A 72,089-nucleotide genomic window follows, 5' to 3' on the forward strand; every position below is an offset into this window, starting at 1 on the left:
TTTCTTTTGGTTTTAAAAGGTTTTTGTTTGACTTGGCTCATAACTTGTTACATTGTGCAGGCAGGCACTGTGTTCCTATCGCCTCCATGGGGAGGCCCTGATTATCTTAAAGCGAGTACGTATGACATGAAGACAATGTTGAGACCTCGTGATGGGTATATACTATGTTGTTTTTGAGATTTTAATCTCTTTCCATGATAAGTAATATTTCCTCACTGTACCTTCAATGACGCAGAGACGCTCTATTTACTGCGGCCATGAACATCGCATCGACTGTTATAATGTTTCTTCCTAGAAATGTTGATATTAACCAATTGGCAGAACTAGCCTTATCAACATCTCCTCCATGGTCACTTGAGGCAAGTCTTTTTTTCTTTTAGCTTTTTCAGCATATTTTTTTTGTTTTTTTTAAGAAAGGCATTCCAATATGGATTCTGACCATGATTCTTGTTACATTGAAGAATAATATATGTTATTTGGTATATATATGGGCAGAATATTTCAGCTCTTAATAACATATGTCTAACAGGGAAGCTCCAATGTTTTCAGGTAGAAAAGAACTACTTAAATGGGAAGCTGAAGGCAATAACAGCATACTACTTCAGACAAGATGGTTGTTAAAACTAAGAATAAGACCGAGATTCTTCTCACCCATCAATGAACGAATGCCACATGTATCTGCATTTGTGTCAGCTTGTGGAATTCAAGTGAGAATGACAATGGATTTGGAATCATAGTTTTATGCGTTTGTATATATAAAATGTGTTTTTTTTTTTTTTTTGTAAACTTTGTGTTATTAAGATTACTCAGCCTCTTGTCACACATTTCTTCAAAGTGTAAACTCGTGAATGAACTTGTGCAGAAACATTTATTGTTACTGTCCATAACTCGGCTTGTTTGCGTTATTGTATCTCGAGTCGACCTTCGTTATCTCTCAGTGATGTAATTGGATTTGTTTGATATCACGTAGATTTTCAACACTTACATCTCCTTCGAGACCTTTCACTCTCGAAACATAAGCTTTCAGTCATGGCGAATTCTCAAATCCACTTGGGAATTGGGATGATCCGCGCTTAAACCTTCTTGAAATTTTTGCAAATTTGTGTTTATGTGTCTGGCTGTTTAACTTCCTTCTCTGCAAGCAGATACTGAACTATAAGCTATCAAGCAGGGGAGAAATCAAGAGCTAATGGCTCAACATGGCACTGTAATTTCGAATAATTTTCACTTATGCCTGTTTTTTTTTCCAATTGAGAAAAATACACTTTGTACATTATTGTGAACCAAACTTAATTGCAGGGGAAGCATGGCAATCAGGAGAATCCAGATCAAGAGAGAGTAAAGGTGTGTATCGTTTGTTTTTTATTAGCTGAAAAGAAAAGTCTACGCTGAGCTAACCTATTCTCTGATTGGAAAATATGTTTAGGGAAGCTGGTGAACGTAGACAAATGATGCTTATTCAAATATTGTCTTCCCAAGCCCGACAGAGAAGTAAGTCCCATCTAAAATATTTTGAAATTCATCTAGTTTTATTCCTTTGTTTCTTGTGACTGTCATCAATTTGATGACCTTAAACATTGTGGTATTTTCTTTTGTTGCACATTGTGGTATTTTCTTTTGGTGAAGAAGGTAAAAACCCAGTCACATTTCCATGTCATGGTCATAAAATTTACATATCGTCAAGTTTGTGTCAATTAGCTGACACTACACGAATGTTACGCATCTGAGAGTTATTGCATACGATGTTTGTTTTAGCAGGTTTCTGAAAGGAGCGGCTTATATAACACTGCTGGAACAAATAAACAACCAAACTATCAACCAGACCAAAATTCAGGGTACGGTCACACTATCTTCCAATAAACAGAAGTTATTAAAGCAATAAGCTATGCTCTCAAAGTTTAACGATACCATTGAGTGTAAGTTGTCTCGAACGTGTTTACAGACCCAGAGACTTCGTGGGGGTGGACGACGATTAGGGAGAAGAAGATTATACTGTACTTTGTATATCCATGGATATCTCAGTGCTGAGTTGGTGAGTTCACTAAGATGTGCTTAGATGTTACTGTGACATATGTTAATTGTGAGTGAATCTTAATGGTCTTCGAGAAATGGTTGGAATAAGATTAAAGATAATTAGAAACTGAAACTCGTCTTTTATATTTTTGGCATCGCCTATGTCAACCATTTCCATCTTCATCCTTCTCATGATTTTTTTTCAGAAATTTTGCTTATTATCATAATTTTTTGCTTATTATTACATTGGAAATTTTACTTTTACACTTTTTTAGTACCACTATTCAATTTTACCACTATGCATACAACTCATTAGATATCTATAGGATTATAATCTCAAATTTCTTGAATAAAAATCCTAAGTCTAACTATTTCCTTTTTAAGCACCAAAACCTCAATCAACCTATTGAACAAATACTTGTTCAATATAAAACAACAATTTACATTTAAAATCTCTGAAACCATCTAGTTTAACAAATCATATTAGATTTCTTAGGATCCCTAGCTCCCTGTGAATTCGATCCTTAAGTACTACAACTCGACCTCTTATTTGAGAGAGTATAAATCACTCCTTAGGGTAATTTGAGTGGTATCAAATTTGGCGCCGTTGCCGGGGATGTTTGATCGCCTAATCGATCTAATTTTTGTTAAGTTTCTGACACAAAATTTATTTTCTTGGATTTTCAGGTACATACCGAGCAGTACTAGAAGCAACATGGAAACCCAACTACTATTCTCACCAGATCCTGAAAGTTTGGAGCGTTCAATCCGCAAAGAAGCGCGATGCTCATCGACCGACAACAACACCCATTCATCGCTCGATTTTGTTTAACCACCGTCGACCCAAACACTAGTCCCGTCGACTAATACTCGCTCACCACCGTCGACCGAAGACACTCATCTTCCATTGACCGACATCCTCCATCCGACATCGATCGATACTCCATCACAGACATCGATCGATACTGAACCGCGAGACATGGTTGCGACTTTGATACTGGTACAAGATGATAATGGTGACCTGCATGACCATGAGGGTCATCTGCGTAATGCAGCATGTGCTCAGGGGGCTGCAATCCCTGAGTCTTATGCTAATGCTACAGGTGCTACTTTACCTGTAGATGAGGCTGTGCGACCCAAGACGTTGGCTGACTACAACCGTCCAAATCAGTTCTAAACCAACAGATCAGCCATTCGTCCTCCCACTATTCAGAGAGATTTTGAGTTGAAGGCGCATTACTACACACTCGTGGGCCAGATACCTACCATGGATTGTCTCACGAGCATCCTATGGACCATCTGGAGAAGTTCGAGGATCTGCTATATGCTATTAAAGTCAAAGGAGTCCCAGAGGATTATATCCTGTGCAAGCTCTTCAAGTTCTCTCTTGCCGGAGAAGCTTCACATTGGCTTAAGCAGCTACCACCAGGATCTCTCACATCCTGGAGCGACATCAAGAATGCATTCTTATGAAATTTCTTTGATGAAGCACGCGCTGAAGACTTGAGGAGCAAGATCGCTACCTTCTCTCAGGGGCCTGCAGAATCATTCAGAGGCTCTTGGATCAGATTCAAGTCTTATCAGAGAGACTGTCCACACCATGGATTCAATGAAGTACAACTCCTCAGTACTTTCTACAGAGGCATCGCAGTGCAGTACCAGATGGCTCGTGATGCTTCCAACAATGGGAACTTCAACATCAGGACACGTTCAGATGATGGAGAAGATCCTATGGAAGAGGATATGGTTCCTACTGGAAGAACCCTAAGAAGAAGAAAGGAAAAAGTGGCGAAACATATGAGAGGGGGGCTAATGAAAAAGAAAAGGAAAATTTCTGAAAGAGGGTCTTCAAGATTGCTATAGATAAGCCATTCGAGGATGCTTATTATACTCACAGGTTATGAATGTTCTTCAGAGAAACTAGAGAGAAAGAAGAAGACATCAAGAGAATGTTCTGTGAAGCTAGAGAAAAGATGAGGATGAGGATTACATTGAAGAAGAAGAATGATCCTGGATAATTTGTAATACCATGCACGGTGAAGGGTATTGAATTTCCACATGCCTTGTGTTACACATGAGCATCAGTCAGCATCCTACCTAGGGTTATGGCAGACCATATGGGTCTGCAGATGGAGCCTTCGCAGGAACTGTTCACTTTTGTGGATTGTTCCTAGAGGAACTGAGGAGGAATTGTAAGAGATCTATAGGTGCAGATTGGTAATGCTCTAGTTCCAGTTGATTTCCATGTCTTGGACATCAAGCTAAACTGGAACTCCTCTCTACCACTTGGGAGAGCCTTCTTGTCAACAGTGAGAGCAGTATGCAACTTGCAAACCAACCAGTTGTGTCTAACACTCATAGATCCTAATGCCCACTATGACCCATTCTAGTCAAGAAGCCACAGATGTCCTCTAGAAGAATCAATGATCCAGGAATCATTGCAGCTTGCCATTGTGGAGCCGAGTACGAGACGGAATACTCAGCATCGATCGATACTCACACAGCAACATCGATTGACAGTGGCCATCAGAAATCGAACGACATACCACAGGAAGAATCAGTCGATAGTCGTCCAGATGATTGGGAGAACGACTACTACAATCCCACTATTGCCGCATACACCAGACAACACATGCATACATAAGAGTATGATGAAGACTATGAGGATGAACGAGCTATCGAGTACAAAGCCATCTTTAATGAGGAGGATACACTTCGACATCATTCCTCTTGGAAAAGGAATGCACCATCGATCGACATACCTGGCTCACCATCGATCGATACTAAACCTCCTCAGAGAAACCGAAAATGCGCATCGATCGACATCGCTAACTACTCATCGATCGACGCGGAAGTGAACCGCGTAAGAGAGGGAGACTACTCGATTGGCAGTTGGCAGATGATCACCGAAAGCTATACAGTAGAAATATCAATTTATGAGCCAGGAGCAGATGAACTACATGAAGGTTTCACTTATGAGGAACTTCTCAACATACAAAGACGAGATAAAATTGCTCAACATCAATCAGAAACTGCTTGGGGGAAGAACACGATACACGCATCCGATCGACATAGCATACCTTCCATCGATCGACATAAATCCTTCAACATCGATCGACATCCGCTCTAAACCAATAACCACTGTAAGCGAAAGAGATAAATTTAATAACGAGTATCTAACTCTATACAAATTTGGTATTTTCAGGGACCCAGATGGACACGCAAGAGCAATAGATGGACGTATATTTAATGTATCTCGAAAAGATATTGCAGACATCCTTCAGACAGCCAATGGAGCAGAAAATTTGTTCGTTCATCAACGCAACATTCCAGAATACCAACAGAAGGATACAAAGGAGTTCTATGACGCAGCTGGTGGCATAGACAAAAGCATAGGGTCTCGCAATCCCACTCGACCATCGATCGACATTGCCAGCCCAACATCGATCGACAAACAACCATAATTCTGCAGAAGAGCTTTTGATTCCCACGGTACCAGGAGATTCTACTGGGAAGAAAAGGATCAGTATGGCGTCTACATAGATGAACAGGGATACACCAGAGATCTAGATGGAAACACCATTCGTCTTCACAACACGGATATCAGAAAAGTTATAGAAAGAGCTTCAAGAGATGAGCCAAACTACATATGTCTTCCTGAACATGCTAACCTATTCACACAAACAAAGCTGGTACCAGAGATCTACACCAAGGACGAGATCAATGAGATGTTCTATGGAGTCTATGGAGAACAAGAGAATAACAAAGATGATTTCCAGATGAATTTTGATGGTGTCTACTATCCATTGAATGATAGTATCAGTTGGCTAACTACTTGCGTGGAGGAGATTAAGCAAGACATAGCCAGAATTCAGAATGCTACTGACGTTGCTCGATTGTCATCGATCGACAAAGATCAACATACATTGATCAACATTCGTCAACAAACATCGATCGACAATTAGATGCCAACATCGGTCGACAATGATCCACCACGCCCACATAAGATGAAGTCTCAACAAAACTTTCACACCAGGGAAGAGATAGATCAGTTGGTAGAAGAGATCTATAGAGCTCTGGAAACTACAGAAGAGAGGCTTGATGGGAGATGTGATGACAATAATTTCCCAATGGATCTTAGCATCAGTGCTTTTACTTCTAAGATTGAAGCTATGCAAGGGGAATTGGTGGAGATTCAGAGTTACATTTCCCGTCGACCAGAAGCATCGTCATCGATCGACATACACAACAACAAATTGACCGACATTCATCATCGAACATCGGTCGACGACGCTACAAACCGAGGCCGACTAGTACCAAAGATGATATCAGACATGTCTGACACACATTACCATGGAGAGGAGATCTCAGCTGACACTTATGCCACACTTAGGAGACATCAGTTTAACTTGGAGAGTCTTGAAGAAAGATTGCAGAGGATGGAAAACACAAATGCAACAATGAAAGAAAAATGGCGTAGAGGGGATGAAGCTATGAGTGACTTCACTGGTACATGGTTCAACAAACGCAAAGAAGAGATGGATACTTGTCTTCCAACAAGTTCCAGCTTTCAACACTACTAGCCCAATCACCTCCAAAGTCAAGCTAAGTGACTATAACAAAGCGCTGAGTGGGAGACAACCCACTATTAGGTAATATTTATTTAGTTTTTATTGATATATTATTTATGTTGGTTTTTAATTATTGCAGGTCATAAAAATAAAAAAAAGATCCAAATAGACGATTGCCGTGAGTATCGACCGAAGAAAAGCTGTCGATATCGATCGACTTTGCCTAACTTGCCGCGGCCGATATCAACATCCCTACATCGGTCGACATCCATTCCGGTCTGGTATATCGTTCTTACTTGTAACATTGAGTCCTTATGATTTAGTTATCACTATAACTCTGACTGAATTTACACTAGGGACAGTGTAGTTTAAGTCTGGGGGGAGGTTTACTGATAGTAATTTATTTATGAATTTTATTAAAAAGTTTTTTCAAAAAGTTTTATTGAATCAAGAAGGGGATAATGAACTTATAGATTTCTCTTGTTATCTAACCACTCGTTAGCACCATTCTAGATTTATTGGTTGGAGATAGTACTAAAGATACTAAAGTGGATCAACTTGTCAACTATTCACACTTGCTGAGATTGTTTGAAGGAACCAAAGCTGAACTCCAACACTAAACTTGACACAACTGCTTGTCTTAGGGCTTGGTATGCATGGGATCAGATTTTTCAAACAAGTCTGGAAGGTAAGCCTTGTGTAGATAGACTAATCACCCTTTCTCTCTCTATTTTCAAAATTATAGATAGATCAAAAAAATATTTTTATTCACTATTATATATATCTATTAGAGATTTATTAGGAAGAAATTCGAACATAACTTGGTGGTTAGAACCATTAAGGCTTGCTTCATAAGAATTCTATAGGTAAATGATTAGAACATGACTTGGTGGCTACAACCATTAAGGCTTACTTCACAAATAATCCTAGGATATAGGTCAAAAGAAAAGTGAACAGGACTTAGTGGCAACCACCATTAAGGCTTGATTCATGGAAGTCTGTCCAATCTTGGTCAGTGATCTTGCTAATATAAGCAGACTTTGACTAGGAGAGAAAATTAGTAAGGATATGAACTAATGTTTACCTGCAGGTCCAAATACTTGTTTGAAAATCCTTGCAACCTGTGATCGATACCCCAAGGTAAAGCTTACACGTTTATTTATGCTAAGAAATGAGGTTGGTAGAGGGGAATGTCAGACAAGATTTGCTAAGTTGTTGGCTAAATGAATTTGGTTGCTAAGCTAGGATATGGTATAATGTGATTTTGTGATTAGGACTTTTTAGATGTGGATTGCAATATTGTAGAGGTTATGATTCTAAGTTTTAAATCATGTGAGTCCCTGCTGTTTTAAAACCTCTTTCAGAGAAACTGCATGTTTGTTTTGCTTGAGGATAAGCAAAAAGGTAAGTCTGGGGAGTTGATAGACCATGGATTTGACCCATTTTCATCAATGGTTTATAAGTGGTTTTAGTAATAATTATTATATTATAGAATATTTACTATATTTATAAGATCATGAGTGATTTGGAGATAAATGATGATTTTGGAGCATTTTGGAGATATTTGGAGCAAGCACCCGAGATGACCATCGAGCTCGACCATCGGTCGATATTGGAGAGGAATAATCGATCGATGTTTATATCATGACATCGATCGACAGCGAAGCGCGCATAAAGCCTGTTTGATCACAGCCAACTTGAAGTCCAAGTCTTCACCAATTTACAAGATTGCCTCTGACGAGTTTTAACCTAATTATAAGCTTTGCCACCATGTTAGAAGTAAAATGTGCTTTTCTAGTTTTATTGTTTTCACAGCAAGGTTTTCTAGAATTTTGATAGATTGGAGAGAATATCCAAAGTTATAATTTGTGATTGGAACTACATTGATATCTATTTAATATTCTAATGAAGTTTTCTTACCTAATTGCTGTTATGAATTGCTTAGCCATGTCTCAGTAGTTCCATTGTTAGATTTTAGGGTTTAAATAGGTTAGGAGGGATTAGCCCCAACTATAGATTGCTGAGTTGTGGTAATTGTCATTAGGATTGTTCATTAACGCATATCTCTTGATTAGCTATCTAGAACCTGCCCTAGGATTGATAGATAAAAGTGAGAGCTTTATTCTCATCCTGAAAAAAATTCTAATTGAGCTAAGTTTCTTGCTATGAGTAAGGCGAGAGCTGATCTAGTGAGCTTAGTAAGCATTCATTCAACCCGCGCATAAAGCTTAACTAGAAGCGCGTCGATCGATATCATTATTGAATAATCGATCGACAGATCGAAAGGTGTATTGATCGATATCCTTATAGGATCATTGATCGACACTTTCTATTGGTGGACATACGATAGTTGAGATCATTAGATCTACTTAATAGACAAGTCCAAACATTGCGAACACTGATGGACTTGTTGACTAAGTAGTTGAGCTTTACATTATCATGCATGCAACTCATTCGACATCTATAGGATTATAATCCCAAGTTTCCTGAATAAAAACCCTAAGTCTAACTATTTCCTTTTTAAGCACCAAAACCTCAATCAACTTATTGAACAAATACTTGTTCAATAAAAAACTGTAATTTACATTTAAAATCTCTGAAACCATCTAGCTTAACAAATCATATTAGATTTCTTAGGTTCCCTAACTCCCTGTGAATTCGATCCCTAAGTCAAATAAGAGTATAAATCACTCCTTAGGGTAATTTGAGTGGTATCACAAATCAGAATGTCCTCTTACCAAATGGAAAGAACTCAAGTGCGGGGAGTGTAAAGGATTTAGTCACACCAAAGCTGACTGTCCAAATTTTCTCAAAAGAGGAGAAAAATCCTCTCTAAGCTTCAGTGATACTGAATCTGAGGATGAAGAAGGTGATGAACATATGATGAACTTAGTTGCACTGGTGAGTGAGCAAGAAGATACTAAGTCAGCTGTGGACTCTGAATCAGATGATGACGGAGAAATTGATCCAACAGTTGAGTATCAAAAGCTGTATGACAACTGGGTGTCCTTAAGCAACGATAATCTGAAGCTGCTAAAAGACAAAGCATTGTTAGAAGGTCAGATTAATATACTTGAGATGGAGAAACCTACTGCAATCCCTACTAAAACATGTTCAACTAGTAAAGCTATACTGATCGAGGACACTGCAGAACAAAGAGGATCAGTGAACTTGAGTTAAAGGTGACTAGACTGGCTGATCTATTGAATCAGGAAGAAGAGAAGAACATCAGTCTGGAAGTCACTTTGAGTGACAATGGCAAGAGGATAAGAATGCTGAATACTGGAACGAGAGAGCTCGATAAAATCCTGAACATAGGATGATATCACTCAAATTATCCTAAAGAGTGATTTATACTACTCTCTCAAATAAGAGGTTGAGTTATAGGGCACACACTAGATCTAATAGTTATATGATAAAGCTAGGCTAATAGTTTATAAAGCAGTAAATATAGCAAGTAGTTGAGCAAGGCAGTTGCTCGGCTGATTGATTGAGGTTTGATGGAAGGATGGTTGCTAGATCTAGGGTTTATATTCAGGAAATCATGATTATAATCCTACAGATGCCTAACAAGTTGTATGCATGATATTATAGAGTTCAACACTTATATACAAACCATTAGGCTCTTGCTTTCTAGGTTTGTCTATTGACCAGTGTCGATCGATGATTATATAGAAATATCGATCGATACACTTATTGAAACGTCGACCGATTATTTGATTAGGATATCGATTGACGCTTTTGGTCATGCGTTAATGCACAGGTTGAATGTCCTCACTAAGATTCCTAGACCAGATCTCGACTTACTCTAGCAATCTTAGCTCAGTTAGGATGGATTCAGAGTTAGATGCAAGCTATCGCTTATGTCTACAACTCCTAGGGCAAGTTCTAGGTAGCTAATCTAGAAATAGGCATTAATGACAATCCTAAAGATGAATATCACAACTTAGAAATCTATAGTTGATGCTAATCCCTCATAACGTTTTTGAACCCTAAACCTAACATGTGGATCTATTCAAGCATGAAGTTTGTCACACGAATCATAGATGAATAGATGAAATTGCAATAGAATAAAATATAAAAACCAAAGGAATTCGAGGAGGACTCCGAAGGAGTTTCTCCTTTTTTTCTCCTAGCCTAGAACTATGAATTAAAGAAAGCTTAGATAGCGTAGCCGTCAACAATGGTTTATAAATAACATAAATATGGTTTCTGGTCGTCCATGGGTATTTTGGAAACTTTGTGTGGCTTCTGGGCTTCAGTTGGTCTTGAAATAATGCTTGGCCCACGTTATGGCATCACCGTCGATCGATGGCAAGGGTGCACCGTCGATCGACAGTCCTTCATCTCCTTGACAGCTTCCTCTCGCGAGGCAGACTGACCACTCTTCAGTAAAACGAGTATAACATATACTATAGAATGCTGATTGACCTCAAACCGGTGGAATTGGAAAGCTAACTCAAATTTATATCTTGTGTCAAAAGATGGGCTCAATTTAACGGTGGGAAGTTCTCCATCCATTGCTAAATATCGGATTTGTCTGTGCAGCTCTGAACTCAAAAAGGTTCCAAAAGACACCAAATCACCACTTTCCTCTAAATTGTCCCTGAACCTGTAAATACTCTAAATAAAGTCTATATAATAGTAAATATATATTAAAAAACTTATAAACCATGACTAAAAGTTGGTAAAATCCATGGCCTATCATAGGACAACCACCTAATGTGAGCACGGGACTTGGTTACTGTGGTGAGCAGATGAAGAAGACTCAAGTGTCCATTTCAACAACATCCGGGACTACAATCTTTGTTCGTCCAAAATAAAAATCAGCTGAAGTTCCTGTGAAAGAGCAACCAGAAAGCAGTTCGAACATTCAGATAGTGAAGAGAAAGTCTCCAGTGAAAAACTTCTTGACATTTAAAAGAAGTTGCAACTCGTGTGGACACTAAGGCCATATTGCTAGAAATTGCTATGATCAGATCAACAATATTAAAAATGCTTGGAAAAACGGTGTGGTGAATCCTGAACCAAGATCATATGGCAGTGTTTGGATTTCTAAGTCGATTATGTATGCAAGACAAATGGAAGATGGGTTTGATGATGAGTTTGATGTCATTTGCAACATAGCTTAAATGGAAGGTGTAGAAATAAACATGCATAAAGAGAAAAATGAAACATGCATTGATGATGTACTTCAAATGGTGTGTAATCTGTCAAAGATAGAATCAGTGGACAACTCTACTAACTATGCGAATAGTTTGGTAGCCTACATGTCATCTGAAGTGTCCAAACAAGTTTCCTGATATTTTGAAAGTGGGTGTTCAAGGCATATGACTGGAACAACAAGTCTTAACATCTTACAGTAAGATAAGTGGAGGTAAATTGACATTTGGAGATGGCGGAAAAGGTAAAATTCGGGGGATTGGAAACATAGACATTCTAGAACAGCCATCATTGGTAAATGTTTACTATGTTGAAGGTTTAAAAGCTAACCTTATAAGTATCAGCCAGCTAAGTGACAAAGGGTTTAAAGTTGTCTTCACCAAGACTAAATTCCAAGCGATAGACACCAAGGGAAATGTTGTGTTTGAAGGTGTTCGATTTGGGAACAATTGTTACATGTGGAAACCATCAAATGTGTGTATGTCTGCCTCAGAATCTCAACTGGATATGTGGCATAAGCACATGGGGCATATGAATGTGAATGGTTTTCAGAGAATTGTCAAAGCCAATGTAGTAAGGATCTGCTTAAATTAGAAGAATCCTCACGGACAGTCGGCAAAGCATGTTGTCAAGGCAATACATAAACAAGTCAAGAAAATTACATACAAATGTGTGTTAGAATTGATACACATGGATCTTATGAGTACTATTCAGACTGAGAGCATTTCTGGTAGAAGATACATCTTTGTATTAGTGGATGATTTCTCTCGCTTCACATGGATCAGGTTTCTGAGGGAAAAATCAGAAAGGCTGCAAAGCTTCAAGATGTTAGCACTGCAATTTTCTAATGAAGAAGGCAGAATTGCACAAATTCGAAGCGATCATGAAGGAGAATTTCAAAATGATTCTTTTGAAAGGTTCTGCCAGGAACAAGGAATCAGGCGCCAGTTCTCATCTCCCAGAACTCCTCAACAAAATGGTATCGGGTTGAAAAGCCTAGAGTGATATCTGATAGGAGCGTTGGTGTTCTTTGGTTGTTAGTCTAAGGTGATCAGAAGTATTCTGAGAACCTCGGATCGACCATCGAGGAACATCGACCTTGTCATTTCTGGTCATTTACGATCGGGGGTGTCACAAAGGCGGTATCAGAGCATGGTTAAACGATGCTAGAATAGGACTTGCTTCAAATGTTTTTCGAGTCAAAATGAGTCGCAAGGATAACTAGGATATGCTGGCTGGTTCTTTCATTTTAGGATAGATAGTCATGGGTAGTTACCTCACACTGATTTCTCATAGCAGAAGAACCAAGACAAGCTTGAACGGGTGGACCGTACTTATCGATGTTGCTATCATCATGCTCGAGTTTTCTACCCTCATTGTAATAACCCTCACGAGCATATATAATTTTGGTCGAGAAAATTCTTTAAGATCAGTTTGAAGATTGATCGATCAGAATTTAAATAAAAATCGACATGGTGAATTAATCTCGAGGGGACTGTCTTTTGGTCGAAAAACCATCTCTTGATGGTTCTGGTCGAGTGTTAATTATTATTGTCGACTTTTATTCATGCTGGGCGAGTTTATTCAGAGCATGACGAGATTCGAATGATGAAAAATATTTAGTCGAAACAGTCCGAAAAATATTGACAAAACTCTTAAAATTATTTCTGAACAGTCACATGCCTTGCAACTTCTAGCCTACTTGCTTCCTCAGTAATTATGTCACATGACATGCACCTACTTGCCTACTTGCTTGCTCATTAGAAGTCACATGCTGGTCACAAGCTACTTGCTTCAGCTGCTTGTAGCTTTCTTCATGGGAAGGAAAAGTTCAGCTGCTTGTGTTGCTTGGTGTGCTGAAGAATGTCTCCACCTGTCTAGCCCCAGCTTTGCCTTGTGTGGGAGTAAACCCTCATCTGAAGTAACTCCTTATGCTTTAAAACACCTTCTTCTCTCCTCTGGACGTTCATAACCTGCAAGAAAAACCAGAGAAAAATTCAGAGAGAAAGAGAGAAAGAAGAAAGAAAAATCTATGAGAAAAGATTCATAAAAAATTCAGAAAAAAATTCAGAGAAGAGAATTGAGCATGGATGAACCTTTCTCACCATCCTGTGACTTTAATCAGTGTGTTCTGGTGTGGTTAAGAGCTGAAGGTTTGATGTCCAAGAGTTTAGAATCACCCAAGTTCTTTAGCCTTTGATTTTATCGGTTAGACGTGTGTTCAGCTTGAAGTTTATATCAACCAAGCTCATCTTAAAGCTTGAGGAAATCGGAGTGAAATAGAGTTATATTAGTTGAGCTCGAGTCTAGTCTTCCCTAGCCAATCTCATGGAATCAAAGGTGAGTCTAGATAGATGAGTGGTGAGTAGTGAATGAATATTTTTTGATTGAACATACTGATTGTAGATGATTGATAGGCTTTGTCTCTTGATCAATATTGAATTGGTAAGGTGTTTACTTAGTGTAAACACTTATTAAATATTTATGAATGATCATAGAGGTTTATTCCAAACCTTAGTACTTGTTCTCAAGTACTAATACATATGTATAGTATTAAATATAATTAAGTATGAAGGTATTAATCATGTGAAGTCTTATTATAAACCTGTCTTCCAAAATATTCCCGTATGAATGATGATTACCGTGAATTGGTCCTGTGATATGGAACAAGGTCACGAAGACACGATGATGGGGTCGCACCCTGGAGGCCGTGTAACTGCATGCAGCGTTAGATGTTCAATTTTTGAATATCTGATGGCGATGATGGTGATGCTAACTCGCTAGACTCGTTTAGCATTTGTGGTTTCTCGGGTCTGGTATATATATATATATATAAATATGATTATATGAATGATATGAGAGACGGGAATAGGAAGTGAGGTATATGATTAGATTCACAATGATGGAAGGATAGACCTTATATATGTATTTTTATTAGTTATGGAATATATTTCTACTGCATACAAATGGAGTTGATTGCTTGAGATATTATTAATATATGTTGGGGTACGGGACTAGGCTCACTGAGTATACTAGTTACTCATGACTCATTTTTGATGCAGGTAACTAATAGGCGGGTGACCTTACTCTAGGACGGGAAGGAACAGAATTAGCCAGCGGTAGTTTTATTATCCTTGCAAAGTCATTTTGATATATCTTATTTATAAGATTTGTAGACCGAAAACCTCGAGGTTAATTTATAACAAATTTTGTAAGATGCCTTTAAATGATATATATAAAGATTGTTTTTAAAGTATGGGTTCCATATGATATTAGTCCTTGTCGGGACGAACTAACTATCGGATATTTCTTTTTCGGGTTGAAAAGCCTAGAGTGATATTCGATAGGAGCGTTGGTGTTCTTTGGTTGTTGGTCTAAGGTGATCGGAGGTATTCTGAGAACTTCGGATCGACCATCGAGGAACGTCTACCGTGTCATTTCCGGTTATCTACGATCGGGGGTGTCACACTCATGGCCGGGTTCACTATCATCCTTTTAGGAGTCATTAACGTCATGCCTTCCTGCCATTCTTTTGAGTTCTAGTGGGGATGCCAATTCTGTAGAGAGATATATGGGACAGAATTGATACGTCGAATATATCTCCAGACTCGTGTGTTATCAATGTCAAGGTGGGTGTTGATTGTGATCCGATTCAGAGAGATTCGACTACACATGATCACTCAGATGCACTTGTTCTACCTTCTGCTCATGTTGATCCAGTTTATGATGAGCCGTTCCAGGACCAGAGCCGTACCAGGACCAGAGCCGTACAATCCTGAATTGTTCATCATTTGTTTTAAGCTTAGAATTGATAGCTCGACTTTATTACAAGATGGTAAAAGCACATGAAGCATTTTGTTTGCAATGAGACATCATGAAGCTTATGATGCAAAGAGGAAGAAGTTGGGACCATAAGATACTGAAGAAACACTAAACCATTTGACGTATACTTTGGCTTGAGGCAGATTTGGGATGAAACAGCCAGAGCAAAACATTGACGTGGCCAATGTTCAGAGAATTACATGAAGGATTTGGTAGCAAGCTATTTGGAGATGAACGCGATGATTTGTGGGTCGAGAGTCAATAATTACTTCAGAGAGGTGAGATCGAGTTGGACAGATCTCAAGAGTTTAAGAAGTAGAATTTTCTACACAAGATATGGGACCGATTGAAGATTCAGTTTACGGAGTTGGTACAGTGGGATGTTTCCGCCAGAAGGTTCAGGTCGAGTTAATCATATACAACAATTTCAGCATCGAGATATATGGTCGAGTAAATTTCATTCATTGATTATGGTTTCGAGAATAAGCCAAAGATCATACGGAAAATCTTTGGAAACTTAGCCAAGAATTTTGCAGTAGATAAAGACCATGGAGTTTCAAAGCTTCGAAGAGATGTTAGAGTATGACGTGAATGTTAAAGAAGCTATTATTTCTGAAGAAGTTAACCAAGTCATGCATACCGTTTAATTTTCAACCAGTGAAGATCGAAGATCAGTTTCAAGCAATGAGTTAAATAAATCGTTGGGGATGATTTTGGTTGTACATTTCATCAGATCAACATTGAGGACCTTGAGCCGTTATGGTTGTGACTAGCAAGGACAGAATGGTCGTGATTGTCAAAGTGTGGAAAATCCTGAAATGTTTACATCATTCACACTTTGGTGGTTCTTGTGAAGAGTTAGGATTTTAGGTTACCCTTCCTCATGAAGTTACCCGATCTATGTTACCTATACCTAGGATACCACTTGTTGAACTTGTTTACGCTTCCTTACCATTAGTCTTGATCCAAGTGTTAGGCTATTTGGGCAGAGCCTACACTTTATGGTTGTCTGGACCGTCAAAACCCCTGAAAGGTCCAATCACCGGTTTGCTTTTTATCCCATTGTGTGTTGTGTGCATTTTTAAAATTTTATGAATGATTAAAATTAAAAAAAAATGTGAATTGTGATCAAGGTGTCGTAAGAGACCTTGCCTATGGATGGAATTATCCGTCCATATTGTGTTTGATTCGGGAACCACACGTAGTTGTAGTTCCCGAGTAGTGTCATAGTTGTAAGTAGGATTCACTTTTGTGAATTCAAGTCTACCGTTCTTATTCTTGGAAGTATTGGCTGCCAGTTAAATTAATGGTATGCCTTTCCCATTCCATAATACTTCCGTTAGAGCGGTATGTTTCTATCTAGAATGAGATTGGCTATCTAGATACCGAGCTCAATTAGGATATTAAGGAAAGAAGTCTTTTAAGAGGACCAGTTATTGTTGGCCTACAATGGTACTCTACCAAGTGATTGAGCATCGCTCATATCAGTCTGGCAAGTTGAAAGCCATTTGGGAAAACGGTGAAGAAGTGTAATCTAGTAACTTGATCATTTAGAAAGTAGAAGATGAAAAGGAGCGTAGTAGAAGACATTCTGATAATCAGGAAAGAAGAAGATGTGGTTAAGGCATTGAAAGGATGGTCGACATCTAAAAGTAACATGTTCAGTATTCTTGTTGAACCTTGATTCGCTGCAATAGCCTAGGGATCTCACCAAGTGGTTCTCGCCGAGTTCTAGTAGTAGTTAGAAGATTTGTTTGGAGAAAGGTTTCCCTCGACCTAGATATTTTCTCGGGGGATGCCCATGTCAGTGATAAAGAAGGACGAGATTTTGTGGTTATGTTCAACTATAGATGACATGGCTATGGTTAAGTATCAACTTTCTAGAATTTATGAGTGGTTAAGATCAGTTGCATGGTGCAATTGGTTTTCAAAGACGCTCGATGAATGCATCAAGTTATAGTAAATGCTACTGCTAGGAAAATGGAAGTTGGATCTGTTAGTCAGGAAGTTGGAACAAGGATTTGTTGGAGATTTTTTTTTTTAAAATGTTGCTGCTATCGAATAATGGCCGTGTCTAATCTCCGTTATCGAGATTCATAGATCTTTGGACTTACCATCAGATGTTTGTTCAAGAGTTGACACCCATATCAACCTCTGAGCTGATTGATTGAGAAATGTATTACGTAGGAATGAAGTAAAAGGAGTAAAGAAGAAGAATATCATAAAGAGGAAGTTTCTATGTCTACGCACATCTTAGCCTGGCATGAGCGTAACATGTCAACCAGTTAGGTGAATGCTGATGCAAAACGATTGGATAATCGTTTATGCATCAGGGAGCTAAAGAGGCATAATGAAAATTATCCAATGCACAAGTAAGAGTTGGCTACAATTTTGTTTGCTCTTCAAATTGTTTATCATTTCAGTATGGAAAAAGAATGCAAGTGTCCACTATTTAAATAAGATTAAGAAACGCAAATGCAGTTGCGTATCCGTTGAAGAGAGGGAAAGTTGGTATCAATATTGAGAAGGAACTCAATAATCAAGAAGCATAATCAAAATGATTGATTTTGCTGTTATACTAGGATAGAGCATAGAGTCTCCAAGATCGCAAGTAGTAAATCAAGATGGATTACTCGTTTGTATCTGAGGAACTCAGTTGAGAAATGAGAACTTAAGGAAAACTTAGGAGGAGCGGGATGAAGATAATTTCAGTGGATTATATGAGGAGTGTTATGTACAAAAGATTAGTTAGAAAAGACGTGGAAGAAGGAACTCAAGTTCTACCAGAAGATTAAACTTGATGAGTAGAAAAGAGATGTTAACGCCGAAGAATATTAATGAGTTAAGGAAAGGTGACCGTAACGCATATGGGAATACCAAGGTTGTTAAGATATCGGAGGATGTATCAATACATAAAGTGTGAAGTCGTCATACAAGAGTACTCCGTTGGTGAATCAAGCTTGGTATAGACAGACATGTTGAATCCTCAGTTGTTGGACATAAGAAAGAAATCAGAAAGAAATATAACCAGACTTGGTTATGGGAAACATCAGAGGGATTAAGTTGTTCAGAAAATTACGAAGAGGGTCTCAAATAGATCAGAAGTATATAGAATCTTGTAAGGTAAATCATTCTTTGAATGGGCGGGTGTCGGTATTTGAGAGTAGCATCCTTGGTGATACCACTCAAATTACCCTAAGGAGTGTTACTCTCATCAAAAGAAGTTCAGATGTAGTATTTAGGAATCGAATCCACAAGGAGCTAGGGAACAATTAAATCTAGTGTTTATTAATTCTAAGGGTTGTAAGTATTTAAATGAAATAGCAATAGTAACAAGCGAGTAAATAATAAATGTAACTTGGTTGGAAATGATATTAGATGCAGGGCCACTATTCAGGTGTTGGAGATTATAATACCTATAGATGCCTAATTGTTGCATGCATGATATATTAGAGCTCAATCGCTTAACTCAGTGATCAGCTGTCGCATGTTTCACTGGTTAACATACTATATCTCGTGTCGCAACGGTTAGTATGCCGACAACGAGAGAGTGTCGATCGATGGTCTATTAAGACGTCGACCGATACACCTTTGCCAACGTCGATCGATAGTCAGTTGAGGACATCGATCGACGGGTTCTAGCCAGGCCTATGCGTGAGTATAATATGCCCTACTAAGATACTAAATTGGCGGTTAGCCCTCTCTAGCAGTCCTAATATGATAGATAGATGTCAGGATGGGATAACAAGGGTGCTTGAGTATGCAATCCTATGATCAAGTTCTTGTTAGCAATGCTAAAACAAGCAATGAATACAAATCTATCATGAATATCACAACAAGGCAGATCTATAGTTTGGGGCTAATCCCACAAACCTATCTGAACCCTGGATCTAATAACTGAACTACTCAGACATAGCAAAGCAATTCATAACAATGAAGAAATAGAAACTCATAGTATAGATGAAAAAAAAATGATAACAAGGAGTTTCAATCACAAGTGATCTTCTCTCCAAACTTGTAACAAAAAGGTCTTTACCCCCAAAAAGCTCTCCTGCCGTCAAAACACTTAGGCAGTATATAATCTACTAGGTTAAAAACTCATCAGGGCATTTTGGTAATTTGGCTTGGCCTTGGGTTTTAAGTCTGCTGAATCCAAATGTCGTGTGTCTGATGTCTCGACATCGATCGATGGTACTTGTGTACATCAATCGATATTAATCTTCATCTGTCGAGGCATCTCCTGGTATTGATCGTCACCACTGATGCATATCGATCGATGATTCTTCCTCTCGTCGACTTCTACGTGGTCAGCTCGGGTGAAATGTCCGTTAAGCTCCAAAATGCTCCAAGTTCATAGCTTTACTCCGAAATGCACCTGAACCTGAAAACATACCTAGAAGAGTAGAAAACATAGATATATATATATATATAGTGAAACACTTATATACCATGGATGAAAATTGGTCAAATCCAAGGTATATCAACTCCCCCAGACTTACCCTTTTGCTTGTCGTCAAGCAAAACATGCAGGCAGTCTCTCTGAAAGAGGTTTGAAAATATTAGGGACTTAATATTTTAAAGCAAGAAATCTTTTCCTCAACAATTTTGCAACCACATTTAAAAAGTCCTAATCACAAAAGCACACTATGCAATATCCTAGCTTAGCAACCATTTCTAACATAACACAACTCATCAATTCACGTCTGACAATCCCCTCTACTGATTTCATTTCTTAGCATAAATATAAAGTGAATGCTTTACCTTGGGAGTATGATCACAGGATGCAAGGATTTCAGACAGGTATCTGGAGCTGCAGATAAAAGTTAGTTCCTAGTTTCTCTCTCTCTAATTTTCTCTCTTGAGTCAAAGTTTGCTTCCATTGCAGGATCAGTGACCAAGATTGGACAGGCTTCCATGAATAAAACTTAATGGTGGTTGCCACCAAGTTCTGTTCACTTCTTTTTTTACCTATATCCAACAGTTCTTTGCGAAATCGACCCTTGAAGATTGCCGCCTCCAAGTCCCGTTTCGAACTCTTTTATTGGAGTCTTTATGAATCAAGCCTTAATGGTTTTAGCCACCAAGTCCTGTTCAGACTCATCCTAAGTAAACAATAGATCTTATTTATTTAATTCTTTATTATTTTTTTTTGTAAATAGAACTCACTAACTAATCTAGGGTCGAAATTTAGAGAGAGAAAATGTGATAAATAATCTACACCAGGCGTTACCTTCCAGACCTGTCTGAAGAATCCGATCTCATGTATACCAAGCCCCAAGACAAGCGGTTATGTCAGGTTTAGTGTTGGAAATCAGCTTTGGTTACTTCATACGGTTCAAGGCAAGTGTGTAGTTGATAGGTTGATCCGATTTAGCATCTATAGTGCTATATGCAATCAGTAAATCTAAAATGGTGCTAAAGATTGGTTAGATATTCATGTTTAAATCAATATAAGATTATAGTCCTTATTTTCAATAGCTAAGCATAATTTATTAAAATTCCTTTTTATATAAAAATAAAATAAATTATATCAGTAAATCCTCCCCCAGACTTAAATTACACTGTTCCAGTGTAACTCAGCCAGAGTTATGATGAAATAGTTCATGTTGTACGAAATGTAACAAGTAGGGAAGATACATCTGACCGGATTAGATATCGATCGATGTGTAAGTGGTACATCGATCGTCGTGTAGTTGTCTATGTCGAGCGATATCAACGTCTTGTCGGCGGTCGATATTCAGGTCCTCCTACTTGGGTCTCCTAAATCTGAAAGAGATAAAACGAAGGTAAATAAATGCTAACTAATAAAACCAAAATAAAATACCTAATAGTGGGTTGCCTCCCACTCAGCGCTTGGTTATAGTCATTTAGCTTGACTGTGGTAGTGATTGGCTATTGGGTGGAGAAACAGCTGCTTGTTGGAAAACAAGCATCCATGTCATCTCTGCACGTTATGGACCAAGATGCAATGAAACTTCTTGTGACCTCATCATTTCTTGTCCATTTGTCATCCATCTTGTCAAGTACATTGGAGATGTTCTGTAGCCTTTCTTGAACGTTGTCAATGCTGACCTGGTGCCAGCCTATGTTGTCATAGGCGTATGCTGAAAGTTCTATCAGTTCCTTTTGCATTGACTCTATCGTCTTGTGTATCAGCTGCTCGCGGCTGGTGTAGACTCCGCGTCGATCGATGCGATTAGGCGTTCGTTGGTCGATCTCGGCGATTTGCCATCGATCGATTTCGCTCTTGTCCTGTCGATCGATGCTGATATCTGGTGTTGAGCTGCGAGTTGCCTCTGAATGGCTTTGACTCCTTCTGTAGCCATTCTGCGTGGCTGTCTAGTCCACTGATTTTGTTGTCGAATGGAAAGTACATGTCATCGCAGCGTTTGTCAAGTCGTTCCTCCATGGTGTCTAGAGCAGTGTAGATATTGGATGTGATCTTGTCAACCTCTGCTGCTGTGTAAGGAAGTAAGTCCACAGGTTTCTTGCCATCGATCCAAGGCCCTCGTAGCCTGTCGATCGATGCTGATTTTGCCTGCAAAATTTTTTGATTAGTAATGTTATCAATATCCTTTTGGGCATGAAGTAATTGACTAGACAATTTGTTTAAATCTATCATGACTGGTGATATAAAGGGGTCATGCATGTCCTCGTAAGTCCTCAGCCTCTCATTCGTGGCTGAGACTTTAGCGTCGAGCGATGTGAATGTACACACGTCGATCGATGTGGCTGGTTGTTGGTCCTTCTTGCGAATGGTGTCCAGATCTTGCTGTAGTAGCTCAATTTTAGTGCTTAGCCAGTCCACGTTGTTGTTGAGAGGGTAGTACACGTCGTTTATCCTCGTGTCGATGTATGAGACTTCCCATTCATCCTTGTGTTGTGCTGAACATTGCAGTTCTGCAGGGATCTGGGATGTAGAAAGACTGACGTCGATCGATGTTGCATGTTGTGCATCGATCGATGCTGAGGTCGTGGCTTCCTTCTCAAGTTGCTGACGTAAACTCTCAATTTATGTCCTCATTTCTGCCATACTTCTGAAAAGCTCATTGTAGCCTCTATCCAAAGGTTGATGTGTATCTTCTACCAATGATTTGAGCTCCTCTCCCAGTTTCTCCTGAGCTCCACAAATTCCAAACACCATCTCATTGATTTCATCTTTGGTGTAGAGTTCTGGTGCCAGTCTTGTGAGTGTGAAGGAAGTGGCATGTTCTGGAAGACAGATGTGGCTCTCTTCAAAAAGAGATGCTCTTTCCAGTAATTTCCTGATGTTGTCCTTTGTGACAGGTATCATCTCACCAGCTACGCCTCGTGCGTGTCCACACTCATCTCTGTAGACTCCATACTCGTCCCTTTGTTCCCTAGTGAACTTTCTGGTTCCGTACATGTCAAAAGCGCGGTTCCCAAATTTATACCGTTTGTCGATCGACGTCGGATCATCTCTATCGATCGAAGTTGGTGTTACCCTGTCGATCGATGTCTTCGTTGTCCCGTCGATCGATGCTTTCTCTTTTGGTTGGCGTGATAGATCTGGATTGATTTATGTTGTGGCGACTCCTACGTGGTTGTTAGGATCTGTTTGAATGACGTCTGGAGTGCCACGTTGCTGTGAGAATAGGTTGTCAGGTCCATTGGCTACTTGAAGGATATCTGCTATGTCCTCTCTGGACACGTGTAAGATGCTTCCATCCATTGCACGTGCGTTGCCATCTGGGTCCCTGAAAATACCAAATTCATCAGGTGTTTGAAAACCGTAATCAATGTTTCCATAATCATTCAATTTAGAAATAGAGAGATTAGGGTTTAGAGTAGTATCGATCGATGTAGATACAGTTGCATCGATCGATGGCAGAGTAATTTCTGTAGAACTTGTGTTCTTAAGATGATTGCTCTTCATGGATTTTTCTGTTGATGTAGATGGAAGAGTGTTCATTATTTTTGCTTGTGTGTCTGCTCTGGTGTGTGGAGGTGGTTTCGGGGATGCAAAACGATTTATATAGGTATCTATAAACCTAGTTGGAGATGGAATATTCTCCTGCTCCTGAATTTTCGCTGCGGCGCGAATATCGATCGATGTTCCTGTGTGGGTGTCGATCGATGTGAGCGATTGTTTTGCTGGACGAGGGTGGGTATCGGCCGATGTGGAGTGCACAGCGTCGAACGATGTTGGAATTGTGTTGGTGAACTTATGTGTATCGAATCTTTCATCCTGCAAAGACATTTCTATTGCACGTTCCTTCCAATAATCCTCATCGTATTCCTCTGTATGTTCCTCATTAGGTGAAATAATTACAGTGTCAACTGCAAAACATTCATGGAAACCACTGTCTGCCCAACTGCCTATGGAATAATCATCATGTCCTCTCTTGCTTGGAGGTTGGAAGGCAAAGTGTTGGTAACAATGATTAGGTGGAGTGAAATGTTCAACTGGGTGCTTTACGTCGAGTGACGTGTTGTTGCGATCATCGGTCACCGTTGACTCATTGGAATCGATCGATGGAAAGGTTGGGCGTCGATCGATTCCGAGTACTCTGTTTTGTACTCCGATTCATACTATGCTCCACAATGGCATGCGCCAATGAAGCCAAGTTCTTTCCCGTAATCCACAGAATTAATGACCTTTCGCTTAGGTCGGATGGGGTCATAGTGGATGTTTGGGTCTATGAGCGTCAGACATAATTTGTTTTTGTTCATGTCACATACAGCTCCTACTGTAGCTAGGAAATATCTTCCAAGCATAAGTGAAGAGTTCCAGTTAAGCTCGATGTCTAGGACATGAAAATCTACAGGGACAAGGGCATTACCAATCTGTACCTCCAGATCTCTTATGATTCCTCCTGATAGTTTCTCTGAAAGATCCACGAAGGTGAAAGATTCTGTTGAAGGTTCAATGGTCAAACCAAGCTGGTTTGCCATGATCCTAGGGAGGATACTGACTGATGCTCCTGTGTCACACATTGAATGGGAAAATTCAACACCCTTGACTACGCATGGTATTGCAAAATTCTCAGGATCACTCTTCTTCGTTAATGTGATCCTGTCTTTCATCTTCTCTTTTTCTTGATGAAACATTCTCCAAATGTCCTCCTCAGGTACCTTTGTTTCTTTGAAGAACATCCACAACCGGTGTGTGAAGTAAGCTTCATTAAAAGGTCTTTCGATTGAGATTCTGAGGACTCTTTTAGTGAAACCATCCATCTCCTTATCGTTAGCTTCCCTCTTAAGGTTCTTAGGAATCTTCTCATTTCTTTTCCTTAACCTTCTCCCTTCAGCTTCTTGATTTTCTTGAACTGGTTTTGGTGAACTATTTAAAGGGTTGGGTTTTGGTTCGGGTGGGTTAGCTAATGGTTTAGGTGGTGGTCTGAGTGTGTTGATCTAATCATTATCGATTGAGGGTAACCGCACTCGGTATGTCAGAGGTGCATGTCGATCGATGGGAGGTGTATTGTGACGATCGACGTCGAACTCACTCTGTCGATCGATGGTTGGCTCAACCGATCGATCGATTTTATCATAGAAAGGGGAAGGTGGGTGAGGATGCTTAGCTGCAAATTCTTCATGAGTTAGAATTCGAACCGCATTGCATTCAGTCGATTTAGCGGACGACGTCGATCGATGACTGGAGTAATCCGTCCATTCATCATGGTCTGTCGATCGATGCGAGTTCATCGACATCGGTCGACACCATTGAGAACCGCTGAGACTCATGGAGCTTTCGATTTTGAAGTCTCCTTCCTCAAGCTTTTCATTTCTCACCACTTGCCAGAAATCATCATCTATGATGGCATTTACGTGGTGTTTCCCTTTGTCGGCTCCTGCCTCTCTAGCGAAAGCTTCTTGCCTCTTTATAGTCTCGCCCGTCTGAATTACTTGCGTTTCAAGTTTTCTCACCTGAGTCCCTAAGGTCTCGATTTTGGTGTTCAGATTGTTGTAGGCGAAGTCTATTTTACCGTTGAAATCCACGGTGATTTGTTGTTGTCCCAACAGTACTCGATCAAGCATTTCTTCGATCTTGCTTTCTTGAGTCTGGGGTCGTGGATTTTGGTAGTAAGAGTTCGAGTAGCTTTTGCTGTTGTTGAAGGGTTTTTGAAATTTTGAACTTTGGTTACTTCTTTGACCATTTCCAAAGAAGTTTCTGTTTCCGCCCTGGTTTCCAAATTTCTGGAATCCAGTACCTCCGATGTAGTTCACATTTTCTTCTCCTTCCGTATCTGCTACTTCTCCTTCAGCTGAACAGACTTGCTTCTTAAGAAGCTCGTGCACCACATCTAACTTAGCTTTTACTTCGTCCATCTGTTCCTTCCCAATATAGGCTACAGACTTCTTCCGTTTAGAGTCAGTGTTTTTGGTGCTGCTGCTGTTAGCAAGGTTTTTGATAAGTCTGACAGCTTCCAACAGATTCCGAGTAGTGAAGTTTCCTTCACTCGCCGTATCAAGAGCCATTTGATACTGTAAGGCGAGACCTCGGAAGAAAGTGCTTAGCAACTGCACTTTGTTAAATCCGTGGTGTGGACAGTCTCGCTGGAAGAACTTAAATCTAATCCACGCATCTTTGAAGGACTCTCCAGCCTTCTGCGAGAATGTGAAAATTTTGTTCCGAAGTTCTTCAGCGAGCGCCTCATCGAAGAAGTTTCGTAAGAAAGCATTCTTGATGTCGGCCCAGGATGTTAAAGATCCTGTGGGTTGCTGCCTAAGCCAGTGCATCGCTTCTCCATTCAGCATGTATCTGAAGAGCTTGCACAACAGGTAATCTTCGGGGACTCCTTCCATCCGAATAGCAGCGATTAGATCCTCGAACCGTTCCAAATGGTCCATAGGATGCTCGTGCGGTAACCCAGAGTAGGGTATCTGCGACACGAGAGTGTAGTATTGAGGCTTCAGCTCGAAATCCTGCTTCTGGATCTCTGGAAGTCGAATAGCTGATCTATTGGAATAGTACTCATATGGGCGATTGTAGTCGGCCAGTGGTTTCGATCGAGCGTCCTCATCTACAGGTTGAGCAGGTCCTGTAGCATCAGCATCAGGGATTACAGTCCCCTGAGCATCTATTTTCTGACCTATTGCATTACGCAGATGACCGGCCTGGTCATAAAGATTTCCGTTCTCGTCCTGTGTTAGAATAATAATGTTTACCATTTTTGACGACACGGTATCGATCGACGTACGCGGTGTAGTATCGATCGTTGTCGAACGATTGGGATCGATCGACGATGATGGTCTGGTGTTGGTCGCCGGTTGGTTGTGCGTATCGATCGACGACGAAGTTGTTGCGTCGAGCGATGTGGAACGTTGACCTCTACAGATGGTGCGTTCCAAGTGAACTGGATCGTCTGAGAACAACAAGTCTTTCTCCTTGTTGCTTCTGGTACCGCTGGGCATGCACCTGAAAAGACAAGAAAAAGATTATTAGAAAGAGGGTAGAGAAAAAAATAAAAATCAATAAAACTAAATCTAATGGCGATCAAAGCTCCCCGGCAACGGCGCCAAATTTGATACCACTCAAATTACCCTAAGAAGTGTTACTCTCATCAAAAGAGGTTCAGATGTAGTACTTAGGGATCGAATCCACAAGGAGCTAGAGAACAATTAAATCTAGTGTTTATTAATTCTAAGGGTTGTAAGTGTTTAAATGAAATAGCAATAGTAACATGCGAGTAAATAATAAATGTAACTTGGTTGGAAATGATATTAGATGCAGGGCCACTATTCAGGTGTTGGAGATTATAATACCTATAGATGCCTAATTGTTGCATGCATGATATATTAGAGCTCAATCGCTTAACTCAGTGATCAGCTGTCGCATGTTTCATTGGTTAACAGACTAGATCTCGTGTCTCAACGGTTAGTATATCGACAACGAGAGAGTGTCGATCGATGGTCTATTAAGATGTTGACCGATACACCTTTGCCAACGTCGATCGATTGTCAGTTGAGGACATCGATCGACGGGTACAAGCCAGGCCTATGCGCGAGTATGATATGCCCTACTAAGATACTAAATTGGCGGTTAGCCCTCTCTAGCAGTCCTAATATGATATATAAATGTCAGGATGGGATAACAAGGGTGCTTGAGTATGCAATCCTATGATCAAGTTCTAGTTAGCAAGGCTAAAACAAGCAATGAATACAAATCTATCATAAATATCACAACAAGGCAGATATATAGTTTGGGGCTAATCCCACAAACCTATCTGAACCCTGGATCTAATAACTGAACTACTCAGACATAGCAAAGCAATTCATAACAATGAAGAAATAGAAACTCATAGTATAGATGAAAAGAAATGATAACAAGGAGTTTCAATCACAAGTGATCTTCTCTCCAAACTTGTAACAAAAAGGTCTCTACCCCCAAAAAGCTCTCCTGTCGTCAAAACACTTAGGCAGTATATAATCTACTAGGTTAAAAACTCGTCAGGGCATTTTGGTAATTTGGCTTGGCCTTGGGTTTTAAGTCTGCTGAATCCAAATGTCACGTGTCTGATGTCTCGACATCGATCGATGGTACTTGTGTACATCGATCGATATTAATCTTCATCTGTCGAGGCATCTCCTGGTATCGATCGTCAGCACTGATGCGCATCGATCGATTATTCTTCCTCTCGTCGACCTCTACGTGGTCAGCTCGGATTAAATGTCCTTTAAGCTCCTAAATGCTCCAAAGTCATAGCTTTACTCCGAAATGCACCTGAACCTGAAAACATACCTAGAAGAGTAGAAAACATAGATATATATATAGTAAAACACTTATATACCATGGATGAAAATTGGTCAAATCCAAGGTATGTCACTTGGTCTGAATCATGTTGGTGGGATTGATCGTGCATGTTCTTGTTTGATTGTTGCACGGTTAATCAAGTTAACATTGACCAGACTGGAGATGTTACCTTCACGTATGGCACATCACCTAACACTTCATATTTCATGTTGTTGTTATGGGGGAAAGCCGGTTTGAAAAGGTTGAGAAGTGATAGTCTACAGAGACAAGATTGTTAGAAAAAGTATGCAAACAGCAGTTGACAAGAGTTGTGCATTGTAAAGAATTTGGTTATCTTGAAAGTGGCGACTCAAAAAAGAAAGGGGTTCGTTGGGGAATTCAGAAATGATATGTATAAGTACTGAGTTTTTATCAGAGTTTGAAAGGTTATCCGTTGACAAGAACCTCTTTCAGATTTGAATGTAGAAATTTATAAGTAGATGTTGCGTAAGTGTATATCAGACCCAGTATGATAGATCTACTGAAACCAGAAAGCTTGCAACCTAATCTAACCTTTCTAAAGCTCTTATGTGGATATGTGAGCATCGTATCAGAAGATTGGATAATCGAGAAATTTTGTAAGTTCCAGTATTTGGGAGGGAACAATCATTAGTTGTTTTGATATTGGCAGATTAAGATAAGGTCAGAGCTAATATCCATCCTTTCAGAGACTGTTCAGTAAAGTGTGTACAACTATGTTTTCAGAATTCGGGGACGAATTCTTTTGAGGGGGGAAGAATGTAATAACCCTCACAAGCAGATAGAATTTTGGTCGAGAAAATTCTTTAAGATCAGTTTGAAGATTGGTCGATCAGAATTTAAATAAAAATCGACACAGTGAATTAATCTCTCGACGGGGCAGTCTTTTGGTCGAAAGACCATCTCTTAATGGTTCTGGTCGATTGATAATTACTATTGTCGATTTTTATTCATGCTGGGCGAGTTTATTCAGAGCAGGACGAGATTCGAAGGATGAAAAATATGTAGTCGAAACAGCCCGAAAAATATCGACAAAACTCTTAAAATTATTTCTGAACAATCACATGCCTTGCACCTTCTAGCTTACTTGCTTCCTCAGTAATTAGGTCACATGACATGCACCTACTTGCTTACCTGCTTGCTCATTAGAAGTCACATGCTGGTCACAAGCTGTTTGCTTCAGCTGCTTGTATATATCTTCATGGAAGGGAAATGTTCAGCTACTTGTGCTGCTTGGTGTGCTGAAGCATGTCACCAGCTGTCTAACCTCAGCTTTGTCTTTTGTGGGAGCAAACCCTCATCTGAAGCAACTCTTTATGATATAAAATACCCTCTTCTCTCTTCTGGATGTCCTGTTACTGCAAGAAAAACCAGAGAAAAATTCAGAGAGAAAGAGAGAAATAAGAGAGAAAAAAAATCTGAGAGAAAAATCTGTTGAAAAATTCAGAAAAAATCCAGAGAAGAGAATTGAGCAAGAACGATCCTTTCTCACCATATTGTGACTTTAATCAGTGAGTATTTGTGTGGTAAAGAGTTGGAGATTTGGTGTCCTGAAGTTGAGAATCACCCATGTTTTTCAGCCTTTGATTTTAATCGGTAAAGATTTAAGTTGTTGTCTGGATCGGTTTTATGTGAGCATTTCTGTTGGATTGACTGCGATTCAGCTTTGTTCTGATTGAGTCCGACCTTTCTTGATGTGGTACTGATCAGCTTTGGCGTGGCTTCATCTTAAAATGGAGTATCAGTTGAGTTCAGACAGTGTTTGATTTGAACCGGTAAACTGTTTTGCCTTTTGATCCAAATCAGTTTAGATTGTAACCAGCTGGCTGAGTTGTTGTTCTTCCTCTCTGGATTAAATTCTTAATCCCTTGTGTGGATTTATATTAGTTCAGTTCATGGTCCCCTAGCATCTAGACAACTTAGCTGAAACGATTTATGTTTGAACCGAACTGAACTGCTTTGAACTAAGTTGAGTAGAGTTTCTGTTGGAATCGACCTGACTGATCTTGTATCCACACATTCTGAATCAGCAGTGAAATGGAGTGCTAATAGTTGAGGTCGAGTCTAGTCTTCCCTAGCCAATCTCATGGAATCAAAGGTGAGTCTAGATAGATGAGTGATGAGTAGTGAATAAATATTTCTTGATTGAACATACTGAATGTAAATGATTGATAGGCTTTGTCTCTTGATCAATATTGAATTGGCGAGGTGTTTACTTAGTGTAAACACTAATAAATATTTATGAATGATCATAGAGGTTTATTCCAAACCTAAGTACTTGTTCTCAAGTACTAATACATATGTATAGTATTAAATATATGAGTATAAATCATGTGAAGTCTTATTGTATACTCACTCTCCCGAAAGTTCCCGCATTACCGTGAATTGTTCCTGCGATATGGAACAAGGTCACGAAGACACGATGATGGGGTCGCACCCTGGAGGCCGTGTAACTGCATGCAGCGTTAGATGTTCGATCTTGAAATATGTAATGGATATGGTGGTTATATTTATTTCCCTGCTAGGCTCGGTTAGCCTTGGTAGTTTTCCGGGTTTAGTCTATAAATATATTATAAGTATGAGTGAATGGCGGGTGTCGTGGAGGTGATGTTTAAGATAAGATTCACATCGATGGAATGATAAGGCTTATATATGTATTTTATTAGTTATGGAATACAATTCCACTGCATACAAATGGAGTTGATTACTTGAGATATTATTAATATATGTTGGGGTGCGGGACTAGGCTCACTGAGTAAACTAGTTACTCATGACTCATTTGTGATGCAGGTAACCAGTAGACGGGAGACCTTACTCTAGGACGGGAAGGAACATCATTAGCCAGCAGTAGTTTTATTATCCTTGCAAAGTCATTTTGATATATTTTATGTATAACATTTGTAGACCGAAAACCTCGAGGTTAATTTATAACAAATTTTGAAAGATGCTTTTAAATGATATATAAAGAATGTTTTTAAAGTACGGATTCCATATGATATTAGTCCTTGTCCGGACGAACTAACTATCGGGTATTGCTTTTTCGGGTTGAAAAGCCTAGAGTGATATCTAATAGGAGCGTTGGTGTTCTTTGGTTGTTAGTCTAAGGTGATCGGAAGTATTCTGAAAACCTCGGATCGACCATTGAGGAACATCGACCTTGTCATTTCCGGTCATTTATGATCGGGGGTGTCACAATGATGGCTTCCATTTCCGTCAACCATGGGTTTTCGGTGTCCAAGAAGAGGTTCAAATGTTAAGGAAGCGTGTGGATGTGATGGCTGCAGAGATTGCTGAACTCAAGTATAAGCTAACCCGTCCGAATCCTACAAGTCCATGACATGCGTCCAGTCCACGACATGCGTTGGCCCTTAGCAAGTCTTTATTTTGTTGTTGTAGTTGTTGAATAACTATGTTATCTTATGTTATGGAATGTTATCGAAGACTATCTATTTCGAACTTTCACCTACTTGCTCATTCACGAAGTTAGACTAAGATGAAATTTTAACTTAAACAGTTTCCCTTACTTGCTCTTTCACGAATTACTTTAGTTTCACGAAGTTAGACTAAGATGAAAGTTTAACTTTACACAGTTTCCCTTACTTGCTCTTTCACGAATTACTTTAGTTTCACAAAGTTAGACTAAGATGAAAGTTTAACTTTATACAGTTTCCCTTACTTGCTCATTCCCCTACTTGCTCATTCCCCTACTTTGAAAAGTTTCACCTACTTTACGATTTACTTTAGTTTCACGAAGTTCGAAGACGAATATGAAACTTTGAAAAGTTTCACCTACTCTAAACAGTTCTAGAAATAACACAGGTCTTCAACAACAAACCAGAAAGTCTCAAACAACATAAGTCATCAACAACAAACACGAAAGTCATACTGGAATTCAAGGAAGTCATACAAACCGAGTAGAGTTCAATTGATTACTTGTGACATTATTAAAACAACCACACACAGATTTCACACCGTCTTCTTACCTCCCTTCTTTGTCTTCTTCTTTTTCGATGCCTTCTTCTGGACTGCCTCCTTCTCAGCTGCTGCCTCCTTCTTCTGCTTCTTTTCACCTGCCTTCTCCTTAATTGCCTTCTTCTGGGCTGCCTCCTTCTGAGCTGGTGCCTCCTCCATCTTCTGGCCTCTTGTCCAAATGGGTCTCCTCACCTTATCGCAACCCTTTGGCTTTTTCGAAGGAAGTAATTCATTTCCATTATCTTCTCGCCCTCTTCTTTTTCTTCTTCTCAGTGTTTGCCTTCTCAAACATCTGACTCTCGAGCTGCTCAGCCGCTACAGCCATCTCTGCAGTATCATTCATGTCATCATCACCATTACCATGTTCACTCTGCACTTGGTTTGCAATAGCGAAAACATTATCATCCTTAGAACCACCATCCTCTTCCTCCAACGGAGTATCACCACCCTCTTCCTCCGACGGATTATCACCACCATCTTCCTCTGACGGATTATCACTACCATCTTGGTCGGACGGATTATCACTTTCCCCTTCTGACGGCAGTTCACTCATTCCTAGAACACTCACCTTAAGACTTTTCACTTTGTTTTCTACAAGAGCTAGCCGGTTATACAATGACTTGACTTTTTTGTTCACTTCCTTCATACCATCCGATATTGCATTCATAAGCCGATCTTCCATCGCTTTTAAAGCCTCAACTCCAGGAGCCTCCACCGAATCTGCATGAGCCTCCACCGAATCTTCAATAGCAGGAATGATGGGACCTTCAACCTGAGCTGTACGAGCCGCAAAATCAATGCCAAACTATTCTTCAAAGAAAATTTGTTTCTTCCCTTTTTGTATTATCTTGGTCCAACGATCAACTGCTGCATCATCGTTGTCATCGGCCTAACAACTTTCCTTGCCCATCCCTATGCTTTCCAGAAGTTCCTTCTCAGCCGATGTTGCTACCAAGATACTCACAATATCATGTGCCAATTACACATAAAGCATTAATTAACTTAGTTTCACCAAGATTTCATAAGTCCATTTCTCCTTAATTCGACTACACATAAAACATCACCTTACTATCACCAAGATTCACGTTTACTGCATTCAGATTGAATGCCTTGGTTCCACCTTTGCGTTTGTACTGCAGCTTGCACATCCGCGGGCAACCAGAGCGTGCACTATTCACACTGTCTCGGAAATGGTTCCTCAAGTTTGGAATTGTCTCAAAGGCCAACAACTACGAACACACAACAAAAAGACATTAACATCAACTTAACAATAAGACAACTAAGTACAAGCGAGCTTAAAAATACCTCCAAAGGAATAGGAAAGCTTGTAAAAACCCAACTTGTCGGCACAACCCCATCGCATTTCTCCAAGAATCTAAAGACATCTTTCAAGTTATGTTCGAATGCATACCGCCCCCAAGGGAACTTTATACACGTATCTAGGTCATCAACAATAGTCTGGAAGAAACTATCCACAGGTGATTCTCCCTCTCCACTCTTTCGGCTTCCGACAAGGATGCTGGCTAAGAACTACAGAGCGGCCATCTTAGACGATCTCAAGATGGCTTTGATTTCATTGCCAACATCTGCTTCTCCAGGTCAGCGTATGTAACCCTTTTCCCTTCAAAATACTTGTTCATGAATGTTGTACCACCCAACCTCTTAGGGTTGGGGGGATACTCATGGCAGTATAGTCCAGAAATGAGTTTGAATTCTCTGAGAGAGTATCAGATTGGGACGCCATTAACGATAAACTATAACTCGTACTTCTTCACTACACAAGCTGATTTTAAAACGAGAAGCCACATTCCCATCCACTTCTGCTTTCGGTTTTTCACATGGAAGAAATGTTGGAACTGTGGGTGCTCTATGAACCATTCCACCTCCTCCTTTCTCAGGATCGTTAGTATATTTCTTATTGTAGTGTCTATGTAACATTTTCCTGAAAACTTTAAAGACTTTTGATAATGGCTTGAAGGAAAGTGCAACTTCAGCGGTTGCATGCCTTCTTCTTCGTCATCTACAAGCTGCACTCAAGTGAAAACCAAATCACGAACGACATCTTACAACCATCAACTTAAAGTTTCACAAACTTGGACTTAGTTAAGGAAGCATAAAGTTGAAGTTTTCTTGGTTTCACAAAGTTTGTACATCTATATTGTTGAAGTTCAACTTAGATTTACAAGGTCATCAACAAATTACAACTTTTACTTCGTTTCTCAATATTACACTAACTCGACTCAGTTTCATGTTCTCGTATTTGAATACTTACCTCCTCTGCATGCGACTCAGTTTCATGTTCTCGTACTGATTGGGTCGTCCTTTTTCAGCTTCTTTGTCATTTCTTCGGGGCTCCATTTCATCTCCTTCTTTGGGCTCCTTCTCTTCTTCTTCGGTTCCTTCTCTTCTTCTCCGACTTCCTTTTCTTCGTCTCCGGCTTCCTTCTCTTCTTCTCCTTCGTTGTGTTCTTCTACTTTTCTTGATTCCTCCTCTTCCACTTTCTCACTTGATTCCTTCTCTTCCTCTTTCTCACTTGCATTTTCTTCGCTTTCATCTGCATCTTGGGACTTTGCTTGGTCCCGGGGGCGACAGATTTGTCGATGGTGGGTTCGCTTCATCCCTACTTGCTTCTCTGGATTCTAAAACCATAGTCATTTCTTCTCCTCCTACATTACTCGAGCTGTCTTCTTTCACCTTCGGATCATCTCGATTCAACATGATTTGGGTTTTGATTCTCGATTGAGGATTCGCGATGGAGTAGAGTTTTCAGAATTTCAAGAAAAAGGCGAACGATCAACACAGGGAGAAATGAGTTAGAGACAGTGAAATCTTTCCCTTATTTTTATTTTTACAAGTTCATTTATAACTTTACTTTTTAACCTCAATTTTTAACCAATAAAGGGAAGAAAGGGGAAACGAATTCAAGAATTCAATTTCTCGAAGTGGGTATCCGATTTTGTTGGGTCGGTATCAGGTTCGCGTTTGGATAGTCCTAGGTAGAATTGTAATTATCTAAGTTTCTCTTGGTTTCGTTATCTTTTACTAAATTTTCCTATTTAAATAAAGATTTAATAAATCAATTAAAAAGGGAGGAGTACGCGAGAATTTTTTTTTCATACCAAAAGTACTGGAGCAATTGATTCGTTTTGAAGCATTCAATGTGGAGAAGACGAATACTCGATCCGTTCTGCTCGATCCTTCTGGCTCGACCCAAGCATAGAATTGAACAATCGAGAGCACCAATCGAGCAATGTGTGAAGCTTTAGCTCGCTCGCTTCATCTTCCTCGGCCCAAGCTTGAAGCTCTCTGTCCGCAAAGCTCGCAACGACCGATGAACCAAAGAGGGAGGTGCTCAACTCATCACTCTCGGCTCAGACCATCACTCGACGGAAGCAAAGCGACCAATGGATGAGATTTTCCCTAATAATTCTCGAGCCTACACGACGTAAGCGGAGAGGAAGCACGGTGGGATGGCTCCGGCAAATGGAGAGACACGGCGGCGCAGTGAGCAGAGAGAGAGAGAGAGAGACGCGAGGGACGAGTTGGTGCAGCGAAGAAGACCCGAGCAGATGCGTCAGTTACCGGAGGACAAGTGAAGAAGAAGAAGAAACGCAATTCCAAAAATGCACGTTTCTAAACGCGATTTTATTAGATCGCAGCATTTTATTAAAACTGCCATTTTACCATAAATTGAAAAGACTACTAGAGTTTGTGGATGTTATTTTTTTTTATAATATAATATTTGTATTCCATGTTAACCAATAAATAATGCTATCGTAGCTAAATAGGTTTGGCACTAACATCAATATTATTAAAACAAAAATATTTGTGTTTCACTTTTCTTTCTAATGAAAATATCAATTTCTTAAAAAAATAACCCCTAAATTTACAAAGGAAATTTTAATCTCATTAAAAGCAATTTTTTTTTTTGGGCTTAAAACTCTACATACCCATTCTATCAACTATAAATTTAAGTTTATTAATACATCTAAACCCATTGTATACTTCTAAATAAAGGAAATAAATTATCTACAATAAATTATAATAGTATTAACCTATAAATCAAAATGCACAACATTAATGCATTTACTTTATATGAAAAAATAAAATAGTTTGTTCCGTTTGTGTATTATTATAAAGTATATGGAAAATTTTAATCAATTTGGTTATGGGTTCAATTTTTTGTCTTTAGAGATATATGATTTTCCTGATTATTTATGAAATTCAGTTTAATTTTAGTTTTGGTTTTTAGTTTGGTATGGTTCGGTTCGCAGTTGTACCCAAACATATACAATATCTTAGATAGAGATTAATTTAAAAATAATTTATTTAATTTTGAAAACAAATCTGCGCTTTCCAAACTCGAATCAAAATCTAGTCTATAATTAAAAAAATATATATTAGCAATACATACTTAATTATTATTACAGTCTAATATTTATTTCATAAATATTATTATACACAAATATTTTAAAATATTGTTATCACTAACTATATAATGTAAGTGAATTTTATAAAGCTACTGAAATTATATAGAAAATAAGTTTTTATACACAAATATTTTAAAAAATTGTTTTATGAAGTATAGAAAATGTAAGTGAATTTTATGAAATTACTAAAATTATATATAAATATATTTTAAGCATGTAATATATATTCATAGTTTTTTTTTGTTAAAATTAATAAAAACCACCAATAACAAATATTACAGGATAATTATGTTTGAGCCATAATATAATATACTCCATTCGTTTCAATATATATGATGTTTTAGAAAAACTAATTTGTTTCAATTTACATGAAGTTTTGAGATTTTAAGATTATTTTTAACTTTATTGGAAACTGTTCAACCAATTAGATTTTACTGTCTCTTTTATAATTGGTTAACTGATTTTAAAATTATGTTTTTAAAATACTTTTTTAGAGAAATGTAATTTTTTTAATCTTTGTGCACTACTACAAACATCAAGTATTATGAAACAGAGAGAGTATGATTTAAGAACAAAAGCCCATTAAGTTTATGTTATTTTTATTTCTAGAAAAATAGAAAAACAAACGTACTGTTTCCTTATTAACAAAAAAAACTAACTTTGTTTTATTTTCATAACAACGCAAAAATTCAAACCTTATCTCAAAATATCTCTGGAGTCGTCAAACATATCAACCTATATTGCATGCTAACCCTTATATTATTATTCCTATTTTTATAGTTAGATGTTGCTTGATAAAGTTGATATAATTTAGAATATTCTTTTTTATTACAATAATAGATAGCAATATTCAAAAATGTAATCTAATTTGGAAGGTAAATTTCAAGAGATACGTGACAATGGTATTTAAGATTTTGTTACATTAAGCAATCCGGTTAAAGCCAATGGTTTATTTAAAGTGTGGTATAGATGGAATGTTTGGTTAATTGTTTAAATTAAATTTAGTTGGTTTGATTTAAGTGTTAAACACGTTTAGCCAGTGGTAATCCTTTGTAAATATTTAAGAAAAGTCATTGGTAGTTTTTATTTGTACTCGAGTTTTAATAGTTTAGATATATATGTAAACCCCGGTTATCTTAGATCGGATCTTGTTTTCTCTCTAAACACAAACACATTTTGGTGAAAGATTTAATGTTTAGCTTCTTTTCATCTTTATCTCTTGTGTTTATTGATTTATCTTTATCACTAAACATGATTAACCTTAAAGCATCTATGGTATTTGGGTTTATCGTGTCTATTACTGAGTAGTTATTTATTGGATTCATGGGTTAGGGTGATTAGGATGATTAAGTGAAGATCTAGGATGTTTAGTGTTAGATCTCTATGTTTCCTTGATCACCCATTGTTCTTAATGCTAGATTAGTGTTGGCCTCTCTAATCTAGATCTTTAGACATTTCATGCCCGACATGTGTTTGATGAAATGTCTGAGCCTAGTTGATTTAGCTTTTAGCTTACTTAACCAAAGACATTTGATGTTAGGGAAACTTAGATAGTTAGTATACTTATTCTTAATGATTGCTTAAATTAATTAAACTAAATACATTTGATGTTTGATTATTTGAAGCAAATGAGCATTTATCTTGATGAAGAACTTGTTTAGTATCGTGTGTAGACTTAAAAAAACCTGTTGATTGATACTTTGCCATTCTAGATTAGATCTCTGTCACCTAAAGTCAAATTCCTATACTCATGGATCCTATTTTCCTCTTACTGACTGAAAGCTTGTTACTTTATTGCTTCTAGTATTGTTACTTGAATCATATCACTTTATTACACTGGTTGCACTTAGATTAAGCATACACTTGCATTCTCTTTGCTTCAAAATAACTTAGGATTGGATTGACATTCTTTCTATATTACTTTGATACTTGGATTCTAAAAAATCCATATCAAAATCCCACAACACCATCTCCTGAGAAACTTCATCAAACTCGCGTAATCGATCTTGGCCAATCATCTCAAATAAAAACCCTCAAAATCAAAACCTCGCTGAAAGAAGAAGACTGTGACCATTGATGAAATCTTTCCGGATCCAGTACCAAACTTCACGGAGGAAGATCGCGATTCTAAGGTTGTAGCTGACAGAGAGGATGAAGAACAACAATCACAAGATGACATGCAAGATCAAATTGCAGCTGATAGTGAAGACGAGATTCAACAGCATGACAAAAACTGTCCAGATCTGATGGAAACTCTTGAAGAGGTTGAGTTTGTGTATGAAGAGTTGGAACAACATGTGGAGAGCCAAAGGGCCCAACATGAGGCGCGTATGGCTGAAACACCGGCTTTGAGAAAGCCACCTCGATGTCCGTTTAATGCGACTTTCTACTCATCTGCCACGAATCAGAGGTACCAACATCTGATCAGTAGAACCGTTATGAACCAAAGGTTTCTGCCTTTTGATGCTCCTAAGTTGGAAGATGCAAGAAAAATCATTGAAAAGTATCAGCTGATGTATACAGTGTTAGATGTGCCCGGCTATACTCTTGATGTGGTTTACGAGTTCTATGCCAATCTTGGAAACATGATTAAGCGTGATGATACTACTTGTGTGTATGTGAGGAAGCATATGTATGAGTTAATCAACAGCATCTTTAAAACTCCTTGCCAAGAAGCTGACTTTCCTCAGATGCCATGGGAAACTGAAAGTCTTGATGATGCTGTGAAAACTATTACCAATGGTAAAAATAATAAGTGGGGTAACTTAAGCATGCTTGATGTGACCCCTACGATGAACATTATGTTCAAATTTTGTGTTTTCAGTTGGATGTCGACTGCAAATAGATCTACTCTAACTATTGATCATCTCAAGTTCTTTCACATGATCACTGAAGGAAGATCACTTGATTTTGGGGTTATGGTGTTTGATCAGCTCTATGAAATCGGCCATAAAGCAATCTCCGGAAAGTCCAACAAGCTGTTGTTTCCAAATCTCATCCAACATATTCTTGATACTCAACATCCAATCCCGGTTCGTGGTGGAGATGCTGATCATGTAGCACCAATAATATGATTTTAGACTGGAAGCAAGGTTTGCCTAAGAAACCACCTGGAACTGGTTCTGTCAGGTACTCCTAGAACAAGGACATGGGACGCATTCATTGCCTTCTAGACACATGTGAGAACCGAAATTCGCACTGTCGATTTCCGTTTAAATAAGGAAACTAGGAAAATCCTAATTTCCCAGAGGACCCGGATATCTGCTAATTACCACACGTCAAGCAATCAGAACACGAGAATAACAACGATAAAGTATAAGAAATCGAAAAAGAGAGCAAAGAAGATCTTATTCCGAATTTGCGTATGAGCGTTTACAACAAGGTATAGGCCTGGGCTCGAGAGCTGTCGGCGAGATTCCTAGTTCTAGCAACCCTAAGACGGCTTAACCTAATTGAGTCGCAGCTCGAAATAACAAAAATGGAAAGTTGCCTAAATTGCTTCTAAGTGCTAAGTTTGCTCTGAAAAAGTTCTCTCCTCCATGCTCCTCGCATAGGACTCCTTATATACTAGCTCCAAGGTCGGTTTACGCGTTTACTCTTCTGCCCTTAAGCCGTCATAGCATAAAAATGGAGATATTCCATTTTTCCCGATTTTCACAATTATCTTCAAAACTTCTGTATTTATCCGCAGAAAATTGACATTTATCCTTCCTTGTGGACCAAGCGTAAACCGTGATGTGGTTTACAGGCTTTTGGTTAAGAAAATCGTAGGATGGGCCTCGAGTCGTGTTTTAGGTCCCTTTGGGCCGTCTTCCGACTCGACACGTTTACTACGAATTCTTTCGATAAAGAACGAACTTTCCCCGGTTTTTAATTCGAAAAGTTTGATCGATGATTTAGAATAGCGGAAACATAGACTGAGCTTGCTACGGTCTTCGGGAGATAGCATTTGATGGTTTGACGAGAATGCATGGATCGATGTTTGTCAATGTTCGGAAGAGTTCAATCGCTACACAGCGACCGAACTTTGGCTCGAGCCCGGTTGCTACGTAGCGACCGAGCTTTGGCTCGAGCTCGGTCGCTACGTAGTGACCGAGCGGGACGATCACTCGGTCGCTACGTAGCGACCGAGCTTGGCCAAGCTCGGTCGCTACGTAGCGACCGAGCGGGATGATCGCTCGGTTGCTACGTAGCGACCGAGCTTTGGCTCGAGCTCGATTGCTACGTAGCGACCGAGCTTTGGCTCGAGCTCGGTCGCTACGTAGCGACCGAGCTTTGGCTTGAGCCCGGTCGCTACGTAGCGACCGAGCTTGGGCTCGAGCTCGGTCGCTACGTAGCGACAGAGCGGGACGGACGTTTGGTTGCTGCGTAACGACCTGTTTCGAGCTTTCGTCGGACGTCTCGATTCTTTCTTCCGTAAAGCTTTTTCGTAAGGAAGAATCTATTTCAAAAAGTACCCTTCGGAGAAATTCTTATTTTCTTCCTCGGACGTTTTGAATGTTAAATTTGTCGTAACCGTTTTTGATCTCAATAACACACAGTCATGAGCAGGGCAGCAAGTAAGTAGCTTTCTCTCGTGTTATTACCACTTATTGGATTGAATTTTCTTTGTTGTTTTTTTAAGTGTCTATGCCACCAAGCAGGGGGACTATATGGTGATTTGTCTAACCTAGGTGATAATAGCAGTAATGAAGAAGGAGGCACTGAAGACCATGAAAGTCATAGTGAAGAATTCTAGGATGGATGTGTTTAGGGGGAGACTAGTCGTTTTTTTCTGGTTCCTTCCTTTTGTTGGATTTAGACTGAGCATGTATCCAAGGGGAGATCTTTTTATTTAGGTGTGACGGATAGGAGAATTAGCGGCTGGTAGTATTTTTTCTACTTTATACACTGCGTGCAGTGTTTAGTCACTTGCGGCTTTGTATTAAAACGAGCTTCGGACTTAATGCTATGAAATTCAGTGACTAATTAGTACTATTGTGTGTGTGAGGATCGGTATTACTTTACATTGTGTTCTCAGGTACTTGATGATCATAGACACTCAAAAAGAGGGAGATTGTTGATAACCTGAAATTCACCAAACAATGCTGATCAAGTCTGAATGGGCGGGAGTCATTCAAACCTAGGATATGACGTGGAAAATGAAGACTTATCACTTTCGAGGATAAACATCAAATCGAGGGATTCTAGGATTAGAGTTGAAGATTTGAGATTATCTCTAACAAGAAGATCAGATCACCGAATGGGAGTTAAAAAGGTGATGCTGAGTGTTCAAGTGAGTTGAGCTTTTGAAGAAATAAAAAGTTGTGTGAGAGAGAGATCATTACGATTCTATTCTTGAGTGTTTAGAAACCGGTCCGTGTTGATTCACGTGTTGTGAAGTCAAATAAACCTGATTAAACAGATTATGTGTAACTTCTTTAAAGAGTTTCTAATAAGAGTATTGTTTTTGCAATTCATTTGAGTTCTACATTTGAATATTGTGCTCAAAGTTTTTCAGAGGAACTCACCAGAAAGACACCAGGAACTAGAGACGAGAACAAGACCGAGGCTGAAAGGAACAATAGGGGAACAAACCAAGAGGAAGAAGGGAGACAGAGTAAGCCTCCGGCACGCGCATGCTGGACGCCGGAACAACACTTTAATTAACTTGAGAAGATATGATGAGGAGAGAGATAAGATTAGGAGAGAGATGATCTATTGTGGATTTACATAACAAGATGTGTTATTTATTCTTCCTTTAACATGAATAATAAATCAATGCCCTAGAGAATCATGTTGATAAAACCCCTCATTTGAAATATTTTAGTTCAGTCTGATGGTCTCGTTAGAGTTTGCTGTATCTTTTAGTTTGGAAAAAGTTATCTATTTCAGTACACAAACCGTGATTGAAATAAACCAGAATTCTGATCTCAAATACTCTCAACTATTTGAGAGAATTAATGACGAAAATCAGTTCCATCCGATCTATTTCACAATAAATATATATACATACAGAAAAAAATTATAATCAAAAATAGTTATTAAAACGTTTTCCTCTTAAGAACGCAGTTTAAGTTTTGTAATGTGAAACCTTGTGTGCCACGTATTGCATATAAGAAAGAGAAATCCTTTTGACCTTGTAAGTTATAACTAATAGATAAAAGTCCAAAATATGAAAAAGCGACACTAAAAATAGCATGATGTTTATGGAAGTGCGTATTGGCAGGAGGTGAAACGAGGCACGTATAAAAGTCCACTAACTAAAAACCACTGATACATAAATAGAGCAAAGAGTGTATGATATTTCTACAAGTGATCATCATTATCAGCTTTAATGAATATGTAAGTGCTTGTAGAGGACTATATTGCGTATTCATGTCGACCAAGGAGCCTCTAGAGCAAAACAGTGTATGATATTTCTACAAGTGATCATTATCTGCTTTAACGTATATGTTAGTGCTTGTAGAGGACTATATTGCGTATTCATGTCGACCAAGGAGTCTCTAGACGCCTTTACGAGTCTTGAGTGGGGTTTTCATCTTTATCATGAACATCGGATTAAAGGACAAGTGTTTGTGTCTGTTGATGGAGGTTTTGCTATAAATAGGGCTTGTCGCCATGGTATAATCAAATAAGTATTTCTGATCGAGCTTATATTGTTTGGGAATCTATCTTAATTGAGTGAGTTTCGCGTGAGTCAGAGAGAGAGAGAAAAGAGAGACTATGGAGATGTTTTTGAGAAGGGGCTGGATAGTGGTGTGTGTGTTTATGTTACTGATGTCGACTCAAGTGTTAGGAAAATTATCTAGCAAAGATGATCATGCCAAGAGCAAACACCGACATCACAATAACAAAAGAGACGGTGATAGTGGAGGTGGAGGTGCTGGAGGTAGTATCGGAGCAGGAGGTGGTGCTGGCGGTGGCATTGGAGTTGGAGGAGGCATAGGCGGTGGTGGTAGTGCTGGTGGAGGTGGTGGTATTGGATCCGGAGGAGGAGTTGGTGGTGGAGGGGGTGGAAGTGGTACTGGTGGTAATGGTGGAAGCTGTGCTGGTGGTCATGGTGGTGGTGGACGTGGTAGTGGCGGTGGTGGTGGACGTGGTAGTGGTGGTACTGGGGGAGGTGTAGGTGGGGGTGGTGGCGTTGGAATTGGTGGTGGTGTAGGTGGAAGCGCGGGTGGAGGTGGAGGCGGCAGTGTTGGTGGAGGAGGACGTGGTGGTGAACGGGGTAGTGGGGGATCTGGTGCTGGTGGAATTGGCGGTGGAGGTGGTGGAAGTATTGGCGGTGGAGGAGGTGTTGGTGGTTCGATTGGAGGTGGTGGTGGTGCCGGAGGTGGAGTAGGTGGTGGTGCTGGAGGAGGTGTTGGTGGTTCGATTGGAGGTGGTGGTAGTTCCGGAGGTGGATTAGGTGGTGGTGCTGGTGGCTTTGGTGGAGGTGGTGTTGGAGGTGGAGTAGGTGGTGGTGCTGGTGGCATTGGTGGAGGTGGTGTTGGAGGTGGAGTAGGTGGTGGAGCAGGTGGCTCTGGTGGAGGTGGTGCTGGAGGTGCAGTAGGTGGTGGTGTCGGAGGTGGTGTTGGAGGTGGAGTAGGTGGTGGTGTCGGAGATGGAGTAGGTGGTGGTGTCGGAGGTGGTGGAGGTGGTGCTATCGGAGGTGGAGTAGGTGGTGGTATTGGTGGAGGAGGTCGTGGTGGTGGACGTGGTAGCGGTGGAGATGGCGGTGGTGTAGGAGCCGGAGGAGGAATTGGTGGTGGAGTTGGTGGAGGAGGCCGTGGTGGTGGACGTGGTAGCGGTGGAGCTGGCGGTGGAGTAGGAGGTGGAGGAGGAGTCGGTGGTGGAGTTGGTGGAGGAGGCCGTGGTGTTGGTGGTGGAGGTGCTGGCGGTGGTGTAGGAGGTGGAGTTGGCGGTGGTGTAGGAGCAGGAGGTGGAGTTGGCGGAGGTGCTGGAGCAGGCGGTGGAGGTGGTGGTGCCGTGGGAGGTGGTGCCGGAGGAAATGCTGGAGGCGGAGTAGGCGCTGGTGGTGGTGCAGGTGGTGGAGTAGGAGGTGGTGTAGGTGGTGGAGGCGGTTTTGGCAGTGGTGTTGGAGGGGGTGGAGGTGGAGGACTTGGCGGTGGTGGTGGTATAGGTGGTGGTGGAGGAGTGGGAGGTGGTGTAGGAGGTGGAGCAAATGTTGGTGTAGGAGTTGGAGCAGGAGGCGGTGCAGGAGGAGGAGCTGGTGGTGGTCTAGCGGGTGGAGGAGGAGTCGGCGGTGGTGTAGGAGGCGGAGCAAATGTTGGTGTAGGAGTTGGAGCTGGAGGTGGTGCAGGAGGAGGAGCTGGTGGTGGTGGGGGTGGTGGTAACCGAAGACATTAAATTGGAAAGGGCAGTGACTTACCAATTTGGTACTCCATGCACGTTACTTCCATGCATGCTTAATATTAGTAATGAATAAAACAAGTCTTTCTTTGTGTTGGTGAGCATGACTCGTCTTTTAATGGCTTTCTATATATATCGTATGTTGTAATGATTTCTATTTTTATTGAGTATGTTTCTGGAATCTTCTGTTGGAATGTTTTGTTTCCGTTGTAAACTTTAATGTTCACTAAACATTTTATAATACATGTAGTTTCAAAAAAATATATTTTTATATATTAAATGAGAAGTCATTTTATTGATTTCTGCTGACGTGTCATAAAAGACACTCGCGAAAATTCTTATAACTTAATTGGTTGAAACTTTTGATTTCCTTTTTTTTTCTAAACATTACCGAATATTAAAAAAAAAAGCTTTAGTCGTTAACTTAGAAAATAAAACTTTTCTGATCTCTTTCTTCTGTTTCTTTTGGAACTCCTCGGTCTCTTTGTTGAAGTCGGTGAGTAGAGTTCACGAATTAGCCATAGCTTGATTTGATGTTTCACATAGAAATCTCTTGTGATTTCTTATTGACGATGATAAGAACATCCCCATTAGTGAACCCCATAAAAGGGGTTTACAAAATATTTTTTTATTATTTTTTTTGGTTGATTTTTGTTTTTAAAAAAAAAAAAATTATTTTTTCAGACCAGTCGCAGGCGGCCACGTGCCGTGGGGCCCACGCTACAGTGATGAACCAGGTTCACTGGAAAGGGGTGGAGAGAGACAGGTTCATCACTATTCCTTATTTTAATTTTTTTTTTTTTTTGTAATGTGTGTGAACCCCCCCCCCCCTAAGTTCACTAATGGGGGTGCTCTAACCTCTCCAATTTTGGCCACGGGATTTTAATTGGATTCGGGATTAGGGTTTTGAGTTTTTTTTTGTCGAAGACTTAATTTGAGATTTGTGATTGTTGAGAGTGGATCTGCTTGGTATCTTGTTTGCTTAAGTTCATATACTGATTTTGATAATCTGTGATTTTTTCCCTTTTGGCAGGTATCTTTCTGAGTTACTTGGAGAGAAGAAAGCCAAGAATGCTGCGATTAAGCAACGCGAAGCCCTCGAAGCTTCTCAGAGAGGCAGAAGGCTTGACGCCATCGAAGCCCAGATTAAGGTACTCTTATCTCCCCTTCCCCTGCCCTGATCGTTGGTTCTAGAAAATTAGGAACTTGTGTATGTTCGGTAACTCAATCCTGTCTGAAAAATCAAAACTTGGTTCTAATAATTCTTTTAAAATTATCATTCTAATCAAATTCACAAATGGGTATTGTTCCTTTATAGATTTGAGATTGATCCATCATGTTTTGAACTTCGTTAAAATCTAAAGTTACAATCTTTAGTTGACCCAACTTGTAGAAAAATTATATATTATATTTGTGAATTTGCTCGTGAATGCTAAATTCGTCTGTGTTGCCTGTTTCAAAGTTTTGCTCTACACTGGTTGGATACTTTTAGTGAATTAAAAGTTTTCATGGGCAGGAAAGACAGAGGAAACTGGCTGAGGATCAGAGAAATCTACTCCAGCAGCAGGCACAAGCAAAAGCCCAAAACCTTCCGTATGAAGATGATTTGGCGAGGAAGCGACTGCATGTAACAAGGAAAACCGTGAACATTATGTTTAACAGTTATAAAGATCGTACCTTTAATGAGAAAGTGTTTGACTTGGAACTTCTGCAGACGGATCATGAAGCTCAGAGACGTCAAATCTCTTGCGTTTTTGTTTTCTTGAAGAGGTAGGCTTCACAGTTCTACTAATTCTTATTAGCTTTTCTTGTAGAATTTGACACGAAAGGTGAATGTTTATTTTGAGCTTTTGCAGGATTTTAGCTTGTGTCCCCACATTATCTCTAGCACCCATTGAAGCTTACCCTGTGGTAATATTTCGTTTGTAAGTTTTTTTTTCATTTTAGCTTCAAGTATCAAACAAAGTGCAGATACGTTAGTTTGACGTAATGTTCTCTTTAGACTCTGTTTTTTTAATGAACTTATTGTTTCTCATATAACACAATTCTCGGCAACAATGGACAGATGAGGTGACTTCAAACTCGCGGGATACAAGTTGCTCACTCGTCCTGGAAATCCAGTACTGCTCACTTATTCTGAACTCATTGATGCTTCAGTAATACCATAAGTCTTTTGTACCACAAAAAAATCTGGCGTTAATAACATTTTTGTTTGCCTTGGTAGTGATTTACGTCATAAACACTAACATGTATCTTATAAGCCCATATAGGAGGATATTAATGTGTAAGATCACTATTATTAGCCCATATAGCCCATTTTTTAAAAAATTTCAATTAGTTAATTCTTTTATAATAAATTACACTGGTTGCATAACTTGAATCCCAAGAGTATTTTACTTCATGATTTTAAATGTAAATTACCATGTTTGTAATTTGTTAATTTTTTATTAATAACTTACCTTATTTTCAATATGAATTACTAGCGCAACTTAGTATCATATTTATTGCTTTGTTTAAATGAAATTTACCTTAATGTTTCTAATATGTTAATTCAGTTTTAAATAACTTACTTTATATTGAATACGGATTACTTGGGCAAGTTGATATCATATTTATTGCAAACCATTTTATGAAAATAAAATTATAATATCTTTCTTTAAAATGTTTCATTATTTATTATGAAAAATATTTCCAAAATTCTTAACACTTACACCAAAAAAAAAAAAAAAAATTCCAAAACGTCATTTATTATGAAATATATTCCACTAATAACTCTCAAACGTGGTAAGGTAAAGTTATATATAAAGGAGACTCATAAGTTCTTACATTACAAACATATTCCTCTTTTGCTAACAATTTAAATTTAATATTATTCTCATACTATTTGATAACGGTATGTAAATTTAATATTATTTGCTGGTCAATAAAATTTAGAAATCTATTGAATTATTTTATATCGTAGAATTGCTAACAAAATTTAATAACTTTTTGCATGTTTCTATGGGAGTTTTTTTTTATCGAGAATTGTACTTCTTATTTTATATTACTTATGGATTATATTTCAATTTTTATCATTTGTTCTTTTAATATGTTACTGTTTTTTACAAAAATATAAAAACATAAATATAATAATTCGCCTAAAATATACAATTACAGCATTTATACAACATGATTTGACTTTGTCTTAATATAAAATATGTAACTTCTAAAACTAAACACTTTTTTTTTTTGAATACTTTTATGCTTCCACATGGTGCTTCCGAAAAAAAAGCTATACAACTTGTTCTTTATCTCTGCCATACTGCATCCATGAGTCTTGCGCTGATCTTCTTTTAGCTTTAAACTCTCACTTGTCCCATTTTGATTTTTCTAAACCTTTCTTCCATACTTGAAATTCAAATCGGATTCTTGTTTAAGAGCTGCTAGATAGTTCCTACAAGGACCTTCTGCAGAAGAGCAAAACAAGACTATGGAAGAACCAATTAGTCAAAAAATATACATTTCTAAGAATTAGAACCTTATGAGATAATTTTCTTTTTTAAAAAAAGGGTACTTACCACCAAATACTGTATGGAGATATTGACGATCCTGATCAGAGCAAGAGTCTACGAGAGCCTCAACACCAGGCCTTAAATTTTTTCTACCTCCCTGCAAAATTTGCAAACTCAATTTATCTACTTATTTAGGCGGCATCCTATCTATAACTTTGAAGAAAACTGAACAAGATTCTAATGGGTTTCACGAAAAGGAAAGTGCAAAAAGAGATATGCTGTTACCTTTTGATACCCGTTTTAAGAGGACGATATCCACAAGAAATCCATATGTAAATTGACAAGAACTTGAAACAATGATGTCCAAAGAATTCCTTCTGCTGTCTTAGCTGCAATTCAGCTGTTTTACAAAAAAATAAAAATGTGAGATAAACAAAGTTGTAGATTCATTAAGACCATATAATCTTAATTCCTCGAAACGAAAATCTAAACTTAGTTGATACTTGGTAGCTTTTTGGTCCACAAAATTGGAAAAAACTGACACAGGTTTACATTCTCAAATCAAACCCAAAAGGAAAAACAATAAGATGCAGTGATTTACCTCTTCGTAGATCCTCCAAAGAAAACAAGCACATGTGATTCCCTTTTCCATTTCAAACGAAGCAAACGTACCAACTTTGTTTCCTGCTGTCTCCAGACAATGAAGAAGCGCAGAATAACTCGATCGATATCAAACTATATTTTTATGCCTGCACCCTAGTAATAATAATAAAACAAGTCCGTAAAGGAAATCGATTGTAGTCCTTTAGACTTGCAATGGATCCCAATCTCCTTATACTTGTATAGACTAGCCCAGTTATCGATAATGTATGTAGTCGTGTGATCTTTGAATAAACTGATAGTTGATTAAAGGGAAATTGGACTGTATAACCTAAAAAAAGCATAATTCACTAGATAGCCAAACGACGTAGCTGACCGATACACCGTTTCTATTTTATAAAAAATAGTCATATTATCCTTATGAATAACCGGGAAAACCTGCACACAAAAAATAAAAAAATTAAATAAATAATTATTGTGGCAAAGTTACTCGTGTCCATACGTTAGTCATACCTTTTGATATTCACACATATCTGTAAAGGTTACTTTTTATTAGTAAATATTGGGGCGGTTAATCAATTTTGTTCAGATATGTAGCTACTTCCGATGAATCTCATTGTGTTCACGGTGAAGGGACGGTGAAGAATAGAGTTGCAACAAATGTGTCAAGATAAATGAGACATGTGTTTTAAGAGAGACTCAACTCGTGCGACGAAAGAAATGTCGGCGTCGAGTTTAGCAAAGAAGACGGTATAAATTGTGATGGCGAGTTGAAGGCCCTATTTCTTATGTGATTTCGACAACGTGTAGTATCTGAGTAAACTTCACGGAGGTTAGTTGGTTTATTTCTTTTAGATTCTTTGTATATAGAATACACTCCATTTGTAAGAGAATAAAATTTGTTGTTTGTCAAACACACACACATATATGTATATACATAGTGTAGTAATCTGACGTGCATAGAATAATATGTTCTATTCACATGGAAATCTAAAGTTATTTCATGGTTTTCTCATGAACTATACTGTGAGGTTGTATAACCATCTCATTGTTTTCTTATTTTTCAGGACAATTGTTTAGGACAGAGTTTACATTTGGGTTTGGGTTTCAGATTTTTCAGGTCAATAGTATATATACTATTTAAGTTTTTTCAGGTCAATAGTATATACTATTTTATATTTTAATTTTATTCAAAATATTATAACTATATGTTATAGTTTACATTTGGGTTTGGGTTTAGTGATTGTAATTTAGGGTTTAATTTTAATATTTAGGAGTTGGGGTAATGTTTAATATTTAGGAGTTGTGAATGAAGTCATAATCCTATACTATTTCGGCCATGTGGATTAGAGCATTCGGTGCATATGTATGTGGTCAATAATATATACTATTTCATATTTTAATTTTATTCAAAATATTATAACTATGTATAATAGTTTACATTTTGGTTTGGGTTTAGAGATTGAAGTTTAGGGTTTAGTATATAGGAGTTGTGGTAATGTTTAATATTTAGGATTTTTGTATAGAGTTATAATCTTATACTATTTCGGCCATGTGGAATAAAACACTTAGTGCATATGAATGTGGTCAATAAACATGTAACGTGGATGATTCCTTTTTTTCGTGTGAAATAGTTTCTACGCACACTTAACCATATATTTATGGATTACATGGATACATAGACCACATTTTTACCAGGTAATGGCAAAGAAAAAGGATATACCCGGATGAATTAGAGTGTAAATGTTATTTTCTTCATTATGTCAAAATCATTGCTATTTACCTAATTTGTCTTCAAAACATGGCTAGTACACAAATAAGCCCTTGATTAAAAACACATCGTAAAATATATCTGCGACAGTTAGCAAAAAAAAAAAAAAAAAAAAAAAATATATATATATATATATATATATATATTTATATATATCTGCGACAAAAACATAAAATAATATAATTGAACGATATATATATATATATATGGCAACTTTAGTTTTTACGTTTAGAGCCTCAAAGCACGTCTTCTGACCTTTGTTCCCTCTTACTCAGAGACTCTTTTTTATTATTTTAGGCCTCTTATTAGAAGTTCGAACTAGTCTACATGTTAGTGAACTATGAAGTAATCACAAGCTTAAAAACCTAAACAATATACAGAATTTAAGGCTTTCAAATTTAAATAGCATAAAACGTTTACATGATAGAGTGATAAAACTCTATAGCGAGATAAAGCTTGCATGAGCACATCATGATAGTTAAAATCTCATAACTATGAAACTACTTAGGTAGAAATTAGCAAAACCAACTATGAAATAAAAGATAGTAGCTAGCGTTTGGATCCACGGCCACACGGACCATGCTTTCCTCTCCCTTGTGCTGTCTTCCATTCCAAATCTTGGTATTTGATAGGAGGTTTTGTCTCTCTCCCACCTCTTGTCAAGCTGAGAGAGCCCATTGACTCTATCTCGGCTTCATCCATGTCACTTAGCACAGAGAAACAAGAAGGGCTCTCGAATGCATTAGCGCTAGGTGTTGTGGTTACGGGGTCAACAACAGAAGTTTTTTGGACCTCCATGTTGATATTGTTTGATGGAACAGTTTCCACAATGGGTGTTGTAGTGGCAGCAGGAGCAGATAGAACATCTGCTAAGATGGTTGTAAAAGTGATCAAGCTTGGCGATGCAGCAGGTGCGACTTGGCTTTCCGTAGAAAGATATGAAGAAACAAACAGTGGTTCATGATCAGTAACAAAATCCGTACCTGAGCTTGGAGCAACTTTAGACGTGGTGGTTTCTTGGTCAGAGAGCTCTTTTTGTTGAAATGTTGAAGTAAAAAAAAAAATTGGTAAACCATTCTCCAAAGAGAGAATGTAAAAGTTCCGGTGGCCACGCGCTGTGGAAATCTGGTGTGGTGCGGATTCAAACTCGGGTACCTTGGGGATCCACGGAACGCCTTGACCACCCGACCTTCAGCCTCCTAAAATTCCAGAGAATATTACCTTCAGCCACCCGACCTTCAGCCTCCTAAGACTAATGTACCTGTTGTGGATATTAACATCATTATTCATCAAAATAAAAATGCCGCTCCATCTACTGAAGTAAAGAGAGAGAAAATACTATATGTGATATATATATATATATATATATATATAGGAGGGTTGCCGTAGTTTTCTATGACATTGATATACAACAGTACTTGTTGCAGTCTCCATGGTGTATGCACACTGAAATAAAAAATAACCAAACATTAGTCTCTCTCTCTTTTAAGTGATCAATTATGTAATATATCACGAACCTCATTTTTGAGCCATATACTTTGCTTTAATATTCCACAATATCATATAACTTACCGATCAGTTCCACAGCCTTGTCTATGTTGAAAACATGGAGATCTTGTTTCAGAGAGGAAGACTTATCCTTGACAGTGAAGTGCCGTGTAATTATCAGTCCTATAAAATCGATTGCACCCTTAACTTGTTCTGACTCATGCTCTGTGACAGTAGGAAATTTAGACCAAGAATGGTCTTCATCGTCTCAAGATATCGCCAAACACCAGTAGATGTAAGACCCTAAAAAACAATCTAAGAAACTCAGTAAAAATTGGTTGAAGAAAGTGGTTATATAGATACTGTATGTCAATCTAGAGATAAGGGGAAAATGTGTTAATACATTTCCAAAAAGTTGCATTTTCTAGAATCCATAATCTCCAACTTGTCAAGAACTTATTGGAAGATGAATTTACTCAATTTTGGAAAAGAGGGGGTCATCACTATTTTACATTTCTATATTTTCAATCAACTTCATAATTATCAGAAAACCCACGCGCAATTAGACTGATAGGAACCCAAAGACAAACATTGCATCCTCTCTTCAAAGAACGAACGTTCTCCTTGAAAATCTCCTATCAGTACCCAGTCTCTTGCTTTGAAACAAAGAACTCCACTTCTGGAGCTGAGATATCAACCGTTGTTGCTGCCATAGTTGTGGTTTATTTCTTGTGGTTTCTTTCTTCTTCCCTAGACTTTTAAGACAAGTTTGAAATTGGATATGCTGAGGAGAAGTTGAATCAAAAGTTGCTTGATCTTATACGTGCAAGTAACAATGAGGAGTTTAATAAGAACTAAGTCGCCTCTTTGACAATTCTGGAGAAAACTGTGTTTTGCTTTGTTTAGGATTACAGATGCGGAAACAAATTTGGGTGAAAGTTAAATTCGTGAAGCTCATCTTGCTAAGGCTCTCTATTTCATCAGGATTAGTGACAAGATATATGATTTGAGTCTCTTACAGTTAAAAGAACTATTCACTTACCAAGAACATGATTACTCGTTAAATGTTTTTCTTTGATCTAACTAGGTAAAAGCTTTGGAACAACTGAAACTCACTGAAGCCAAAACTGTTGTTGTGGGTAAGAAAATGGAAACTGTAACTTCATCTACTTAAACGGCTAAGTGCTCCAAATATCAAGTTTTGATTGATCTGAATTCTAAGCCAAATGTTACTTCCTGTACTTAAAATTGACAGGTGGTTGATGCGCCTGAAATCTTAATGGTTATTGGGAAAATCTCGTTCCTTGATCTAGAACTAAAGCTTGAAAGAATGACACAATCAAATTTGACGGGTACGTTTCCAGGGAGAACTTGTGCTCCCAAATTTCACTAGATCAAAGAGACTTGAAAAATCGCCAAATGGTGATGTCGAATAGTTTGTTACACAAGGAAACTCAAGAACTAACAAGAGAATACAAAAACCTTGTAAATATCAAATAGACTTTGCCCTAAGCTATTTATCTTATGTTGATGTCTCCTTTCTCGTATTCGCCAACGTGTTCTGATGTTTGTATATCATTTTCTTATACGTACCTTAACTTAGTCAACACATTAATTACACACACACACACACACATATATATATATATATATATATAAGCATGTGTGATGATAATAAGCTGGAGTGGGCTTGGAGCAGTCTTCCGCCCAAATACATAAAGAGCACGGGCCTTAGACACTATGGGGTTTGGAACAAAACCCTCACAAAGGTACAATGATTTAGTTTAAAAATTATAAAATATAAAGTTAAAGGATTATGTTTATGATTTAGATTTTGGTTATTTTTGATTTAGGGTTTGAATTTTTGAGAATATAAGGTATGGAATTTGAATTTAATATTTGGGTTTATAATTGAGTTTAAGGTTTATGTGGGAACCGAAATTCGCACTGTCGATTTCCGTTTAAATAAGGAAACTAGGAAAACCCTAATTTCTCAGAGGACCCGGATATCTGCTAATTACCACACGTCAAGCAATCAGAACACGAGAATAACAACGACAAAGTATAATAAATCGAAAAAGAGAGCAAAGAAGATCTTATTCCGAATTTGCGTATGAGCGTTTACAACAAGGTATAAGCCTGGGCTCGAGAGCTGTCGGCGAGATTCCTAGTTCTAGTAACCCTAAGACGGCTAAACCTAATTGAGTCGCAGCTCGAAATAACAAAAACGGAAAATTGCCTAAATTGCTCTAAGTGCTAAGTTTGCTCTGAAAAAGTTCTCTCTTCATGCTCCTCGCCTAGGACTCCTTATATACTAGCTCCAAGGTCGGTTTACGCTTTTACTCTTCTGCCCTTAAGCCGTCATAGCATAAAAATGGAGATATTCCATTTCTCCCGATCTTCACAATTATCTTCAAAACTTCCGTATTTATCCGCGGAAACTTGACATTTATCCTTCCTTGTGGGCCAAGCATAAACCGTGCTGCGGTTTACGGGCTTTTGATTAAGAAATCGTAGGATGGGCCTCGAGTCGTGTTTTAGGTCCCCTTGGGCCGTCTTCCGACTCGACACGTTTACTACGATATCTTTTTGATAAAGAACGAACCTTCCGCGGTTTCTAATCCGCGAAGTTTGATCGATGAGTTAGAATAGCGGAAAACATGGACTGAGCTTGCTACGGTCTTCGAGAGATAGCATTCGAAGGTTTGACGAGAATGCATGGATTGATGTCTGTCGATGTTCGGAAGAGTTCAATCGCTACACAGCGACCGAACTTCGGCTCGAGCCCGGTCGCTACGTAGCGACCGAGCGGGACGAGCGCTCGGTCGCTACGTGGCGACCGAGCTTTGGCTTGAGCTCGGTCGCTACGTAGCGACCGAGCGGGACGATCGCTTGGTCGCTACGTAACGACCGAGCGGGACGAGCGGGACGAGCGCTCGGTCGCTACATAGCGACCGAGCTTTGGCTCGAGCTCGGTCGCTACGTAGCGACCGAGCGGGACGAGCGCTCGGTCGCTACGTAGCGACTGAGCTTTGGTTCGAGCTCGGTCGCTACGTAGCGACCGAGTGGGTCGGACGTTCGATTGCTATGCAGCGACCGATATCGGCCCGAACTTGGTTGCTACGTAGCGACCGGACGGCGTGTATGCGCAGTAGTTACGCAACGACCGAGCCTGGTTTGTTTGGTTTGAATCATCAAGGATACTTCTTCGTAAAAAATTCGTATTGGTTATATTTTACGAAAGTTGTATCCTTCTTTTTACTATCTCTTTCGGAAATACGATCTCCGAGGATTTTCGGGTGGTAATTCCGTCGTAACCGTTTTGGCCCCAACAGTTAGCCCCGAAGCCTTGATATCTTGCATATTTGCATTGTTTTATCCATTCATCCATTAGCATTTTCATCATATAGATTAGGATTTAGCCATGTCTAGGTTGCATTTTGCATTCATTGTCCTCATTAGGTGTTGGAGTGCCACATGGAGTTCTTGGGGACATTTGGATGCATTTGGAGCTTAAAGGACGTGAAACAGGTGATCATTGGACGAGCAGAGCATGGGAGCGAGGTTCCGCAGCGACGTCATGAGGTCGCTCCAAAGCACCTCTCAGAGCGACCTAGCTAGAGCGACCCCGTGAAGTCGCTCGCCATATTCATCCCGTAGGAAGCTAGAGCGACTTGCCCAGAGCGACGCACCGAGGTCGCTCGCATCTCACACCCTTCTCGGAGCGACCTCCCAAAGCGACACCCCGAGGTCGCTCGCGTCTCTATGGCGAGACGACACGAAGCGAAGCCTGGAGCGACCTCTCAGAGCGACCTACCAAGGTCGCTCCCGATCCAGAGCGACCCGTTGGAGCGACACACCAAAGTCGCTCGCGACCTCTCGCCCGGACACACCAAAAATCGGCCCTGGAGCGACTTCCCGGAGCGACACCTGCAAGTCGCTCCGCGTTATTTTGCTGCCGAAAATCATGATTTCTTAAGGACCTTTTTGCAATTTATTTTGGACGTTTTGCACTTGGAAAAACCTATGTTTTAAACATCTTTTGTAGCCACCAGTGGCAGATTATCTTTTATCTTGATCTATTGAGAAAGACACAAGAACTCTCTTGAGAAGTTCATCTCTTGGATTTTGATTGTTATGTTCTTGTGTTCTTGTTGATTTCTTATCTATTTCTCTACATGGTTAATCTGAAATCCAATATGGGTTTAAGAGGAATCATGGAGATTAGTGAGTAATCACCTTTTGAATTCATGGGTTAGGGAGATTAAGGGTGATTAGGTTAGAGCTAGGATGTTTTAGTGTAGATCATTCATATTTCCTTGCTAGTAGAGTAATCATAATGCATCTTCTGAGTTGGCCACTCAGTTGTTGATCCTTAGGCATTTCTCACCCGAAAGGTGTTCGATGAAATGCCCGAGACAACTCTCCTAGGCTTTTAGTATACTTTGCCAAAGACATTTGTTGTTAAAGATGCTAAGATAGCTAATAGACTTGTTAGTAATGATTGCTTTCATATTATTCAACCAAAGACATTTGATGTTTGAGATATGTTAGCAAATGAGCATTCATCTAGACATAGAGCTTGCTTAGAATTGTGTCTAGGCTTAAGGTTGATAGTTTGATTGATCATTTGCCATCCTTAGTTCGATACTTGATCACCCAAGGTCTAATCCCTATACCCATGAGTTCTCTTTTCCTTTAGTCAAGAAAGTATCATTCTGTTATTGCTTTCTAGTTTAGTAGTAGTTTAAAACCCATCTAAATCATTGGTTGCACTTAGATTAAGTGAGTACTTGCATTCTCAGTGCTTTGATATCCCTCAGAACTGGTTCGACAATCTTTTATACTACAACATTTGTCTTAGGAGCCTTGAAAACTCCTAACATCAAATTGGCGCCGTTGCCAAATTCTGAGTAGATTTAAACATTGAGATTTAGTCACTTGCTTGAGACTAAGTCATTTTTATTTTCTTTTGTTACTGATTCTTCTTCACCTCCCTTTAATCTACAGGTGTATGAACTTGAGGAGCAGGGGTCCATCAAACCTAGTTCCAAGAGCTGCAGACATCAGAGCTTTAGAGAGAGAGTGTGCTAGAAAGAGAAGAGAAGAAGAGCAACAGGCTCACTTGCAGAGATTGGATACTGATATGGGAGACATACCTCAAAACCAACAGCGAGCAGCTCGACCCATTGGCACTTATGACCGCCCCAACATTCATGGTCATAGATTGGGAATCCGAGCACCAGCTGTGGCAGCCAACAACTTTGAGATCAAATCAGGACTCCTCAACGTGATCGAGAACAACAAGTATCATGGCTTGGCTCTAGAGGATCCATTTGATCACTTGGACAGGTTCGACAGCTACTGTGGGTTGTCAAAAACCAATGGTGTGTCCGAAGATGCCTTAAAGCTCAAGCTATTCCCTTTCTCTTTGGGGGATAAGCACGTCAGTGGGAGAAGTCTCTACCCAGCGACTCCATCACCACTTGGGATGACTGCAAGAAAGCATTCTTGGAGAAGTTCTTCTCTACTTCAAGAACTGCTAAGCTGAGAAACGAGATTTCCAGCTTTCAACAGAAGAACTTGGAAGGCTTCAGTGAAGCCTGGGAGAGATTCAAGGGCTACCAAGCTCAATGCCCACACCATGGCTTTTCTAAGGAGAGCTTGCTGAGCACATTCTACCGTGGTGCTCTTCCTAAGTACAGAGCCAGACTGGATACAGCTAGCAATGGGTTTTTCTTGGGGAGAACTGAGGAGGATGCAGAAGAGCTGGTTGACAACATGGTAAAGAGTGATGCAGTCTACAGTGGAGACCACGACAGAGGCAGTAGAACAGATGATAAGCAGACGAGGAAAGAGATCAAAGCTTTGGAAGACAAGATCGACCTTCTCATTGCTGAAAAAGCCACCCAAGAGCAGCTGAAGTTTGTTGGTAACTCCAAGCAGGAAGATCCACTTGCTGTCAATGAGGTTGAGGGTTTGGAAGGTCAGGAAGAGTTGTGTTTCATCAACAACAATGGTAGCTGGTACAAAAAGGAGCCCAACTTTCAGTACAACAACTACCAACAGAAATCCTATCCCAACAACCAACAGAGTGGTTATCCGCCTAGAAACAACCAGCAAGGCAGCTATCAGCCTCAGCAGAACCCCTCGTCTGGTTCCTCTGCTCCTCAAGAGAGCAGCACTGATACCTTACTGAAACAAATCTTGGAGTCTCAGACTAGAAGTGAGAAGCATGTTGGTTATGAGTTGAAGAACCTTCATACCAAGATTGATGGGAGCTACAATGAGCTCAACAACAAATTCTCACACCTTGCTTCTACAGTCAGGAATTTAGAGAATCAGTTTGCTTCCATGAACACTCACCAGAATCGCCAGCAAGGATCTCTACCTGGAAAGTCTGACCAAAACCCCAAGGAGGCCAAAGCTATCACCCTTAGGAGTGGTAAGCAGTTACCTCCTAAACCCTCACCAAGGATGCTGAGAAACTAGGTGAGGGGGTTGCCATCAACATAGATGATGAAGTGGTGATTGTTGATGAGAAGATCAATGACGAGATCTTGGAAAAGATAGTGGAAGCCAAAGGTAAAGGAAAGGTTGGGGAAGAGAAGAAGACAGTAAAAGATGGTGAAGTTGTTACTCCAGCAAGTGAAAGTTCTTTTGTTCCTCCTCCCTATGAACCCAAACTTCCATTCCCTGGTAGATTCAAGAAGCAGCTGCTAGAGAAATACAAGGCTCTGTTTGAGAAGCAAATGAGTGAAGCTCAGGTTGCAATGCCCATCATCGATGCTTTCATGTTGATTCCTCAATACAGCAAGTTCTTGAAAGATGTTGTAGCTGCAAAGAAGAAGGAGATGGAAGGCATGATGATTCTTACCCATGAGTGCAATGCCATCATCCAGAGGCTTGATGTTCAGAGAAATTAGAGGATCCAGGAAGCTTCACACTACCTTGTGCTCTTGGACCTATGGTATTTGAGAAAAGTCTCTGCGATTTGGGAGCTAGTGTCAGCTTGATGCCTTTGTCTGTTGCAAAGAAGCTTGGATTCACTCAGTACAAGAAGTGTAGACTCTCTCTGGTGTTAGCTGATCGTTCAGTGAAGTATCCTGTGGGCATCTTAGAGGACCTCCCTGTGAAGATTGGAAGGTATGAGATACCTACAGATTTTGTGGTGCTTGAGATGGGTGAGGAGGCTCAAGATCCATTGATTCTAGGAAGGCCATTCTTAGCTACAGCAGGAGCTATTGTTAATGTGAAGGAAGGCACGATTGATCTCCATTTGGGTAAAGAGAACATCCTCCACTTTGACATCAAGAGGAAAATGAGGAAACCAACTGTGTTCGGGCAAGCCTTCTACATTGAAGAGATGGACACTCCTGCTGATGAGCACCTTGAAGAGTTACCACCTGAGGACGACGAGGAGGGAGCATCTCCCTCTACTCATTCCCCATAGAAGGTAACCCATCACACTCCCTGTATATACCATTTCATTTTTGCATATTAGTCTTCTTTTCGGTATCTCTCTCTCTACTTGACAACACAGAGACTGTGTAACTCAAGTTTGGGGGAGGTACCAAGTATTTGATCATGTTTGCTTTGATGTTGTTTCATTGAGTCATGCATTGCATACCTATTTGCATATAAAAAAAAAAAAAATCAATCATTTAGTTTGCATCATTTGCATTTCTAGGAGAGTCTAGAGCATATAGGTTGCATTCACTTGCATTGGGAGCAATGATTTTAAATGCCTTGTAAAGAACACTACGTTGCACCTGAGTAGCTTTTGCACCTCTCAAAAAGACTTGTATGTTTCGAGCCTTGAAAACTCTTCCTGAAACTTGTTGATTGCTGAAACTCAATCTTTGAAGCCAACTACAACCTTATTTGAACTGAACGAACTTAATGCCTCTTGCTCATGGTCCCTTGTGTACTGAGTCATGGCTATACACACTTGAGTTGTCACATCCTTTATGCCAATCTTATTTTGACAAACTCTAGTGGTAGACCACTCCCAAAACCTTTCCCTCCTTTTAAGCTTTCATTGTTTGATGAGTGAGGCCTTTTTCGGAAAGTCTTACATGTGCATAATGTTGAGAGTATCGGGAACGACAATGCTTGATCTTCATTCTTGCTAGATTGGGCACTCTATTGTCTAGCTATAGGTGGGGGTGAGTGTTGTGATTATGATTTGGGAGAAATGAAAAAGGAAAAGAATAGACTTTTTGTGCTTAAGTGAATCGATTTTCTGGGATAAGTAGAGAACCTCTAGCTCTAGTTTTGAAAAGTCTTGGCCCCCAACCTAAAAAAAAAAAAATATATAAAAAAAAAAAAATCGAAAAAAAAAAAGAAAGAAAAAAAAAAAAAAAAAGAAAAAGAAAAGAAAAAGGGGGCTAGCAAAGTTGTTAGGAGCTAAGAAATGTTTTGAGGTTGTGAAAAATCCCTTGTAGATTTCAAAGAGAAGGAGTTAAAGTTCTTAGGATCTTTTGGTGAGAGATGTGAGTAGGGTTTGACATTGGGAAATGATTGTGTGATTTGTATGTTTGGGAAAAGGGTAGAACAATGGAGATTGAGCATTGTATGCATGAGTTGGTCCCTTTCTTAGATATATTATGTGCAATGTCAAGGCTACTTGTTTTGAGAGTAAACCACCTTAAAGATCATATGTTTTGAACCTCTTGAATCACTTGAATAAAAGCCTTCCCTTACCCAACCAAATGACTTGGACCAACTGACCATTTGCAAGAATTCACCTGATGTTTTGTGCTTAATGAATGTGAGAGTTGGTTGATTTGAATGTGTGGATGCTTGATGATGAGTGTAAGAACAAAAAGAGTTAAGATAGGCCTAGAGAAGCTAGAGTGTAATAAGAGAGTGTGCTAGTTGTGTTTCTTTTGGCTATGTGCTCCCACCTTCAACCTCTCTCCCTATGAGTTCTAGAAAGTTCACTTGTGGACAAGTAAAAGAACAAGTTTGGGGGAGTTGATATCTTGCATATTTGCATTGTTTTATCCATTCATCCATTAGCATTTTCATCATATAGATTAGGATTTAGCCATGTCTAGGTTGCATTTTGCATTCATTGTCCTCATTAGGTGTTGGAGTGCCACATGGAGTTCTTGGGGACATTTGGATGCATTTGGAGCTTAAAGGACGTGAAACAGGTGATCATTGGACGAGCAGAGCATGGGAGCGAGGTTCCGCAGCGACGTCATGAGGTCGCTCCAAAGCACCTCTCAGAGCGACCTAGCTAGAGCGACCCCGTGAAGTCGCTCGCCATATTCATCCCGTAGGAAGCTAGAGCGACTTGCCCAGAGCGACGCACCGAGGTCGCTCGCATCTCACACCCTTCTCGGAGCGACCTCCCAAAGCGACACCCCGAGGTCGCTCGCGTCTCTATGGCGAGACGACACGAAGCGAAGCCTGGAGCGACCTCTCAGAGCGACCTACCAAGGTCGCTCCCGATCCAGAGCGACCCGTTGGAGCGACACACCAAAGTCGCTCGCGACCTTTCGCCCGGACACACCAAAAATCGGCCCTGGAGCGACTTCCCGGAGCGACACCTGCAAGTCGCTCCGCGTTATTTTGCTGCCGAAAATCATGATTTCTTAAGGACCTTTTTGCAATTTATTTTGGACGTTTTGCACTTGGAAAAACCTATGTTTTAAACATCTTTTGTAGCCACCAGTGGCAGATTATCTTTTATCTTGGATCTATTGAGAAAGACACAAGAACTCTCTTGAGAAGTTCATCTCTTGGATTTTGATTGTTATGTTCTTGTGTTCTTGTTGATTTCTTATCTATTTCTCTACATGGTTAATCTGAAATCCAATATGGGTTTAAGAGGAATCATGGAGATTAGTGAGTAATCACCTTTTGAATTCATGGGTTAGGGAGATTAAGGGTGATTAGGTTAGAGCTAGGATGTTTTAGTGTAGATCATTCATATTTCCTTGCTAGTAGAGTAATCATAATGCATCTTCTGAGTTGGCCACTCAGTTGTTGATCCTTAGGCATTTCTCACCCGAAAGGTGTTCGATGAAATGCCCGAGACAACTCTCCTAGGCTTTTAGTATACTTTGCCAAAGACATTTGTTGTTAAAGATGCTAAGATAGCTAATAGACTTGTTAGTAATGATTGCTTTCATATTATTCAACCAAAGACATTTGATGTTTGAGATATGTTAGCAAATGAGCATTCATCTAGACATAGAGCTTGCTTAGAATTGTGCCTAGGCTTAAGGCTGATAGTTTGATTGATCATCTGCCATCCTTAGTTCGATACTTGATCACCCAAGGTCTAATCCCTATACCCATGAGTTCTCTTTTCCTTTAGTCAAGAAAGTATCATTCTGTTATTGCTTTCTAGTTTAGTAGTAGTTTAAAACCCATCTAAATCATTGGTTGCACTTAGATTAAGTGAGTACTTGCATTCTCAGTGCTTTGATATCCCTCAGAACTGGTTCGACAATCTTTTATACTACAACATTTGTCTTAGGAGCCTTGAAAACTCCTAACATCAAGCCTGTTAGGATTATGCATCGTAGGATCCTAGCGTGCGGTTAGGCATGTTTGGCAAGTTAGGCGTGATGGATGGAATTAATATCTGAAAGTCCGAGCTTGAATAGTAAATCTTCATGCCTATAAGAAGAGAGGTAACTTGTTTCACAATTTTTTCACTTTCTTGTCTTTCTCTAAGATCTTTCTTAAGAAAAACTTTCTTTCTTTTCTCTCCACCCTTTTCCTCTATTTTCTCAAGAGAAGTGTAAAGATGTCGAGCAAGAAAAAGGTTGCGAAAAAAGGGTCTTCGTCCGTGATTGCTTATGAAGAGCTCATTGTTCCGAAGATGGAGTTCGTGCCTCACTCGGTACATCCCGCCGAGAACGAGGCATGGTGGGTTGCTCATTATGGTTCGATGACTCCTCCCAAAGAGAAGTCGTTCCCGGTCCTGACCCATCGTGGAGTCGAGAAAGAGGATGCAAGCAGGAGTACCGACGAGTTTCTTGCGACCATGCGATCGTTCTACCATATCCCGGATGCTGTGGAGTTCCGAGTTCCCTATCCCGGAGAGTGTGCTAACAGCCCCCCGGAGGGTTACTTCACTTGCTACGAGGCGTTCGTAGTGCGTTGTCGCTTATGGTTCCCAATCCCCGAAATCCTTGTTCGAGTATTGGACCGTTTCGAGGTTTCGATAAGCCAGTTGACTCCCCTTGCCATTCAGCATCTTATTGGGATCCTGATCCTGAGCTACGAGCATGGCCTTTCCCTTTCCGTCGATCATTTTGAAGCGCTTTTGAGGCTTCAACTCGTCAAAGATACGGACAAGCATAGGCTGGTCCCTCGGAAGTTTATGTCAGTGGTCAAAAAGTTCATTTTGAACTTCAACTCGTGGAAGAAGTTTTTCTTCTTTGTTCGTTTAGACGCTGCGTCTGTCGAAGAGAGTTGCATTCCACTGTTCCGGAGGTTACCGAACGATCGTCCTTTCATCAATCCTCTTGCTCCGTTCCCTGAGGACACTATTGAGGTGAGGGATCTTCTCAGGAATGGTCCCTTCTTTTGGACTTCCTTTACGCCGAAGAGGGTTCGGAGGGCACTGAGGTTCGTGCACCCTGGTCCTGCCTCGGTTGCGGACACGGGAAGTGACTCTGAACCTGATGACCAGAGTCCCGCTGTAGCCCCACCAGCCGTGCCGGAGTCGAGCTCTTGGAAGGGAAAAGATATCGACCTTGGCGATATAGAATTTTCGATGGATGACTCTATGCTTCCAGGATGGGATCCGAACCTAGCTTATGGCGATGGGAGTGGCTCGAGCGAGGCCCCTATCCCAGACTTTGATGATTTCTTTGCCGGTCTACCGCCGGGTTTTGATGCTCCTCCACCTGCGAAAGAGTCGGCGAGGCCGAAAATCGTCGCGGAAGGGTCCCGAATCATCAACGGGGTATGATTTTTTCGAAAATATTCATGATTGCCTAGGTTTTTTCTTTTCTGCTTACAATGCGTTAATTGATTTCGCAGGGCCTTAACTTGCTTGGCTCGGCCATTGAAGCGAGTCATAGGGAGGCTATGATCTATCGTTTCAAAGCGGAGAAAGCGGAACGAGATCTCGCTCACGTGCAAGGGGAGATCTTGGAGCGAGAAGCGCAACTTACTCGCGATCATGCGCGGGCTGTTCGTAAGGCGGAAAGGAAAGGCAAAAGAGAAATCGTCGAGGTGATGAAGACTCGTGCCTCTCAATTCCAAGTTGAGTATGGGAACCTCAAGAACGCCTTTACCTCGGTGGGTGATTTCCGTGAGTGCCGCGGTTTGGCCGGAAGTCTTTGGAGGACGCGAGCCGATGACTACGTGTTCGAGGACGAAATGAGCTTGATGAAGAGTGGGATGAATGAACGTGCCCACGCTGAGGCGCTTATCCCTCCGATCGACGAGCGGATTCAAGGGTTCTTGGATTCCATCCCGGTTTCCCCTGATACCGAGGAGGTTTCAACCGGGTTTCCCGATGGTGGCGAGGAAGTGGATCGTCCCGCGGATGCATTCGGTGCTTCGTTGTCCGGGGACTTTGACTTTGGATTATGAGCGGTGGAGTAGTTATCGAAAGAAAGATGTTCGTCTTGCTGTTTTATGTTTATGGCCGAGTGTGGCCGAGAGATTTGTATGGGCCTGTTTTGGCCGTTTTTATTGCTTATCGGGACTGACCGTTGGTGGCTTCGAATCCCCTTGCCGCTTTACGCGGTTATTTATATGATGAATGTTTCGTTTTTCGAGTTTTTCCCGAGTAGGTTCGAAGTAAATATGAGTTCTCGTCTCATATTCAATTCCGATGAGACGTCCAATCTGTTGGTTCGTTCGTGATTTTCGTAAGAATTACCCATCTTTACGATTTTCGAGAACATTGAGATACGAACGGAGAGACATGATTTAGGATCTCGTATCTTTTAGATATCATGCCTTGAGATGTTTGAGACCAGAGCGTTGGGTTTAGGGAAAGACCTAGGTTTACTTTCGGTTATGGTTTGTGCGGTGACTAGCCGGCTATCGTTTTTCCTGTTGCGATTTCTTCCTGACTCGTACCGATTTAAAGTCCGCGATAGGTTCTCGGCTTATATGACTTGTATGGTACGAATCGAGCATCTTCTCAGAGTCAACTGGAAGTGCTAAACCAAAATTTCGGATTTTTGTTGTAGCGCGCTTTTGTCCTTGTGCTGGACGTTTTGAAGATCAAAAGAGTGATCGAATTGCGTTTGTTTAAGACAGCTAGCGTGTTCGTCGGGGCCAATCGACGAACGGGGTGTAAGGTTTTGGACAATTTGTTAGTATTATCCTCGAATTTTAACTTTTGCGACGTCTCGCAGTTATTTCGAGGATTGTACATGTATTTTTGTATGTTTGAAAGATGATGATTTTTACGATTTTTGGGCCGGATGAGGCCGCAGACAAGCGTAAAACGGATGTCTTAATGTTTCCAGGCGTGTCCTGAAAGTTTCTTTTGTGTTTTACTGAAGCGTAAGCGTTTTCGATGAAAAGGGACAACGTATTTTGTAAAAGTTTTTGAAGTTTCTAAAAACTCGATTACAATAATGGCGATTTTTCTAAGTGGGAGTATACGAGTATACGCACCCAGTCCCCCCTTTTTTAGAGAGGGGGATAGCTGAACTCGTCTTTTTGACGAGCTGCCTACGTACCCCTTTCGAGGATCAAGCCATCTCGTAGTTCTGTTTCATGCCGCGAGTGTTCTTACTCGGCGGTAGATGTCGCGATGTCCGCCTTGACCGTGTCGATCGCGGCTGGGTCAACGCTATTTTCCGGATGTTCCGGTTGAGTTGTAGCGTGGGCTTCGGACTTGTGTCGAGCTTCGACGTCCGATGCGTTTGCGTTGGTAGACGATTTTAATTCGTCTTTTCCCGGGGCGCTTTTGGCCGAAGATCGGTCTATCTTCGTGCGCTTGCCGTTTACAGCTGCAGAAGTCGTGATTTGCCTTAACTTGTGTTCTGCGAGGAAGCATAGCCGCGACTGTTTTTGGCATCCCCAGATGGCCGCGACTCCGCTTGGCGTTGGGAATTTGAGACCCAGGTGGTAGGTTGACGGAACTGCCTGCATGGCGTTGAGCCATGGGGTTCCCATGATCACGTTGTAGATAGCGGGATGATCGACTACCGCGAACTCGACGATTTTTGTGATCTCCTTGGCCATGACTGGCAATTGGATCGAGAGTCATCGATACTTCGCCTGAAAAACCCGTGAGCGGTTTTGGCGTCAGAATTACTTCTCCGAGTTCGATACTCATCCGCTTGAGAGTGTCGCGGAAGATTACTTTGACCGTGCTTCCCGTGTCGACGAGTACCCTTCCGACTTCTAAATCTCGTATGACGAGATCTATGACGAGCGGGTCGCAGTGAGGTTGGTCGATACCGCCGGCTTCTTCCTTTGTGAAGGTGATCGAGCAATTTTGGCCATCTCGAGGAGGAGACCATGTAGGCCAATTTGCACTCGACTATGCCTTCCGTTGGTAAGCCTTGATGGCCGACACGGTATCGCCGCAGTATTGTGATCCTCCGATGATCATATTGACTCTGCGACGATTGTTATCGTTCCCCTTGTCGTCCGGCCTCCTACCGCGTTTATCCCCAGGTTGGTTTCGTAGAGGGGATTTTTCAGCGGGCGGATTTCTGTCCGTCTTTGGAGAGCGATCAGAATCGAGGATGAGATCCTTGACGCTAGTTACTTCCGAGAGCTCTCCAGCGAGTAGCTTTGCGGCCAGTCTTGCTCCCAAGACTTTGCAGTTGGTCGTGGAGTGTCCTCGGGATTGGTGGAACTCGCAAAAGGTGTTTTTGTCATACCCTTGATTGCGAGTCCATGTGTTGCCCGTGGTCCGGCCTTGATCCGAATTGATCGCATAGTTATGCGCCCCTTGGAGATCTTCCCCCTCGTGATGGACGTACTTGTCGTTACGAGAGTTCTTCTTTTTCCCTTTCGGATCCACGTCTTTCGAGGATGGTCGTGCCGCCTTATGTTTTTACGATAAGACTTTAGTTTCTTCCTCGACTATGATGTAGTCCGTCGCCTTGTGGAGGACGTCCTGGATCGTTCGCGGTTTGTCGAGAGTTATCCACTTTCTGAATTTCGACTTGTACCAGAGCGTCTTTCTCAGCGCGTCGATGGCCACTTTGTCACTTATCCCGCTGACCCTGGACATTATCAGCTTGAACCGACTGATAAACTCGCGGAGGTTCGTCTTCCCTCTGGGAGAGACTCCAGAGGTCGACATCGGAAGTTTCTCTGTCTATGAATACAGAGTACTGTTTGAGAAATTCCGATGCGAGCTGTTGAAAACTCCCGATGGTGTTGCGACGAAGGCGTGCGAACCATTCGAGCGCTGCTCCTTCAAGATTTTCGACGAACAGGCGGCAATAGCCGGCATCTTTTTTGCCGTCCTTCAGTCTTGCTCTTCCCCTCGCAATGTGGAAAGCCTGAAGGTGCGCTTTTGGATCGGCCGTACCATCGTACTTTGGTACTTTTATTTTTCCCGGATCGGACACCCTCATGTCCAAAATGCGACTGGTAAAGGGGGTCTTTCGAGCTCCTTCCAGCAGTCGATCGATCTCGGGGGCAGCACTAGTAGCATGACGGATTTGAGACTTTACGGCTCTCACTTCTGCCGCAGTCTTGGTGATGTAGTCACGAAGATCGCGGATATCCAATGTCTCGTCAGTGGATTTCCGAGCTTGTCGGCGTTTATTGCGAGTGAGCTCGGTTTGCTTTTCAGCCAGATCCTCTTGTTCGTTCCAATAGGCGATTTCCTCTTCTTCCGTCATTGGTTTTTCGAACGGGGAGCCTTCCCGAGCGGATCGGCTTATGGTCCTTCTTGGATGTCTGTCGACGTCCTCGTCGGTGTCGTTGGAAACATCGCTAGGATCCAGATCAATGTGTTCGGCTTCGTTATCCTCCGAGTTCTTTGCAGGGGGCGGAAGACTTTCAGGGTTCCCCTTTTCGATGGGAGATTTTTCGCTAGGGTTTTGACCGGAAGGTCGTTCCCGCGCGACTCCTGATCTGTCGAGTGGGGTAGCGAAGTCGAGCCTTTTCTCGCGGATTTTAGTGGTTCCACGGGGACGGATTGCTTGAGTCCTTGCCGTTAAGGTTTCAACCTGTTTGGTCAAGGTATTCACGAGCTTATCCTGTTCTTCCGACCTTTTCTCATAGGTGGCGAACATCTTTTTAAACTCCTCGAACGTCGCGGCGTTGGCTTGTGCGTTGGTCGCGGATACGTCCGCTACTGGAGTGTGGAGATCGGTGCCGCTGCCTCCGTTAAGAGGAGTTTGCACGTTATCCGCGTCGTTAGTTGACATGTCTGATTGAGAGTGGTGTGGCTTTTGCGGGTTAGATTGATCCGTACCCCCACCCTCCTTCTAGCGCCAAACTGTGGGAACCGAAATTCGCACTGTCGATTTCCGTTTAAATAGGGAAACTAGGAAAACCCTAATTTCCCTGAGGACCCGAATATCTGCCAATTACCACACGTCAAGCAATCTGACATTTATCCTTCCGACTCGACACGTTTACTATGATATCTTTTTGATAAAGAATGAACCTTCCGCGGTTTCTAATCCGCGAAGTTTGATAGATGAGTTAGAATAGCGGAAAACATGGACTGAGCTTACTACGGTCTTCGGGAGATAGCATTCGAAGGTTTGACGAGAATGCATGGATTGATGTCTGTCGATGTTCGGAAGAGTTCAATCGCTACACAGCGACCGAACTTCGGCTCGAGCCCGGTCGCTACGTAGCGACCGAGCGGGACGAGCGCTCGGTCGCTACGTGGCGACCGAGCGGGACGAGCGCTCGGTCGCTACGTGGCGACCGAGCTTTGGCTTGAGCTCGGTCGCTACGTAGCGACCGAGCTTTGGCTCGAGCTCGGTCGCTACGTAGCGACCGAGCGGGACGAGCGCTTGGTCGCTACGTAGCGACCGAGCTTGGCCGAGCTCGGTCGCTATGTAGCGACCGAGCTTTGGCTCGAGCTCGGTCGCTACGTAGCGACCGAGCTTGGCTCGGGCTCGGTCGCTACGTAGCGACCGAGCTTTGGTTCGAGCTCGGTCGCGACGTAGCGACCGAGTGGGTCGGACGTTCGATCGCTATGCAGCGACCGATATTGGCCCGAACTTGGTTGCTACGTAGCGACCGGACGGCGTGTATGCGCAGTAGTTACGCAACGACCGAGCCTGGTTTGTTTGGTTTGAATCTTCAAGGATACTTCTTCGTAAAAACTTCGTATTGGTTATATTTTACGAAAGTTGTATCCTTCTTTTTACTATCTCTTTCGGAAATACGATCTCCGAGGATTTTCGGGTGGTAATTCCGTCGTAACCGTTTTTGGCCCCAACCGTTTAGTGATTAAGATTTAGAGTTTACTATTTGGAATATGGAGATTGAGGTTGGGTTAGAATTAACTTCTTTCATGCAAGCATAGTCATTTCATAATTTCACCTATATTTACTATAATATTTATTTTGTTTCATTCTGTTTGGGTTTAAGTTTTATATTTTAGTAATGCTTCAAATGTGTACTTTCCATATTTTGATAATTGGGTTAGGATTTATATTTCCTTTTAGGGTTTAGTGATTAATTTTTTGGGTTTAGTTTATGTACTGTTTGAGTTGACGTTTAGGGTAAGCATTACCTCATTCCATGTAATCATAGACATTTCAAAATTTGAATAATATATGCTATACTAGTTCGTTTGTTATTATTCTATTTTGATAATGCTTCATATATACTATTTTCCATATTTTGGATATTTTGGTTAGGGTTTATATTTTCTTTTAGGGTTTACTGATTAATGTTTTGGATTTAGTTTATAGAAGTTTTGGGTAAATGTTGTGATAAGCATTACTTACTTCCATGCAATCTTAAACATTTAAAATTTGAACAATATGTAATATGCTATTTCGTTGTTACTATTCCATTGTTATGGTTGTTATATCCTATTTTAGTTATATGGAATGTGAATTTTGTAACTTTCGATTCTTCATGTATGTTCACATATGTTAAGTACTTTGGATACACTACTTACTTTAAAGCATCTATTTTTTTTTTCATTTTTACTGCATAGCGTTAAAATTTAGGTGATAAATAATCTGGGACACGCGCTTTGTTTTCATATGTGATTGTAAATACACCACAAAAAGCACGACGTCATCTACTCTCTCACTTGCAACTGGAAACTTGGTAAGCGAAGGGACAAAACCGGAGAATTTGAAGTCTAAATGCCTGACATTGTATTATGTCAAAATCATTGTCATTCACCTAATTTATGTTCAAAATATGGTTATTCTGCAAATAAGCCTTTTTTCTTATATGTTCTTTGTATTTTAGCAATTTCTGAATTTATTTTATTGTTGTTTTTGGAATAAATGTATACAAGTTTGTGGAAAAAATTGGAGAAAAGAGAGAAACAATAATGGAGAAGAAGAGATTCTATTGGTCATTGGCTCAGACATATGACAATATCTTTCACGTGTGAAAAAAACTCAAAGTAGACTATGGTAATTCTGTTAATATGCTTTTTGGGAAGGGTGTTTAGAGAATTTTACAAGACTTTTGCATATGGTCAAAAATGTAGATGACCTTTTTCGCAAATTAAAACTTTACCCTGATCAAACTCCAAATTAATAACTTACATACAATCTAATTTTCCAATTTTGTTTTCTAAATTTAACCTTACATTTGAGGTTTTTTAAGTCTTTACACTTCTGTTTCTTTAAATAATATTATCAACTATTTTATTTTATGACTTTAATCCTTATAATTTCATATTTCACATAGTTTTACATATACTAAAATACTACTAAAATTTTGGTAAATTTGATTTACAAAATTCTCCACACATATCCATAATATGGATTTAATCTAAATTTTATTATTATTGAATTAATTATATTATATTTTCTGTTTAGATTGAATAAATTCATAAAAGTATTATTATAAATGATATTCAATTTTAAATTGTATATTTATTTGTAAAACTTGTATGATTTTAACTAATCTAAATCGACAGTAATGTCTAAAATATAAATTAGAACACTTTTAAGGTTTAATATAAGATTTTACTTTTGATAGAGACTATCAAACATTCAATTTGAGGTTTTGCAAATTTTAGAATAATGTTGTTTTGGAGATGATATTATGAATACAGCGACAACAATGTTATGCACATCACACTAAACAACCAGCTCTAAACAATTGTGTTAAAAAAACTATATAGATCAAACTTTTTAGAAAAAGGCAAAATGACAAGAAAGAAAACAACAACAATAATCATTAATAACTGTTTATAATTAAGGACTAAAAATACAAACAAGAAATTATTCTAATAATACACCTATAGTAGAAAAGAAAAGAGAAACTAAGGACACAAAATATGTTTTTATGAGATTGCTATTGCAAAATAAGTGATATATAAACATTAAAAACAATATTAACTAAAGGCATATCTTACAATATTAAAAGGAGAATATAATGCAAGGAGAGCTATGCCACATAGGATTAAAAAATCATCCAATAAAAACTTTCCATTTTGCCATGTCACATTTACTTCAGTCGAATATAAAAAAAAAAGCTATTTGTCTGGGTTCATAATATTTCGTCATGGCCCGTTTAAACTCCACATCTCCCACACGGCCATACCTAATCTTCGACGCAAGCAGAGATGGACTC

At 39.9% G+C, this 72,089-nt stretch overlaps 3 protein-coding genes, 1 long non-coding RNA gene and 2 other non-coding genes across 27 annotated transcripts in view; 4 read left to right on the plus strand and 2 right to left on the minus strand.

Annotated features, from left to right (window-relative positions):
- The window catches only part of LOC111201511 (trimethylguanosine synthase-like), a 5,808-nt gene extending 4,878 nt beyond the window's left edge, over positions 1 to 930 (plus strand). For all 15 annotated transcript variants that reach the window (XM_048743548.1, XM_048743544.1, XM_048743555.1 and 12 more), the window contains 3 exons: positions 61 to 155; positions 236 to 359; positions 550 to 930. In XM_048743548.1, coding sequence (XP_048599505.1) covers positions 61 to 155; positions 236 to 359; positions 550 to 621 — 291 coding nt within the window. In that variant the 3' untranslated portion in view covers positions 622 to 930. The remainder of the gene's footprint in view (positions 1 to 60; positions 156 to 235; positions 360 to 549) is intronic.
- Positions 931 to 26,067: 25,137 nt separating this feature from the next.
- Positions 26,068 to 26,173, plus strand: LOC125579647. The gene has a single exon (XR_007317707.1). It is a non-coding gene; the product is annotated as a small nucleolar RNA R71 (small nucleolar RNA).
- A 3,059-nt stretch (positions 26,174 to 29,232) lies between these two features.
- On the minus strand, positions 29,233 to 37,104 carry LOC125579464. The gene is made up of 2 exons (XR_007317523.1): positions 35,397 to 37,104; positions 29,233 to 29,663 (listed from the first exon to the last, which is right to left on the minus strand). It is a non-coding gene; the product is annotated as an uncharacterized LOC125579464 (long non-coding RNA).
- Positions 37,105 to 43,186: 6,082 nt separating this feature from the next.
- Positions 43,187 to 45,281, plus strand: LOC106436888 (glycine-rich cell wall structural protein-like). The gene has a single exon (XM_013877840.3). It carries the CDS (start codon positions 43,413 to 43,415, stop codon positions 45,033 to 45,035), a length of 1,623 nt encoding a protein of 540 aa, XP_013733294.2. The 5' UTR covers positions 43,187 to 43,412; the 3' UTR covers positions 45,036 to 45,281.
- Positions 45,282 to 45,848: 567 nt separating this feature from the next.
- On the plus strand, positions 45,849 to 47,380 carry LOC106436886. Of its 8 annotated transcripts, none has more exons than XM_048743561.1 (5): positions 45,849 to 46,189; positions 46,560 to 46,665; positions 46,753 to 46,808; positions 46,895 to 46,963; positions 47,104 to 47,380. In XM_048743561.1, exons 1-5 carry the CDS (start codon positions 46,110 to 46,112, stop codon positions 47,105 to 47,107), a joined length of 315 nt encoding a protein of 104 aa, XP_048599518.1. In that variant the 5' UTR covers positions 45,849 to 46,109; the 3' UTR covers positions 47,108 to 47,380. The 8 variants fall into 8 exon arrangements, 4 of the variants coding, with proteins under 4 accessions (XP_048599518.1, XP_048599519.1, XP_048599516.1 ...); XM_048743562.1 differs by having other exon boundaries at positions 45,851 to 46,189; positions 46,895 to 46,949; XR_007317527.1 differs by having other exon boundaries at positions 45,857 to 46,189; positions 46,555 to 46,665.
- A 10,552-nt stretch (positions 47,381 to 57,932) lies between these two features.
- Positions 57,933 to 58,039, minus strand: LOC125579622. Its single transcript, XR_007317682.1, has one exon. It is a non-coding gene; the product is annotated as a small nucleolar RNA R71 (small nucleolar RNA).
- Positions 58,040 to 72,089: the final 14,050 nt, after the last annotated feature.

This window comes from Brassica napus, chromosome A10 (genome assembly GCF_020379485.1).
Source record: "Brassica napus cultivar Da-Ae chromosome A10, Da-Ae, whole genome shotgun sequence".
In the NCBI taxonomy this organism is placed as follows: domain Eukaryota; kingdom Viridiplantae; phylum Streptophyta; class Magnoliopsida; order Brassicales; family Brassicaceae; genus Brassica; species Brassica napus.

Excerpts from the sequence above, each read along its gene's own strand:
- LOC106436888 (XM_013877840.3), top strand. The coding sequence starts at position 43,413 with ATGGAGATGTTTTTGAGAAGGGGCTGGATAGTGGTGTGTGTGTTTATG.
- LOC106436886 (XM_048743559.1), top strand. The coding sequence starts at position 46,110 with ATGCTGCGATTAAGCAACGCGAAGCCCTCGAAGCTTCTCAGAGAGGCA. Across the intron at positions 46,190-46,559 it reads CCATCGAAGCCCAGATTAAG|ACAGAGGAAACTGGCTGAGG; the intron begins GTACTCTTATCT and ends TGGGCAGGAAAG. Across the intron at positions 46,809-46,894 it reads GTTTTTGTTTTCTTGAAGAG|GATTTTAGCTTGTGTCCCCA; the intron begins GTAGGCTTCACA and ends GAGCTTTTGCAG.